This window comes from Primulina tabacum, chromosome 7 (genome assembly GCF_025594145.1).
Source record: "Primulina tabacum isolate GXHZ01 chromosome 7, ASM2559414v2, whole genome shotgun sequence".
Taxonomy (NCBI): domain Eukaryota; kingdom Viridiplantae; phylum Streptophyta; class Magnoliopsida; order Lamiales; family Gesneriaceae; genus Primulina; species Primulina tabacum.
In genome coordinates, this window is record NC_134556.1 from 33337362 (window position 1) to 33398309 (window position 60948).

The 60948-nt window shown below is 35.4% G+C and overlaps 5 protein-coding genes across 13 annotated transcripts; 4 read left to right on the forward strand and 1 right to left on the reverse strand.

Annotated features, from left to right (window-relative positions):
- The first annotated feature begins 5508 nt into the window (after positions 1 to 5508).
- On the forward strand, positions 5509 to 11863 carry LOC142551335 (aldehyde dehydrogenase 22A1). Of its 2 annotated transcripts, XM_075660517.1 has the most exons (15): positions 5509 to 5822; positions 6225 to 6268; positions 6725 to 6817; positions 6999 to 7126; positions 7613 to 7735; positions 8346 to 8499; positions 9080 to 9183; positions 9258 to 9336; positions 9464 to 9559; positions 9671 to 9808; positions 10537 to 10752; positions 10828 to 11019; positions 11132 to 11275; positions 11524 to 11714; positions 11818 to 11863. In XM_075660517.1, exons 1-14 carry the CDS (start codon positions 5711 to 5713, stop codon positions 11671 to 11673), a joined length of 1773 nt encoding a protein of 590 aa, XP_075516632.1. In that variant the 5' UTR covers positions 5509 to 5710; the 3' UTR covers positions 11674 to 11714; positions 11818 to 11863. The 2 variants fall into 2 exon arrangements, with proteins under 2 accessions (XP_075516632.1, XP_075516631.1); XM_075660516.1 differs by having other exon boundaries at positions 11524 to 11863.
- Positions 11864 to 32965: 21102 nt separating this feature from the next.
- LOC142551336 (ATP-citrate synthase beta chain protein 2-like) lies at positions 32966 to 39049 on the forward strand. 3 transcript variants are annotated; one of them, XM_075660521.1, is made up of 17 exons: positions 32966 to 33222; positions 34331 to 34449; positions 34568 to 34670; positions 35438 to 35503; positions 35588 to 35711; positions 35825 to 35959; positions 36117 to 36177; positions 36270 to 36346; positions 36547 to 36702; positions 36803 to 36931; positions 37015 to 37147; positions 37234 to 37361; positions 37483 to 37588; positions 37705 to 37781; positions 37861 to 37931; positions 38300 to 38584; positions 38698 to 39049. In XM_075660521.1, exons 2-17 carry the CDS (start codon positions 34350 to 34352, stop codon positions 38771 to 38773), a joined length of 1827 nt encoding a protein of 608 aa, XP_075516636.1. In that variant the 5' UTR covers positions 32966 to 33222; positions 34331 to 34349; the 3' UTR covers positions 38774 to 39049. The 3 variants fall into 3 exon arrangements, with proteins under 3 accessions (XP_075516636.1, XP_075516635.1, XP_075516634.1); XM_075660520.1 differs by having other exon boundaries at positions 32966 to 33218; XM_075660519.1 differs by having other exon boundaries at positions 32967 to 33159.
- A 1315-nt stretch (positions 39050 to 40364) lies between these two features.
- On the forward strand, positions 40365 to 45129 carry LOC142551337 (phytochrome B-like). Of its 6 annotated transcripts, XR_012821563.1 has the most exons (5): positions 40365 to 42739; positions 42878 to 43685; positions 43976 to 44269; positions 44475 to 44576; positions 44706 to 44792. XR_012821563.1 is itself a non-coding variant. In XM_075660522.1 (4 exons), exons 1-4 carry the CDS (start codon positions 40657 to 40659, stop codon positions 44923 to 44925), a joined length of 3405 nt encoding a protein of 1134 aa, XP_075516637.1. In that variant the 5' UTR covers positions 40368 to 40656; the 3' UTR covers positions 44926 to 45129. The 6 variants fall into 6 exon arrangements, 5 of the variants coding, with proteins under 5 accessions (XP_075516639.1, XP_075516641.1, XP_075516638.1 ...); XM_075660522.1 differs by lacking the exon at positions 44475 to 44576 and having other exon boundaries at positions 40368 to 42739; positions 44706 to 45129; XM_075660524.1 differs by lacking the exons at positions 44475 to 44576; positions 44706 to 44792 and having other exon boundaries at positions 43946 to 44100.
- A 2433-nt stretch (positions 45130 to 47562) lies between these two features.
- LOC142550882 (peroxidase 29-like) lies at positions 47563 to 51388 on the forward strand. Its single transcript, XM_075659925.1, is given in 4 exon segments — positions 47563 to 47851; positions 49407 to 49758; positions 50690 to 50841; positions 50843 to 51388. Coding segments are annotated over 4 exon segments (975 nt in total). The 5' UTR covers positions 47563 to 47632; the 3' UTR covers positions 51095 to 51388.
- A 964-nt stretch (positions 51389 to 52352) lies between these two features.
- On the reverse strand, positions 52353 to 56179 carry LOC142550697 (secreted RxLR effector protein 161-like). The gene is made up of 2 exons (XM_075659775.1): positions 55681 to 56179; positions 52353 to 52612 (listed from the first exon to the last, which is right to left on the reverse strand). Exons 1-2 carry the CDS (start codon positions 56177 to 56179, stop codon positions 52353 to 52355), a joined length of 759 nt encoding a protein of 252 aa, XP_075515890.1.
- Positions 56180 to 60948: the final 4769 nt, after the last annotated feature.

The window sequence follows — 60948 nt, forward strand, 5'->3', positions numbered from 1 at the left end:
GCTGAGGAGATATATTTCTGATCCAAGTCACATTCTGGAAGCTGGACCACTTCTGGTTGAGAACAATCTAAATGAAGAGCTGAAGTATGAAGAAATTCCGATTCGAATTGTGGATTTCAAAGACCAAGTACTGAGGCGACGAACTATTCCATATGTCAAAGTACAATGGTCCAACCACACCGGAAGAGAAGCTACTTGGGAGTTGGAAGAAAAGATGCGAGCACAATACCCTTATCTCTTTGAAGATCATGTATAGCCAAGTTTCGAGGACGAAACTTCTCATAAAGAGGGAGGGATGTGAGACCCTGGAATTCCAGCAGTAGCAGCTAGCAGATTTCAGTAGAAGCTATCAATTTCAGCAGCAACTCATATTTCAGAAGATGGTATTTTTCAGCAGACAAAATCCACAGACAAAATCCAGCAGCAGAAGAGTTCAGTAGCGAGATTCCAGCAGATAGCTACTGGTTCTGCTCAGGACTGGTAACTGAAGCATTTAACATGAAATAAAGGCTGTTGATGGCATATTATGGTCATTAATTGGAAGGCTAACAGTCAGATTTTTGGCCTATAAATAGCATCCTCAATCCCTGAAATTGATGTTACCAAAACCTTGAATTATCACTTGAAATTAGAGCTAAGAGAGTGCATATTTCGAAGCTGTAAAATCCAGTAGCGAGGCAATCAGATTCCAAAAGACTGCAACCGAAATCCTTCAAGCAAAATATTGTAAGTGGGCTTATGTGTAAATATCTTGAAATCAGTTTGATAATTCTGTTTTAAATCATAGTTTCTGTATGTTTAATTTCTGATATATGATTTTGAAGCACTGAAACTCCCTAGTGAACTAATGGTAGGAATATATATTCTGAACATTTCTGAATTCTGATTCTGATTCTGGCCTCACCCCTTAGAGGAGAGAACATATAGGGGACTGATATCAGTTTAGCCATGAAATTCACTAACGTGCTCAGTGCTTACTAATTTTGATTTCTGTTCTGAATTCTGTGATTTATGAATTCTGATTTATGTTCTGAAAATAAGAGTTTTCTGCATATTACTGTTTTACTGTCCTGTTGAAAATGATTTCGAAAATTGAGAGTTATTCCCGCCCCTGCTTACTGAGTGACAATCATATCACTTACTCACCAAATCCATCTCAGATAAGAACGAGGAAGAAAAATTAGAGGAAGAAGATCAGATCCATTTTTGGGGCTGGTGAAGAAGATTATTGTTCTCAGTTTATTTTTATGTTAATTCCGTTGTATCTGTTAAGACACTGTTATGTCTGGTTTTACATTTCCGCTGTAAAACGTCAGTATTCGAGTTGTAACAGACAATTAGTTTATTTCGTATTATGAATAAAAGACTGGTTTCTGAATTCTGTACTCTGAGGCTGGTTGTTTTCGAATGCAAATTTGAGAGCAACGCCGGTGTCAACCAACCCCCGTCCTGGGGCGTGACAATACAGCAGTCCAGGATTTCTTGTAACAAATCATGGTGAAATTAAAATAAACAAACCCAAATTAGTTATTAATTATCAAGCAATTAATAAGATTCTGGAGTTTGATGGGTACTTCATACCTAGTAGAGAATATCTAATTAGTTGCATACGCAATGCAAAGATATTCTCTAAATTCGATTGTAAGTCTGAGTTTTATCAGATTCGGATGCAGGAAGAAAGCAAGAAATTCACAGCTTTCTCCATACCACAATGACACTATATTTGGGACGTATTACCAATGGGATTGGCTAATTCACCCCATATATTTCAAAGAAAAATGGATAATCTATTTAAAAATTATTTTAAGTTTATGTTTGTCTATATTGACGATGTGTTAATTGCATCTAAAAATATGGATGAACATATTAAACATTTAGAGATTTTCTATGATATTTGCAAAAAAGAAGGACTGATTTTATCAGAAAAAAAAGCAGTCATTGTCACAAGAAAGACTGAATTTCTCGGAATAGAAATCGATGAGTCAGGAATAATTTTGCAGGATCATAAAGTAGAGAAAGTGCAAAATTTCCCAAATGAGTTAAAAGAAAAGAAACAACTTCAAAGTTTTCTAGGAGTTGTTAATTTTGCTCGGATTTTTATTAAAAACCTAACAAAACATAGGAAAGTGTTCAGTCCATTATTGAAAAAAGACGCAAAACACACACATGGACTTAGTCAACTAAAGGAGATTTGTAAAAATCTTCCGAAAATGGCTATTCCTCAGGATGAAGATGATCTAATATTATATACAGATGCTAGTGATCATTGGTGGGTGACAGTTTATTCAAACTCACACCAGAAGGAGAACAATCATGCAGATATTGCAGTGGACTTTTCTCGGATGCAGAAGACATAAGATGAAATATCAACGAGAAATAATCTATGCAGTAAAAGGGCTTTGAAAAATGGCTATTATTTTACTTATAAAGAAATTTACTTTAAAAGTTGATAATACACATGTGAAAGCTTTATTAAGGAATAGAGTAGAATCTAAACATGAGAAGACAAGATTATTAAGATGGCAAACTCTATGTCAAAATTATAATTTTGATATTGTGATTATAAAATCTAATGAGAATATTCTTGCAGATTTTTTAACAAGAGATGGACAACGATGATATCGATGCCATCATGAAAATGCAGAGGCATTTGAGGGTTCACCTTGAAATACTTCAAACCGAGTTCAACAAGCTGGCCTTAAACGCGTAAGTTGCGGGAAGGCTACAACAACCCGATAAGAGAGTTGTCTCTGATCGAATTACATGATGTTTACAGGCTTATACTCAGTTATTGTCTGTAATACAAAGGCCCATCCTCCAAGGCATTGAAAAGCCACTGGTTTACCAAATTGAGAGTTTTCGAGTACATGACTCTATACCTAGAGCAGAGGATTCAAATACCCCTAGCACAAGTGTTAAGACGGGATCATGTCCAGATGAGTCGGCTGAAACAAAAATTGAGACTCCAGATCCTTATCTCGAGTCCTCAAGTCAACCCTTCACCTTGGGGATTGAAGAGGAAAAGATCAACCTTAGACCGAATACTGACAAAGGTAAATCTAAGATTGATACTAATGAAGCTACAATTTCTCCATTACAGGTGTACCAACAAAATTGGGAGAAATTGAAAACAAGCGTATGCATTAACCCAGCTACTGTTAGGGTTGATGTTGCAGGAAAATATCCTAGGGTATGGATGAAACCAAATTTATATCCAAAGGAGGTCAAAGCTTGGTATGAATTCGGGGCTCTTGCCTCAGTTTATACTACATCACCAAGCTTTCCAGAAATTTCAGGTCTATCAAAATGGATCCAGGAAGCTGTTCATGAAACTTGGGCAAATAACGATTATTTGTCCAGAGGAGATATTCTGGAGCTATACTTTTTCAGCACATGATCAGAACTAGCAGGAAAAGGTTATCACAAAGCCTTTCATTTTATCAAGTTAAGGAGACCATATATAAATGTTCAGAAATTTATCAAGGACCCTTCGTCAGAAGAAACACCCTTGTTGCTTCAATTACTGAAGACGATATTTCTACCAGAAGAGCATGTGGTTTATGGGTATGTCTAACTGAGATTGACAAAGTCAAGTTTCCGTTTAAGTTTTATCATAATTCGGTAAACGGATCATTTTTGTTAAATATTATGACAGGAAAAACAACAAGTTTTGCAGAAGATCTATTCGAAAAGAAAAAAATCTTCTATAGAATAGTAAGCTGTCGGGGAGTAAAGAATCTCGTCGGAATTCTACAATATGACTTATGTGGAAAGATGGTTAGAACAGATCTGCCCAGAGTGCCCGAATCAAAAAGAGCCAGAATTTGGCAAGGGCTTCAGACCTCGGTCAGACAGAAAGCATCTTGCAGAAACAGGACCAAGTGGTGAAGGACCACAACCATGTTTTCCTCGGGGACATCAAAAGTTTAAGATTCCTCGACAAAAATAAGTGGATATGTGAACCTAATCACTTTTCCTTGGGGATAAATAAAGTTAAAGATTCCCGACAAAAGATAGTTGGCATGTGACTCACCCACTAGATGAACATTAAAACTGGGACTCAAATTTACTTATAAATAACATACAAATAAGAACCAGTAAAACACACTAGTCGGAACCCAAAGAAAAATGTATTTCAATTATCTTAGGGTTGCAAGAAGAAACATTAAGGCAACAAGAAGAGAGCTGAAAAATTTCAAAGATTTCCACAAAAGACTGAAGGAATTAGGAAATGAAATATCAGCTGATATAATACAAACGCATATCTACTAGATATGCCAGAAGATAAAATCACAAGAAAGAGCCATTTGTAGATTAATGATCTAGAAAAAAGAAAATCAAGAAAAGTGGAGGGACCATTCAACCACTCAACCAGATAGTGTCAACCACAGCTGTAAGGCATAAAATTATAACAAGAGTTTGAAGTCCGAAATACAAATCCGTTAGCGACTTCTATAAATAAGCAGGCAGAAGGAAGATGAAGGCATCACTCAACCTCTTCGTTTTTCTTCAAAATATTTGTAATATTTTCTTTCAAGTTTATGTATGCTGTAAGTTCAGCTACTATTAGTAGCTAAACAAGTTTCTCCTCATCTACAGGAGATTACTATGTAATAATAATTTGTTATGTTTGAATAAAAGAACCAAGGATTTTGCCCTTCTCATGTATTATTTTAAAATTGAGCTTTTTACCCTACACCCTGAGGTAGGAAACGAAACAGGGTTGTGCTAAGTGCTGCTGAAAGAATTTAAGTCAGAAACCATCGGTTGCGATTGTGTGGTTGGACTGTGAGGAGCAGTCTGTAAAATTCGGTAGATATAACCCGGCGGCATTCTGGTCGAAAAGGTAAACTATTCAATTGATTATACGGAAGCATGATGGACCTTTTATATATAAAAAAAATTGATCATTTGAGCATGGTATATAGGCCGGAAACCTTGCGTAGCCGTATGTCTTGAGGCTATATGCATTTAAGAACATGCTCGATAGATATACCAATGCCATGTACCAAAATCAATGAATTAAGGATGATTTTGAAAATTTTAGGAAAATGGGGAGTTTAAACAAAGAAATAAAAGGATGAAGAGTGATTAGAAAGTTGAGAATGAGAAAAGAGAATGGTTGCAAATTTGCCCATAATTAATTCAACAAACCAAAATGAGGGAAATAAGGAAATAGTAATAATAATTTGGTAGCATGCAACCCGATGACGTTTTAGGTGCACGTTACGTGGCACGTTATCCTATGCTGTTTCTCTTCCCAAAGTTGAGGATTCTCTCCCGTGAATTTGAGGATTAACGAGATCCTACTTATGTGGGCACTACCCTCACTTCATTTCAACGGATAAGATCTTATCACACATATCATTTAAAAAAAGTGAGTCATATGCATATATATATATATATATATATATATACATGGACAAATCTATCCCATCGTGAGAATAATGTCCACGGATGAAATAAACTAAATTTGAGTCAGGCGGTGGGATTTAAAGATTCACGGAGGAATAACTACACACGATCAATATTTGTCTCTTTCGGTTTTCAAAATTCCTACACACAAACACGCGCTGGCAGTTAACGCCAAGTACTGAGCCAGCAGCTGAGCATCGGTTCCCCTTTCGCTGCTGAAATGCGAGGAAAAATTGTTATCTTATTGTATTAGGGTTTAATTCTGAAGATTCAGTACCTGAATCGATTGGAAACGATGGCATTTTGGTTGCCGATTTTTGTTTTTGCAGCAGCATATGCGATCTGCAAGCTTCTTCTCATGCTCATTCCCTCCAATGTGCCTTCCATCGATGTCGACGCCTCCGATGGTTAGTCTGTCTCCCGAGCTACAGATTCGTGTGTTTCTGTTCCTTTAATGTTTGAATCTTTTCGGTGTAAGTTTATCCTTGTGTGCGCGTCTCTCGGTAATACTTGTTTGTTTTCAGTGTTTTCGATGTTTTCTTCTTTTTTGTTCGAATGTTGGAGAGTGTAAGAGTGTGCGTTTGTGTATATGCCTAGGAACCAAAAATGCACAGACGTAGATTCATAAATGAATTTGGGCTGATTTTCGTTCCAGTTTTGTTTTAGTAAGCGAGGGTGGCGTCTGTAGATTGCGAATGTTAATTGTATGTAGCTATTACTTTGAATCGTTGCACTGAAGATTTTGTCCTGATGCCACAGATATGGAGTTTGCTTTCTTTCGAATTATGACTTTTTTTGTGTGATGGCAGTGTTGGACGATGGAAATCAGACAAAGGAAAATAGCTTCATCTATGTAAGTTTTTTATTCTATCTTATTTTTTTCTTAAAAAAAGAAAATGAAAAACAAATCTCATGTTAAGTGATTAAGTTTGGACTAGTTATCTTACACAAATTCAAAGCTCTCCCAATTGTGTGGGCACCCGTAACTGATTGAATCTTTTGGATATGGAAGCCGAAACTATTCAAGAATTGCACAAATACCTGTGAAGGTTCAGAATTTCTATTGGAGATTACTTATTACCATAAATTATTTAAACATTTACAATCTCATAACATGAAATCAACATCAACGCGGAATGATTTCCGACTCGATTGTGCAGTTCGAAAATTTTGCGTGTGCCTGTACTAGAATGCTTTACTGTTTATTGGAGCTCATGCAGTGCTTATGTATTTGAGTACTTTGTTGGTGATATGACGGTGATCATTAAAATATCTGGTTTCTTGTGTCACAATTTGGAACTTGATGCAGATACCTTCGAGAAGACAAACAGATAAAGTCCAATGCTATGAACCTGCAACAATGAAGTACCTAGGCTTCTTCCCTGCATTGAAGCCTGACGAGGTTAGATTTGTTGTCTCTAGTAGATCGTGTAAATTGGATACATTCCAGACACCTTCTATACGTATCCTGTTCGTTCCTACTAAAATACTGAATTGATATTTGGGACGTCAAAAGAGTCTTATTTTTTCAATTCTCAACAGCCAATTTTGACTGAAACTGATTGCTGAAGTATAATGCTTAGGTTAAGGAGCGTGTTGCACAGGCAAGGAATGCTCAAAAGATATGGGCAAAGAGTAGCTTCAAGCAAAGACGCCAATTTCTAAGGATACTTCTGAAATATATCATTGAGCACCAAGCGGTTATATGCGAGTAAGTTCTCCATACTTTAGGCATGCATTTATCAGTCTTGCACGTTATAAAGAAAATTCAATTGGAAGTTACAATTAGCATGAACATACCGAAATGAGAAATGAAAGGTATTGTGAGAAGTCAGATAACTTCCTAATCTAGGCATCTTTTTTCAAGCCTAATTTAGGCATCTTTTGGCTTAGCCGAAAATGGTAAATTAATGGATAACTATTTCCTTAAAAAAACTGTGCTCACGTGGTTTCATTCGAGTAGAACATGTTGCCTGTGCTGATTCCCAGTTATAATTTTGTATCTCAGTATCAGGAGAACCGAGAACCTTTGGATAGCTCTCATTTTTCAGTCACTTTTTTTGACTGCTTCTCTTTTCACCTCTTTTCTAATGCAAGTAACAAATTTTATTAGTTTATACCATAACTATCATTCCTATTTGTATTAATATAATGCATTAGTTTAGCATAATGCTTATTTACTTGCGAATTCTGTTAGAGTTTCTTCACGTGATACTGGCAAGACCATGGTAGATGCTTCTTTGGGAGAAATTATGACAACATGTGAGAAGATCACTTGGCTTCTTTCAGAAGGTGAAAAATGGCTAAAGACCGAACACAGGTACTTCTTCCATATGTTTGTGGCTTTCCATTGATCTGAATTTGTTGTTTATTTAAAACATAAGTATTTGATCTTTATTGTAGGTATTTTGGTGCCATATGGCACTAGGTTGCTTAGAGTGCTCAGCTGGAACTTCACGTTCTGCATTGCTTGACATTTATTGAAGCACGATTATTTTCATTAATTTTGTACATGATTACATATTTTGAGTCCAGGTTTCAAACTGGAGTCTGAAATTTAGATGCTCTACGGTTCCACTCATCTTAATTTTCACTAAAATGGAACTAGAATTATCACAATCTTTTTTTGGGATGTCGTTGGAGCTGCACAATTATACTCTCGGACCACCCGCATCTTATGAATAAGTGGAACATTGAAAATGAAAAATAAATGTTGGTGGACCGAGAGTATAATTGTGCAGCTTCAACCACATCCCAGAAAAAGAATTAGTGAAAAAATAGTTTCATTTTCTAAGTTCCACTTATTCATTAGATGCAGCAATCTTTATTAACTGATTAATATTTTTTATTATACTTGAGATTGTCTGGTTTGCAAGTTCCTTAAGTGCTTGTCTAGTTGGCCACTGAAATTGATAGTACCTCCTGTGTAGGTCATGTGGAAGATCAATGCTTCATAAAACAGCTAAAGTGGAGTTTCATCCCCTCGGAGTTATTGGAGCTATTGTTTCATGGAACTATCCATTTCACAACATTTTTAATCCCATGTTGGCAGCAGTCTTCTCAGGGAACAGCATTGTTATTAAGGTGCTCTATCTTGTCAAAGTAAACAATCTCAACAGGATATAGTATCAAGTACATCAGTGTGCAATTCTGCTTTCAGAATATATACATGTGATGCATAGCTCAGATACTTTTCTGGAATCTGCTACCACAGTTACTTCAGGTTTTTTGATGATATATTATAGAAAAAAATGTTCATTAAAATGTGGCAAAAACCAGATGATTATGTTTTTATAACAATCCGGGTTCCAAACCTCAGAGTTAAGGCTAAATCCCATGTTAGAATTCTTGAATTTTATGTTTTTATTTTTAATTTTTTGATTTTCGTGTGAACTGATCTACATTTTGACTGATTTACGTGAAATTATTTACAACTGAAAAAGTTAGAATCACGGATTCATAATCCTCGGATTCTAACTTTTTTTATTTTTCGAAATCATGACCGGTTGGTCCGACTGGGCCTACGCCCTACTGCAGCCGTGGAATGAATTATATGTATGCGGAAATCAGACTAATTGCAAGAAGAGACATGAATATTTAGAAGTATGCATATAAATATCATCATCTATGCCTGTTAAAAGGATCAGGATGACTGCTTCTGCAGGTTTCAGAGCATGCAAGTTGGTCAGGGTGTTTCTATTTACGGATAATCCAAGCCGCTCTTGCTGCCATTGGAGCTCCAGAAAATCTAGTTGAAGTTATAACTGGGTATGCTTTTATGCTTTATATTTCTATAATAGGATAACATGATTATTTTCACATGAATTTTAAGTTCCTTACAGTTTTGCAGAGACAGGAGAAGCCCTAGTGACTTCAGTGGACAAAATTATCTTTGTTGGATCACCGAATGTGGGTAAAATGGTCAGATTCTATCCTGAGCTTAGAGATTGTCGTGTAAATACTTAGATAAGTTACTTCAATTCATTTAGCTTTAATGCCTTGCATAAAACTACTATTTTTAAATTTTTTGGCTCCTCTATTAATGCAGATTATGAGGAATGCTGCAGACACGTTGATACCAGTTACCCTTGAGCTTGGTGGGAAGGATGCCTTCATTGTCTGTGAAGATGTTGATGTGCCACATGTATGGCATATTGTTCTCACAGGCTTGTATTGGATTAATGTCTACAATTGTCTGGAATGTCTCAAATTATACATCTCATTCACAAATGTCTAATTAATTATTAAACTACAGGTTGCTCAAATTGCTGCGAGAGGAGCTCTGCAATCAAGTGGGCAGAATTGTGCTGGAGCTGAGAGGTTTTATGTTCACAAAGACATTTATTCGTCATTTGTTGCTGAGGTTGTAAAAATTGTGAAGTCTGTTACTGCTGTAAGTACTCTGAGTTTACTCTCTGTGATTTGATCTTTAATAAATTGGTGGATTTCCTTAGCTCTGGGCTAGCTAGCAATACAGAGTTGCCCAAGAGTCGACATTGAGTGCTTTATGCATCTACCTGCCTTTATTCATGATACTATGATTAATTTTAGAATCAGCGTAGTCCACAAACATCAAACGTCATGCTTTAATTTTTGTGGAACCAAAATGCTACCACAGAAGGGTCAGATAATTACTGAGTGGGGAAAGCAGAGTGCTGTTTCTGGATGTTGTATATATCTTTTCTGGCAACCGTAGTTGTAAAATTACTAAGCAGAATTGTCGAGGAAGAGTCTGAATTATTAAGTAGTCCATTTTCATAACTTCATATTAGTGCAGACAATCTGAAAGTTGTTGATTGCTGTGGTCAACCTAGTTCAGTATGGGTAAATAATTTTTGGGTTTGAGTAAGCGAGTGGAAAAAATTAACAAAAGAAATTGTTGAGGGCCACTCTAAGAATATTGATATTCGAAGCATGTGGCCCAACATTCATCATTTATGATGTGTCTCTCGGTTCAGATTGGAATTTGATGTGGCATCTGTGCTGTGTAATCTTAGCTATGATATTCATATTTTTAGGATTGAAGGTATACTAATGCACATATGTGGCTTTATATGCTATTATCTTTTGGTCATTACCTTAGTCAATCAAATTTATCTTCCTAGTGGATTTATTGTACAGGGTCCGCCACTTCTTGGAAAATATGACATGGGAGCGATATGCATGCAAGAGCATTCTGAAAAGCTCCAGAGTCTGGTAAATGATGCCCTCGACAAAGGAGCGGAAATTGTTGGTAGAGGAAGTGTTGGACATATTGGTGAAGGTGCTGTGGACCAATATTTCCCTCCTACTGTAATTGTTAATGTCAACCACACGATGAAATTGATGCAAGAGGAGGTAATTCATATAATTTGTTCACTGTGATAAAGTTGAAGCCTGTATTAATTTGTTCTTGTTTATTTATTCAAACAGGCTTTTGGACCAATATTGCCAATAATGAAATTTAGCTCTGATGAAGAGGCTGTGAAGCTTGCAAATGATTCAAAGTACGGGCTTGGATGTGCCGTGTTTTCTGGCAGTCAACGCCGTGCGAAAGCGATAGCTTCCCAGTTACATTGTGGTATGGCTGCAATTAATGATTTTGCATCAAACTACATGTGTCAGGTAAGCATAGTAGTTTTAAATTATCATTTTCTTTCCAGATTTACAATTTTTTAGAATTTCTTTTATAACTATTTTTATCAGTTTCACATAGTTATCTTTCAATTTCTTCCAGTCCCTTCCATTTGGTGGTGTAAAAGACAGTGGATTTGGGAGATTTGCTGGTGTTGAAGGTTTGAGAGCTTGTTGTCTTGTTAAATCCGTAGTCGAGGACAGATGGTGGCCGTTTATTAAAACAAAGATTCCTAAGCCGATCCAGGTTGCTTTCAAAACCTTATTCTCTAGACATTGAATGCTGGACATTAAGAAGTTCAACAATTAACTGATAATAAAATTCTTTAAAAAGTCGCGATGATTTTTCCAGCCTATTTTAAAGATATGAATATCAGAATATGCAAGATCATGAATAGGAGACAGGGTGTCTTTATTGTGATTAAAAATGTGGTATTCTTATTTACGGTTTACGAGTTTTTCCCATCTGCATTAATTCATCTCTCCAATATGCAGTATCCCATTTCGGAGAATGCCTTCGGATTTCAGGAATCACTTGTAGAGGGTTTGTATGGCTTAAACATATGGGATCGTGCACGAGCATTGGTGGATGTTCTGAAGATTATTTCGGAGAGCACTCCTAAGAAGGACAAAAAACGGCACTAGTGTGCCGATGGACATAACTGAAAATTTCTCAAGGTCTTCCTGTGAGTCTCTTTTTTTATTTTTTTTTTTAATGGAAAATGCCTGCTGGGTTTTTTTTGGGTTTTTGGATACTTTCTGATGTAGAATTGGTTTAAAATGTAACAGCTGGAGTGAGATCGCAGACTTGTAATGTTTGATCATTGAAAGATTTTATTTTTCCTTTTTTACAAAAATTGTATTTACTCGATCTCAGTGACTCGAACTTGATCATGAGTTTTGGAAAACATCGATGCAAATTGGTTAACCACTATGTAGGGAACCTGTCTTTCTCATTTAAGTTTATAACAAGAATCCTCTACATTTCACAGCACGTGAAGTCCACTTGATTCAACAGTATCCGAAATCGAAACTTTAAGTTAAATTGTTGGATTTGAGTCATTTGACAGCCATTATTACTTATTACTTCGCATTTTCTTTGTCGATCGATCGATGTTATTTGCAATTTAGCTTTTCTCCATGACAGTAAATCTTATTTTCAAATTTTTACAAGCTAGTTTTTACAAATCTTACCAACTTGTAAAAATTCAATAAACTAACCTTTTTGTATTGGAAAAATATAAAAAAAAAATTCTCAAGTTGCGTTCAAATGAATTTTAGGTCAATCGATTTGTTGCGTCTGGAATTTCATGATAAAAAGGCTGAAAACATTTTACACCTAGTTAAAATGATTCAAATAAGAAAATCCATAGACTTAAATCAAACTTCTACGGAAATAATACAAGCCTCGGATGCTCAAATTTTCAGAAATAACATCTGAGATTTTCGAAAAACATAACAATCAAATAATCAACTTTTTTCCTCAAATCTTCATCAACTAAAATCCTCGAAATTATTTTATGAAATATGGTTCAGAAATTTCCTCCGGTCATTGTCATTTGATCAAGAATACAAGGATTCGGGTTTGGCAGGACATTCGACCGAAAACTGACATCCACAACCCGTAATCAACCAAGTTGGTAGAGGCACCCGACCCAAAAACCGACATTCAAAACAAACACTCATGTTGGCAGAAACACTCCAACCTGAAGACCTGAAGACCGACATTCAAAGCTAGTAACTCATGTTATAACTTTGTCATAAATCTATATATATACCCATAAAAGTGTTGATAAAGGGATTGTTTTTCAATTGTGCAATGACAAAAATTAATCTTCTATACACACTTCAAGAATAGAATGTAACTCCTATATTAATTTTATCAAAATAACTCATCTTTATACTACATTTAAATTTTTTATCCTTTTAATTTTCTCTCTAAATTTTTTTCAAATTATTTTATTGTAATTTTGTAATTATATTTTTATTGCAATTTCTAATTAAGTAATAAATTATCGTATCGCAAAAAGATATATGAAAAATTTATAACTATATGTGCAATAGTAGAATAACTAATATATTTTATGGGTTTTTAAACAAAAAATTGAAAGTAAAGAGTTTAATTTTGATTTCAAAAGATTGTACGATTTCAAAAAATATGAAAAAAATCATCTATAATGAATATATATGTTATAGACATAATTATTTTATTAAATTGTATAACTAAAAAATTACATGTATTGCTTGTAAAATCAATCATCACTCAAAACTTTGAATATGTAATTCATGAAAATAGATTTAATGAGCAATAAAAAAACTCTAAGTTATTTTATACTGTAAAAACAATATATGATATAATTCTTATAATAAATATAATTATAATTATCATTGATTAGCATTTGTCAAATTATCAGAATTTTTACATACAATATTTAATATATTTATTTAATTATTTTGAAATCAAACTAATTAATTCAATAGATACAAAAAGAAAATTTTTTTTATTAAAGTTTATTTCTTTTATTATATTTCAAATGTTAATGGTGAAAATCATACTAATAGTTTAAAATCTATATTTAATTATTATTATATGAGTTTATTTGATATTTACCATATAATATTATTTGAATGTGCATTTCTTTACATATGTTGATTTATTTATTATTTTAAAACTTATTTAACAATAAATAAATAGTCATCAATGTTAGTTTATGAAAGATCGATATATGAATTTATTATCCATGATATAGAATTGTAAAAAATAAAAAGTAAAAAAATTCTTTAGGAGGTTAAATTAAATATTATGAATTATATTTTATTATCAATAGTACTATTTCATTTGTTTTAATATTGTTTTTATGAGTTAGTCACGGTGATTTTAAATTGATAATTAGTCTTTAGTATGCTTCGTTTTTGTAGATTATGATTTATACATTGATAAAATCCATAATTTGGTTGATTTTTAGGTTATTATACTTTATACATGATGTTTGAATATATAATTTTTTTAAAAAAATTGTTTCAATTCATTTTGTTCTATATATTATGTTCATTACAATTTATTATATAACATAAAATCAACTGCTTTAGTTTTAATTTGGGAAACAATTTTGAAAGTAAGTTATACAATTTCTTATAAATCGTCTAATATGATAAGAAATTAAGCTCAAATAAATAACAAAATGATTCAAATTGTTTTTTAAAAAAATCAATTTTTTTAATTTTTATAATATAATTGATATTACGTGCAACGCACGTGCATCATGCTAGTCATTATAAATATCTTTAAAATTTTCATTAAAATCTCAAATATTTTTCTCAAAAAAATAAAGCTGATTAGCGCCCATTGGGGAAGAGAGTCATGACTCGACAGGACGGCGGTTTAGGGATCTTGGGCGAATCACTGCCGTGAAAGTTGCGCACAAGTCGTGAGCATGACTCGAGCCCATAACCTCCCTACCTGATAGATCCCGCTGAGCCATGTGATCGCCTCCCCTCCCTTTTGAGCATGCTTCCCCTTTTTGCGATCTTCAGCATTCACGCACTCACACCCGCAGCAACCATCACACTCCTACACACACGGATTGCTTCCAGAAACAAATCTCACTCACACATATACGTATAAACACCACCCATGCATATTACACATATATACAAGCCACTCAGACATATTATTTATATATATTTTGTTGGTCCCACGTGCGGAATTTGAGATAATAAAACCCGAAAATAAAGAATAAACTGGACACCGAGATTTACGTGGAAAACCCCGAAAAATTATTAGGGTAAAAACCACGGGCAAGATGAAAAGAATTCCACTATAATATTTTGTGGTGTACAACTCACTCACTGTGTTTCCAAAGAGAACACACACTCTCTTAATATAGGAGAACAAAACACCTCACAAATATTATAGAACTAAGCACTCAAATGCTTATAAGATGAGAAAAAACTCGAAGAAGGGATAATTTCAGAATGAAGGGGGAGCTCTATTTATAGAGCCCCTTGTCCGTGTGAAGACACATTTTATACACGTCTTTCGTCTTCTGAATTATTCAAACATAACCCACGTTTTTTTTGGTCACCAATATTATTAAATAGCCTGCCACCTTTGGCCCCATCTATTGCCGACATTTTTCCCACTTGGAGATTTGATTGAGAATCAATCACATCTCCACACATCATTTCAATCTTGTAATTCCATGCTGCTTACGTTTCTGCTAGACCACTTGAGGATCTACACCACTCAAATTTATCAGTGTTCACTGGCTTGGTCAGAAAATCAGCTATGTTATCTTTTGTATGGATCTTTTGCATATCCACACTTCTTTCTTCTACTATTTCCCGTACAAAGTGAAATTGGACTCCAATGTGTTTCGTCCTGCAATGAAAGGCTGGATTCCTTTCGATGTGCAAGGCACTCTGAGTGTCACAAAACAAAGAAACTATTCTCTTGTTTGTGCCCGATCTCCTCCAATAACCTTTTAATATAATTGCCTCCTTGCAAGGTTGAGTAGCTGCCATGTATTCTGCCTCCGTCGTAGATAACGTCACAACTGTTTGCAGTTTTGAAACCCAGCTTACTGCTCCTCCTGCAAGTGTAAACACATAACCAGTAGTAGATTTCCTCTTATCAGGATCACCTGCATAATCTGAATCGACATAGCCCCTGAGTGTAAAATCTGATCCTCCATATCATAATGCACCATTTGAGGTACCATTAATGTATCTAAGGATCCTCTTAACAGTGCTCCAATGCTCTCGTCCAGGATTTCCCATATATCGACTAACTACTCCCACTGCTTGAGCAATGTCCGCTATTGTACATATCATGGCGAACATCAAACTTCCCATTGCTGATGCATATGATACTCGAGACATCTCCATCCTCTCTGCTTCACTGCTAGGACACATCTCGGAGGATAACTTGAAGTTAACAGGAAGAAAGGTCGATATTGGCTTATTATCTTGTATGTTGAAGCGTTGAAAGACTTTCTTCAAATAATTTTTCTGCGAAAGCCAAATCTTTCTGTTATTTCTGTCTCGGTGAACTTGCATCCCTAGAATTTTGTTTGCTGGTCCCAAGTCCTTTATATCAAATTCCCTAGCCAACTGTGCCTTCAATCCTTGGACCTGATATTTGTTGGGGCCTTCTACCAACATGTCGTCCACATACAACAACAAAATGATATAATCATCACCAGACCTTTTGAAATACGTACAAGGGTCTGCACTCAGTCTGTTGTATCCAAGGCTCATGATATAGGAATCAAATCTCTTGTACCAACAACTCGGCGCTTGTTTGAGGCCGTACAGAGATTTCTTCAACCTGCAAACCAAGTTATCTTTGCCTATTTCCGCAAAACCTTCTGGCTGGAGCATATGGATTTCTTCTTCAAGATCTCCATGAATAAACGTCGTTTTCACATCTAGTTGTTCTAGATGTAGGTCAACCACCTTACACAATGCCAGCACCACTCTGACTGTTGTAAGCCGAACCACAGGAAAAAATATCACATTGAAGTCAATGCCTTCTTTCTGAGCATACCCTTTTACCACCAAACTAGCACGATAATGCTCCACTTGGTTATTGTCATCACGTTTGATCTTATAGACCCATCTGTTTCCAATGGCTTTCCTCCCTCGTGGTAGTGTAACAAGATCCCAAGTTTTATTCTTGTCTAATGCCTCCAACTCTTCTTGCATTACTATCATCCACAAGGATACATCTGAGCTTTGAGTAGCCTCGTGGAAACTCGATGACTCACCATCCTCTGATAATAGACAATATGCAATGTTGCTTTCAGTGACATAATCTGAAAGCCAACCTGGTGGTCTTTTGTCTCGAGTTGACTGCCTCACATTGGAAACTTTAGACTCAACATGTTCTTGTTCTTCGTGCTCTGGTACTGCTTCACAAGAAACTTGACCTCCGTCCGTCTTATTTTCCACCTGAAATATAGTAGTTTCTGAATTCAATGTGCCTTTGTCTCCCTTTACTTTATCTTCCTCGAAGATAACATCCATGCTGATGACAAGCTTGTGAACAGTAGGATCCCACAATCGAAACCCCTTTACTCCATCAGCATAACCCAAGAAGATACATTTTCTGGATTTCGAATACAACTTCGATCTTTCTTGCTCATTGTACAGAACGTACACAGGACTTCCAAATGTATGCAAATGAGAATAATATGTCGGTTTCCCAGTCCACATCACCATCGGATTCTTCAGATCAATCGCCACTGAAGGAGAACGATTGATAATATAACAAGCGATTTTGACTACTTCTGCCACATATGACTTTTCTAGACCTGCATTCCTGAACATAGCCCTTGTTATGTCCAACAAGGTTCTGTTCATCCGCTCCGCCACTCCATTCTGTTGTGGTGTGTAAGCTGCCGTAAACTGTCTTTTGATGCCCTCATGTTGACAATATGCATCAAATTCGTTATTGGTATATTCTCCTCCATTGTCAGTTCTCAAACACTTGATTTTATTTTCTGAATCAAATTCAACCCGCGCTTTGAAATCTTTGAAAACTTGGAAAACATCTGATTTCTTCTTGATTGGATACACCCAACATCTCCTAAAGAAATCATCAATGAACGAGACAAATTATATCGCTCCTCCTAGGGATACAACTGGTGCTTGCCAAACATCCGAATGAATCAGCTCCAATATGCTTTTGCTTCTGGCAGTAGAAGTGTCAAACCTTAATCTGTGTTGTTTACTGGTAACATAATGCTCACAAAAGGGTAGTGACACTTTTGTAAGTCCCGGCAGCAGCTTCTGTTCTGAAAGAATTTTCAACCCTTGTTCTGACATATGCCCGAGCTTTCTATGCCATAACACTGTTAATTCTTCTTCTGAACCAATTGACGCAACATCTAGCTCTGCCTCTTTGTGTGTTTCTCCCAAAAGTACGTATAGATTTGCAGCAACTTTTTCCGCCTTCATAACCACAAGCGCACCATTCACAATTTTCATGATCCCTTTCTCGATACGTGTTTTGCACCCGATGTCATCCAATTGCCCCAAGGACAAAAGATTTTTCGTCAGTGGAAAGAAACTCTTTAAAGGCACAAACTCCACTTTCCTGGCGTGGAGAAGTCCGATGAGTAAGTGCAAGCTGGTCTGAGTCCAGGAACTGTAATTGCAGGGTCTGAGGACAGGGCCAGGGCCTTACAACTCCAGCCCCTGGCCCGACCCCTACCATCACCCTAGGACCCTAATGGACCACTAGCCCAGCCCCAAACTGAGCCACAGCCCCTGGAACTCTCGGCCAACCCCTTGGACCTACGCGAAGACTCCCCTCACGCTAGGACTCCTCCAACCCACCTAGCGTGAGCCCTAGCCCTCCTAGGACTCTACCTAGGACCTAACCATGACCCCTAGGACCCAACCTCTAGACCTGGTCGAGCCCTCTTGCCCCATGCATAGGAACCGAACCCTTTGAATTTGCACGCACAACCCATAACTCACGGTTCTTCTATGATAGATTCCTATGTTTGTACCAGCTTGTTCTTCCTGTAAATTTATCATGTTTCAACCAATTTTCATTCATATAACATCCTAATTTGGCAGCATACTCGTCGGATTCAAAACGTTTTCAAAACAAGCGCGAAATCGTTAAAACTTTGAAAATACGTAACGTACCGTAAAATAATCGAACCCGTGTATTTTTCATGCATAATGAAATAAAACACACATGTTATGATTTGTATGATGTTTGAAATGGTTTAGAAAACCTGTCTTTGCGTTTATAACGCTCGATTATTCGATCTTCGGCGAGGGTGCGATGTTGGACGACCGGACGACGAAGAACACAAGCTTTTCTTCTCGAAAAATATTATTGAAATTGATGTAGGTGTGTGCTTGGTGAATTCGGCTGATTGAAGGGTAAATTATGGTGTTATGAAAGCCTAGGATACTTATTTATAATTAATTAACAAGTTAATGTGCTTTGGTTTTGGGACTTGCAAGCTTAAGGGTGATTGGACCTACTTAAATTAATTAAATTAGGCCCAATAACACTTAATTAATTAAATAATAAAAATTTATAAAATTATTTTCTATAAAATACTATTTTTGATCCTTTAAAACTCATTGTTTGCCTAAAACCGGCTTCCTGGGAAAAATCGAGCTCGACTCGTAAAATAATTCGAACTCCAATATTTTTAGGAAAATTAAATCATTTTTAATTATATTAGTAAGCCTTGTCATTATTTAAATAAAAATACATATTTTTGTCTTGGTCGTCCCCGGTCTCCTTCCCCTGCCTATTATCGAATATTCGGGTAAAATCCTTAATTTCATGAAATCATATCATATTATTATTTAATCATGCAATCATATCATATAATCATATAATAAATATCATGCTAGCATTAAAATCAATAAAATAAAACAATTAAGCAATTAAAACAATTTTGCATGCATGTGGTTTAAGTGAACTGATTTTTCGGACGTTACAAAAATTGTTAATACTTTAAATGTGGTGGTAAAGTACACTTAAAGAAAGTCCATGCAGTGGTGAAATATTATTCAGCAAAGCAGCAACAGTTGTAAAAGACAGACACAAATTTTGTGACACATGGATTATGGATTCAGAAGCGACGTAGCACATGACTCCTCAGAAAAAACGTTTCAATCAGTATGAACCAGTTCCGGGAGGATCTGTATTCATAGGAACTTATCATGCCTTGGAAATCGCTAGAGTCGGTACCATAGAAACAAAAATGTTTGATGACATCATTCGCACCATACATAAGATAAGGTACGACATATGAAGGGGCTTATGAAGAATATTTTGTCCTTGTGAAAATTGGATGATATTGGGTGCAAAAGACGTATCGAGAACGAGATCATGAAAATTGTGAAGAACTGCGCTTGTGGATATGAAGACAAAAAACGTTGCTACATTTTTGTATGTAGTCTTGGAAGAAACACCCAAAGAGTCATAACTTGTGGTTGCACCAATTGGTTCATGAGAAGATTTAACAATGTTATAGCATAGAAATTTCGGACATATGTCAGAAAGATGATTGAAAATTATCTCAGAAGGAGGCTACTGTCAGAGTTTACAAAAGTGTCTATACTTTTTTTTAGCATTGTGTTACTATTAAAAAACATATATTAAAATTTTGCATTTCCAATACCAAAACCAAATGCATATTGCAGCTGATTCATTCTGACATTTGGCAAGCATCGGTTGTATGTCTAGGAGGAACGTGATACTTTGAATCGTTCATTGATGTTGGGTGTATCTAATCAATAAGAAATCAGACGTTTTTCCAATTTTCAAAGTGTGGGTTGACTTGATTGTGAAAAGAAAATCAAGTGTTTGAGGACCGACAATGGATGAGAATATACTAATGATGAATTTGATGCATTTTGTCAACATGAGGGCATCAAAAGATAGTTCATGACGACTTAAACACCTCAACAAAATGGAGTGATAGAGTGGATGAATGGAACCTTATTGGACATAACAATAGCCATGTTGAGGATTGTGGGTCTACCTAAGTCATTTTGGGCGAAAGCATTCAAAATCTCTTGTTATACCTTCAATCGTTCTCCTTCGTACGACGATTGATTTGAAGACTCCGATGGAGATGTATACTGAGAAGCCGATTGATTATTCTAATTTACATATATTTGGAAGTCTCGTGTATGTTATGTAAAATGATTAAAAAAAATTCGAAGCTGGATTCAAAATCCAGAAAGTATATTTTTTTGGATTATGCAGATGGAGTAAAAAGATTGTGGGATCTTACTGTCCATAAACTTGTCATCAGCATAGAGGTTATATTCAAGGAAGATAAATTAAAGAGAAACAAAGACATACTGAATTCAAAAGCCATTGTAATTCAGGTGGAAAATAAGACAAAACAAATATCAAAATATCAAAAAAAATTTAAAGCAGTGTCAGAGCATAAGGAACAAGAACATGTTGAGTATGAGGTTTTCAAAATGAAGTAGTCAACTCGAGAGAGAAAACCACCAGGTTGACTTTTAGATTACGTCACTGAAAGTAATATGAGGATGGTGAGCCATCGAGTTTCCATGAGGCTACTCAAAGCTCGAATGTATCCCTATGGATGACAAAAATGAAAGAAGAATTGGATGCATTAGACATTAATAAAACTTGAGATCTATTTACACTATCACGAGGGAGGAAAGTCATTGGTAAAAAATGGAATCCATAAGATCAAGTGTGATAGCAATAACCAAGTGGAGCGGTCTCGTGCTAGATCGGTGTTAAAATAGTATGCTCAGAAAGAAAGCATTGACTTTAATGAGATATTTTTTCTCGTGGTTCGGATTAAAACAGTCAGAGTAATGTTGACATTGTGTGTATTGTTTGACCTACAAAAAACTAGTTATGCAAATGGCATTTTTCATAGAAATAACGAAGAAGAAATCTGTATGCCCCAGCCAGAAGGTTTTGAGAAAAATGCAAAGAGAACTTGGTTTGCAGTTTGAAAAAATCTATGAACGATCTCAAAAAGACGCCGAGGTTTTGGTACAAGATATTTGATTCCTATATCGTGAGTGAAGGATCGTTTGCAGAGCACCTTGTGGTCCTTCAAACAAAATATTATCCAAGAGCTGCAATAGCACGTGTTCTAAGAAAATATACACCGATGAATTAGATCGAGTTTGGTATTAAACCAAGCGGAAAATACTTGGAATAATCATTCTTTAAGAAACACTGATATATTTTAAATCTTTTAATCTCGTGTAACTAATTAACTGATTATAAGGGGGATCAGTTCTCGCATGTATCAGTTCAGTTATGGTGAGAACTGAACTGATAGATACTCGAACTGATCAAATCAGTTTTAAAGCACATGGTTAACAGTTAAAGTACACCAGATATGTTTATGAATGTTCGGAGACTTCAACTGCTCCTACGTCACCCATTCTACCACTTCGGGTAGGATTCACTAGAAGATTTTGATCTATACAACACTTTGTACAAACCCACCAAGCTAGGACTTACACACTGCCTAAACTGAACTCTTAGACTAAACTGAAGGCATCACCTTCTAGTCAACACTTCTTTAATGTCTATGTGAGAAAAACTATATACACAAGTTTAACGTCTTTGTGCAAGACTGTATTTGAGTGGTGGTGTGTGTATGTGTGAGAACTGATATCTGAAAACTATCCGAAAGTGTTCTCACACACTGAGAGAAATATGATTTTAATCTAAAGCTGATAACACGTTTAAGTGCTCCCTCGACTGGGCTGAATGCTTCTCTCTTAAGCTGATATGACTTTGAAGCTTGCCCTTTTCTTTTCTCTCTTGTGTTGTGTATTCTTGTCTATCTTCATTGATCTTCACTCTCTATTTATAGGCGCGAAGTATGATCGTACAGTGAGACACAATTATTGTATCTGTTGCATTTTGAATTTGTTCCTCGAAATTTGTCTTGTTCTTTCTGGAACACTTTTGTCTTTAAGCTCTGATGTAACGACCATTATTGTCCTTTGACTGGACAAAAGTTATTGTACCTTTGCGTACAGCTGTATTCCACTTAGTTCAGCTTGTCTTGATCTGCAACTAATTGCTCCTAACTGATGTTCTGAACTGGTCTTCAGTTGGGCTGGTGAAATCAGCTGACTCGTCAGTTGAACTGATTTCACTCTTGTTCAGTTGAACTGATCTCATTTGGGCTCTTCATCAGTTGAACACTCCTTCGGCTGGCAGAGTTTCTGAGGTTCTCCTACTGAACCACCTATCAACGGAACAATCAGTTGAACTCATTCACGACACATCAGTTGAACTGGTCTAGTTTGGTTGATCAGTTGATGCTTTCAGTTGGCATATTCAACAGCTTCAGTTTTGGCTCGTAACTGATTATTTCAGTTTCAGCTATATGCGCACTAAGGTAGATTATTAAAAACAAACAAACAAGTTTTGTTAACATCAAAATTAAGATTGCGAACATGAAATGTTCCAACAGTGAGTTTTTTATACAGCGGACTTAATGCGTACCCTTGTATATATTTCAAGAGGTCTGATGTTGATTATATAATTTTGTTGTTGAATGTGGATGATATACTAGTAGCAAACCCCAACAAAGATCAGGTCCAAGAATTGAAGGCATAGTTGACTAGGGAATTTGATATGAAAAACTTGAGACCAACAAACAAGATTCTAGGGATGCGAGTTCATCGAGACATAAGTAACTGAACTATTTGGCTTTCTCAGAAAAATTATATGAAGAAATTCTTACAACGCTTCAACATGCAAGATAGTAAGACAATTTTGGCATATCATCATGTTAACTTCAAATTATCCTCTGAGATGTGTCCTAACAGTGAAGAAGAGAGAATGAAGATGTTTCTAATACCATATGCATTAGTAGTGGAAAGTTTGATGTTCGCTATGATTTATATAAGACCAGACATTGCACAAGCAATGAGAGTAGTTTGTTGGTATATTGTGAAGTCTAGACTAGAGAATTGGAATATGGTTAAATAGATCCTTAGATACATTAAGAGTACATCAAATATTGCATTATGTTTGAAAGATCGAATTTTTGCACTCAGTGGTTGTGTCGATTAAGATCACACAAGTGATCCTGATAAGAGGAAATCGACTACCATTTATGTGTTTATATTTGCACGAGGAACAGTAAGCTGAGTTTCAAAACTGCAAACAGTTGTAGCGTTATCTAAAATGGAAGCTGAATATATGGCTTGTAATATGGTTGAGAGGACCCTTGGATACATTAATGGTATCTCAGATGTTGCATTATGTTTTGAAGGATCAAATTTTACACTCAGGGGCTTTGTCGACTCAGATTACGTAGGTGATCACGATAAAAGAAAATCTATTACTGATTATGTGTTTACATTTGCAGGGGAGCAGTAAGATGAGTTTCAAAAGTGCAAACAATTGTAACGTTATATACAACGGAAGCAGAATATATGTCAGCTAGTCAAGCTTTCAAGGAGACAACCATTATTTTGAACTTTTAGTTAAAAAATATCTTATTTCATTCTATTATTTTTATTTATTTCGATATCAATAATTGGAATGAAATAAAACTCTTATTTCATTCTTATTCCTAGCATAAACAAATGGATTAAATTTGGCTCACAAATGTATTTATTGAGCAGTCTTACGTAATTATTGAATTAAAAAATACCATATAGTTAAAAGTAACATGTCACGACATAGCTCACTAGTGATATTGTTTGTTTTACTCACGTGTCTCACACTATAAAACACGTTATTATAAATTTATCAAATGCTCACTTAAATACCTAGCATATCTCCTATATTTTGTCAATGTGGAATTGTGCCTAAGAGTTCTCCATGACGCGTTTTAACATCTCTCCTATGTTTTTTAGATCTCAAACCGTGTCTAAGAGTTTTCAGTGATGCGTTTTAAAGTAATGAGATACATGGACCAAATTAGAAAATATCACTAGTAGCGAGTAATGAGTTGAGTCCTCACAGAAGGTCTCAACAAATTCCCTTGACTCAACAATCCACTGTAACTTGGTAATTTCTTATTCAGAGTACTGACATTTTGGCTTTACTCTAGACATCAACGTTGGAAAATCCTCAAGTCTCGTCCCAAGTCCCATGCACAAGGCATTGCCAATTCACAAATTTTGTATTATTATATATTAACGACAACGATAAATTAGTCCTATTTTTCTCAAATAACTCTTATATATAAAGTCATTTTTAAAATTTATTTATCATTACAAGTATTTGAAAATCTTCAGTTTACTAAAATTCATAACTCAACCAATTCTTTGAAAATAAAAATATATTATAGGAAGCAACATAACATATATATTCATGGCAAAAACTTGTGTGAGAAGGTCTCACGGGTCGTATTTTGTGAGACGGGTCTCTTATTTGAGCCATCCATGAAAAAATATTACTTTTTATGCTAAGAGTATTACTTTTTATTGTGAATATCGGTAGGGTTGACCCGTCTCGCAGATAAAGATTTGTGAGACCGTCTCACAAGAGATCTATTCTATATTCATATATTATACCAGACACACACGACACTTCCATGACGTATACATAATAGCACGATAGCCTACCTTTTACTTTTGGGTTTTAGTTGAATACCAAAAAATTTATTCCACACTTTGAATCTCACGTATAAAATCGTTACAAAAGCACGTCGTTGCAAAAGTAAACAAGTTGACCTGAAATTTAAGCTTGCACATCAGGGAAATTGGTTTTGTCACAAAATCAACAATTTCACTTCGTCAAACAAGGCATTCATGAAATTACCTATTACTTAAACCAACACAGTGTCAATAAAAATATTGGTCCCAAATTATCAAAGTGGGCTATCTATGTTATATTCTTTAATGCATATATATACATACATATATATAAATATATATATCACAAAACTCATGTGATACAGTCTCACAGATCAATTTTGTGAGACATATATTCTATTTGAGTCAACCATTAAAAAATATTATTTATTATACCAAAAATAGTATTTTTTATTGTAAATATGGTTAAGGTTGACTCATCTCATGAATAAAGACCGTGATACTGTCCCGCAAACGAACTACTCAACTTATATTTGTTAAATCCTATTATTGCTAAAAATCTCCGTGGAAAAAATGATTTATTAATTTTCTGCATTTCCAAATCTTGAGCTTAAACATGGTAGTATATATGATATAATTAACTCTATATTTTTAACACACTTGTAAATACCATATAACACATCCTTTTTTTAAAAAAATTATTAAAAGTTCCGTATTAATAATAAAATTAGGATATATATTTTTTTTCTTTTAATCATGATTGATAACTAAAAAATATCTAAAACTATTTAATTCAGTTTCTGCATATGGAAAACGTTATTTTTAAAATTTAATTTTCAAAAAGATAATTCGATTAAAAAAATTATTATTCACGTGCATGAATAACTAATGCAAAAATCAAAAAATAAAAAAAGACAATATAAAGGCTTAATTTGTTAAATTCATTTCCAAAATATAATATAATTACAATACCAACTCATTTTTACGCATATGATATTTTATAAATTTTCATTACCATCAGAATGAGTCATATTTATTGTGTGACTTATTAATTTCCAATAAAGAATTAATTTTAAAAATCAATCCATTTAATCAAAACAATTGCAAGATAAACAAATTAATGAAGCAAAATTTGACAGAAATTACAATCACCACATAAATTTTGAATAGTTATATTATATTTAATGTACAACAATTCTAAAAGAAATAAGAAGTAACTATTGGAAAATAATATTTAAAATGTGTGTATTGAATATTTGAATGTTGAATATTTGAATGTTGAAAATAAGAGTTGTAAATATTGAAAATTAGTGTGTGATGATGTAGGTAATGATGTATTTTATTTTTGGATTATTTGTAAAGATTTCCTATAAATAGATCTCTCATTTGTGAAGAAAATCACAATTGAGTAGAGAGAAAAATATTATAAAGTGTGTAGTTTGGTAAATTTTGAGAGTTTGAGATTTTTACTTTTTACCATAAATTTTTACTTTTTCACAACACGTTATCAGCACGAAGCTCTAAAAGTCCTACATACTTTTCCAAGCTCCAAACAGAAGAAAAAGATAACAAAAATAATTATATTTATTTTACTGTTATTTATTTATTGTGTATTTATTTAATATACAATATAATGTTATTATTAGAAATAATAAAAATAAATTTTTCATAAACTTGTTATAAATCCTGGGTGGATGTTAAGACGACATCCCACACTCCCGGTAAGGGATACGACAAGTATAAAAGCCTATAAGGTTTTTAAACAAAATAAATTATGACACTCATTATAATATTATGATATGATATACATAATTATTTAAACATGTCTAATATTATATATATCATATTATTACCATAAAATTATACAGATACATACCTTTATTTTTTTTGTACCCCAACGGTCATAAATGGTAAAAAACGGCTAGTTTTTGCCCTATAAATATGATCTCACAAACACATTCCATCACTCCAACTTTCTCTTCTTCTCTAAAAATTATTCATCATCAAATTTTTCGAAGAAAAAAGAAGATGGCTTTCTCAAGGATATTTTTAATTATTTTGGTCGTCATACTCACGAGTCTTGTATTTATCGGAGAATATCCTCCTCGTGCGTTTTCTTTATTTTTACAAATACTTGTACTTGTTGTTTATCCGTTACTTTGTATTGCAATAATTATTAACTAATAAAATGCATCGTAATTTTTTTTAGTACCACCATGTCAAATTTAACAAAGCTCGAATTTGTTGCGCTCGACATCACGGGAAAGAATTATATGCCATGGACTCTAGATGTAGAAATGCATCTTGAGTCATTGGGTCTAAGCGAGACCATTAAAGAAAATGGCATATGCACGTCACAAGAAAAGGCAAGAGCCATGATATTTTTGCGTCGACATCTCAACGATGGATTGAAATGTGAATATCTGACTGAAAAAAATCACATGGCTTTGTGGAAGGGATTAAAAGAAAGATTCGAACATATAAGAGAAGTTATACTTCCGACCGCCCGGGATGAATGGAATACATTGAGATTCCAAGACTTTAAAAAAGTCAGTGATTATAATTCGGCGATGTATAGAATAATCTTGCAATTAAAATTTTGTGGACATGAGGTCACAGAATCTGAGATGCTTGAAAAAACATTTTCCACGTTTCATGCATCAAATATTACTCTACAGCAACAATATAGAGTACGTGGATTCGCGAGATATTCTGAACTCATCGCCTGTCTTCTTGTGGCGGAAAAAAACAACGAGCTATTAATGAGAAATCATCAGTCCCGACCCACTGGATCAACAGCATTTCCAGAAGTAAATGCTGTAAGTAAAAATGAATTTAAACCTGGAAACCAAAATCAAATTCAAAGACAAGGTTTTGGTCGAGGTCGAGGTCGTGGACGTGGACGTGGACGTGGAATTGGCCGTGGTCGTGGTCAAGGCCGTGGTTTTGAAAATAATCGAGATAGTTATTTTTATAACTCATCTCAAAAGAACGTCCCAAACCATCCACAGAAAAGGCATCATGAGAATACAAGTGTTAATGAGAAGCACTCAAAAAGATATGAAAGTTCTTGTTACAGATGTGGTACTCCAGGACATTGGTCCAAAGTTTGTCGAGCCCCTGAGCACCTTTGTAAACTTTATAAAGAATCATTAAAGGGGAAAGAAAAGGAGACCAACTTCACTGAACGCAGTGACCGTTTGAGTGATTCAACTCATTTTGATGCTGGTGATTTTATGAATGATTTCTCTGGAAATGATCAATATGTTGGTGGGATAGAAATGAACAATATTGATGCTGCAGATTTTCTCAACGATTTCTCTGAAAATGAACAATATAATGGTAGGATATAAATGTACAATAATCTATTTTTCATGTATTCATAGAATAATTTTTTATTGTATAATTATGATTTGTGTTATATTTAAATATATATTGCAAGTAATTTATTTCATTGCATATTTTTTTGAAGTTCAAATATGGAAAATGCTATGAGCAAAGCTGAAGTTTGCATACCCGATAGTGGTACAACGCACACTATCCTCCAAGATAAAAGATATTTCTTGGAACTAAAACCAACAAAAACAACGGTGAATACAATATCAGGTCCTGTAGACTTGATTAAAGGATGTGGTAAAGCACAATTTTTGTTACCTAATGGTACAAAATTTTTGATCAATGATGCTTTGTATTCACCACAATCGAAAAGAAATTTGTTGAGTTTTAATGATATATATTCCCATGGGTATGATACTCAAACAATGAATGAAGGGAATGAGAAATATATGTGTCTTATCACATATAAATCAGGAAAGAAATATGTGATTGAAAAACTACCAATGCTCCCTACTAGATTGCATTATACACATATAAGTCTCATTGAATCAAACATGGTAGTTGATAATTCTTCGATATTAACCAATTGGCATGATCGATTGGGACATCCTGGTTCAACAATGATGCGAAGAATTATAGAAAATACACATGGTCATCCACTGAAAGACCAGAAGATCTTTCAGAATAATAGGTTTCAATGTAAAGCATGTTCTCTTGGAAAACTTATTATAAGACCATCACCAGTCAAAATCCAAACTGAATCACCAATGTTTCTTGAACGTATTCAGGGTGATATTTGTGGACCAATCCATCCACCATGTGGACCATTCAGATACTTTATGGTATTGATTGATGCCTCCAGCAGATGGTCACATGTATGTTTATTATCAACTCGAAATGTTGCATTTGCAAGATTACTTGCTCAAATAATAAAATTGAGGAATCAATTTCCCGATTATACAATCAAGAAAATTAGACTTGATAATGCTGGTGAATTTACTTCCCAAACTTTCAATGATTATTGTATGTCTATGGGAATCATTGTTGAGCATCCTGTTGCTCATGTACATACACAGAATGGATTGGCTGAATCATTGATTAAACGTCTGCAAATGATTGCTAGACCAATGATTATGAAAACAAAGCTCCCTATTTCTATATGGGGACATGCAATTTTACACGCTGCTTCATTAATTCGCATCAGACCAAATGCATATCATAAATACTCCTCATTGCAGCTTGCATTTGGCAAAGAACCAGACATTTCTCATCTGAGAATTTTTGGATGTATGGTGTATGTGCCTATTGCACCACCGCAACGAAAGAAAATGGGACCTCAAAGAAAGGTTGGAATTTATATCGGTTATGATAGTCCATCAATCATTCGATATCTTGAACCTCAGACAGGCGACGTGTTCACAGCACGTTTTGCTGATTGTCATTTTAATGAGGAAATCTTCCCAATGTTAGGGGGAGAACAGAAACATACCGAAAAGGAAATTACATGGTATGTATCATCATTGTTACATCTGGATCCAAGAACAAAACAATGTGAAAAAGATGTACAACAAATTGTACACTTGCAAAGAATAGCAAATCAAATACCAGATGCATTTGCAGACACAAAAGGGGTAACTAAATCATATATACATGCTGCAAATGCCCATGCTCGAATTGAAATTCCAAAGAAACAAATGGAAGATACTCATGATGTCATTAAACGCCTGAAGCGTGGAAGACCAGTCGGTTCCAAGGATAAAAATCCTCGAAAAAGAAAATTCATAGAGAAACACGATGATCACAAAATAAAGAATGACGTTTCTGAAGAAACACATGATGATCACAAAATAGAGAATGGTGTTCCTGAAGAAACACATGATGATGAAAATGTTCTGTCAGAACCACAAACTGACGAGAATCATGAAATATCTATCAATTATATTAATACTGGAAAAATATGGAATCGAAAAGATATAGATGAAATTGATGATATATTTTCTTATAATGTGGCAATCGACATCATAAATGATAACGAAGATCATGAACCAAAATCTTTTGGTGAATGTAAAAATCGGCAGGATTGGATAAAATGGAAAGATGTCATCCAGGTTGAATTAAATTCGCTAAATAAACGTAATGTTTTTGGACCTATAGTCCTTACACCTGAAGGTGTAAAACCTGTTGGATACAAATGGGTTTTTATTCGAAAGCGAAATGAGAAAAATGAAATAGTAAGATATAAAGCTCGACTTGTTGCACAAGGTTTTTCTCAAAGGCCTGGAATTGATTATGAAGAAACGTATTCTCCTGTGATGGATGCAATTACGTTTCGGTATTTGATTAGCTTGGCGGTATCTGAAAATTTAGAAATGCGTCTTATGGATGTTGTTACAGCTTACTTATATGGATCACTTGATAGTAATATATATATGAAAATCCCTGAAGGATTTAAGATGCCTGAAGCACAAAGTTCAAAACCCAGGGAATGTTATTCTGTGAAATTACAAAGATCATTATATGGGTTAAAGCAATCAGGTCGAATGTGGTATAATCGACTAAGTGATCACTTGATGAAAAAGGGATATGTAAATAATTCAATATGCCCTTGTGTTTTCATTAAGAAAACAACATCCGGATGTGTAATTATTGCTGTATATGTTGATGATTTAAACATCATTGGAACGAATAAAGAAATTCAAGAAGTTGTGTCATACTTGAAGGAAGAATTTGAAATGAAGGATCTTGGAAAAACCAAGTATTGTCTGGGTTTACAAATTGAACAAAAAGAATGTGGAATGTTTGTTCACCAGACAAATTATACAGAAAAGATCCTTAAACGTTTTAATATGGATAAAGCAAATCCTTTAAGTACTCCAATGGTTGTTAGATCATTAAACATAGAAAATGATCCATTCCGTCCATGTGAAGATGATGAAGATATTCTTGGTCCAGAAGTACCATATCTAAGTGTCATCGGTGCCCTTATGTACCTTACAAATTGTACAAGGCCTGATATATCTTTTGCCGTGAATCTGTTGGCAAGATTTAGCACATATCCAACAAAGAGACACTGGAACGGAATTAAACATATATTCCGTTATCTACGAGGAACGACAGACTTGGGACTTTTGTATTCAAAAGATGCTAATCCAAGTATAATTGGTTATGCTGATGCTGGATACTTATCTGATCCACACAAGGCACGTTCCCAAACTGGATATGTATTTACTCGTGGAGGCACTGCAATATCTTGGCGTTCTCAGAAACAAACGCTCGTAACAACTTCATCAAATCATGCCGAGATTATTGCACTACATGAAGCAAGTCGTGAATGTGTGTGGTTAAAATCAATGACCCAACATATCCAAATTTCATGCGGATTATCATCTGATGAGAAGCCTATGATACTATATGAAGATAATGCTGCATGTGTTGCTCAAATGAAAGAAGGATACATAAAAAGCGACAGAACTAAACATATTCCTCCTAAGTTCTTCGCATTCACCAAGGAGCTTGAGAAGAATAGATGTATTGATGTTCGTCACATTCAATCAAGTGAAAACTCATCAGATCTCTTCACAAAGGCACTTCCTACGTCAATATTCAGAAAGCACATATATAATATTGGGATGCGCAATCTACGAAATTTGTGAAGAATTGTTCATGTCAACATCAGGGAGAGTTTACGTGACTGCACTCTTTTTCCCTTACTATGGTTTTTATCCCAATGAGTTTTTCCAAGTAAGGTTTTTAACGAGGCAGTACAAAAACACGTAATGAAGACATCATCGTATCATGATCATCATCACAAGGGGGAGTATTGGAAAATAATATTTAAAATGTGTGTATTGAATATTTGAATGTTGAATATTTGAATGTTGAAAATAAGAGTTGTAAATATTGAAAATTAGTGTGTGATGATGTATTTTATTTTTGGATTATTTGTAAAGATTTCCTATAAATAGATCTCTCATTTGTGAAGAAAATCACAATTGAGTAGAGAGAAAAATATTATAAAGTGTGTAGTTTGGTAAATTTTGAGAGTTTGAGATTTTTACTTTTTACCATAAATTTTTACTTTTTCACAACAGTAACATATCATTTTTAATAATTAGTTTCATTGTTACACAATTTTTAAATTTTAAATCTTAAAAAATAATTTTAGTTCAAATCGATCCAAACCGTGTTCAAGTTATTTGATTTCAGTTTCGCCTTTCATTGTAACCGTAACCATACTTGGAAACCGCCGTGAAGCCTCTGTATAGTAGTAACTACATTGATATTATCATCGTCCTAATCTAAAAATAGAATAAAAAATTATAGAGCACCATAACTCTTAAAAATAATAATGATAAAAAATTATTCTATTTAAATTACAAATTTTTTTTATTATAAAAACCAACTTTAAAGTATTTTAAAATTTTTATATAAAAAAATTAGGTAAAGGTTTTAAAAATGGACCTTTATTTTATTGAGTGTGAATAAATGGACCAACCCCATCAGCTCAGCTGTGTTCAGCTGTGTGAGCTACCAGTAAGTTTGCCACCAGAGTTCCAATCTCATCAACAGCTGACTGTGGAAAAATGAAAAAAAATTGGATCTTTGCCCAATTGGGCATGCCCCACCTTCTCTTAACTACAATGCAACAGCTAATTCTCTATATAAATTCACTCCTTCCTCCACTAATATTGTGTGCTACAAAAAACATTCATATTCCTCTTACTGTCTCCTTCCTCAAAAGTAGGTGCATTTCCTTGACTGTTTCACATTTTTCAACCCTACCCTTGTTTCAGAATCAGGTGGGTTTTTGATATTTGATGATTTGATCCGGTTTCTTCAGTCAATTTTTTTTTTTTTTTTTACCGTGATTCCCATGTGGGTATGTTGTGAAGATATGGTTCTGAGTCATTGTGATCCAGTTTTCTTGTTTTTCCTTTCGATTTGTACGAGGAATTGTATATTGATCTGTTGTTTATGATTCGTGGGTTTTGAAATTCGGTTACTTACTTACTGGTAGATCTATTGGCTTAACGGTTACTCAAATTGACGAGGAAAAAAAAGAAAAAAGGCGAGCTTTTGAATTTTAGTGCGTGCATTGTTCTCACTTCTGGGATATTACGGAAATATCTTATGTGTCATGCAACATTGTGATTAGTTTGGAATTTGGTTTGGATTTTGATTTAACCTCTCCTATTGCATTTCAGTTGGTCTTGTGAATTTTGTTTTTTTTATTTCGATTACGATTCTGTTTGGGATGAATATCTGTTTAAGTTGCTTGTGTTAAGTTAAATCCCATAGCCTAGAATATTTCTTAACACCACAGTGTGGCATTAGAGCTTTTTGGTGTCACTCCTGAGGTGAGAATTATGTGAGTTAGGTGATGATTTTCTTGAAAATTGTCAAATTCATGGAAGTGATAAATGCAGAAAAAAGGTTTGCCGATCTTGGAAAATTTGTTACGGATCTATTCCTTCCACATTTTTCTCAAGTATAGTATCTTATGCTGATGATTAGTATATGGTTTTAGCCGCCAGCATCTCTAGAAATATTGATGTGGCTTTAGCTTCTAATTTTGACTGTATCTTTAGTAATTTATTGGGATCCACACAAGGAAAAGAATCATTTGCAATTTAGGAATACTAGGATGGTTGTTCAAAACAAACGATAGTCTAGCCTGATCATATGATTCTCCGAAGCTCCAAAACATGAACATAATTATTATTGGATCAACCATGAGTGGAAAAGATCAACAAATCGGGCTATGACGTGCGTCATGTTCCATGAGCATCGATGATTTTCTTGAGCAGTGATATGTCAATGGCGATGAATCTTTTGCTTGTAATCTTGGTTACATTGTATAGTGTTATTTTTATTCACATATGAGTTTATTTACTGATACTGTTGCATTCAGGAGTGTTACGGGTTACAAAATGGCAACCGGGCAACTTTTCTCCAAATCAACTCAAGCACTATTTTACAATTACAAGCAACTCCCCATACAGCGGATGCTTGATTTTGACTTCCTTTGTGGTAATATGAGCATGATATATGTGCTCATGCAACTTTTAATGAGAAATTGTCTGTACATCGGATGATTGATTCCGGATTCTTGCATTAATTTTTTCTATGCTCTGTTTGCTGAATGTAGGGAGAGAAACACCTTCTGTTGCCGGAATCATAAATCCTGGTTCTGAGGGATTTCAGAAGCTATTTTTCGGTCAGGAGGAAATTGCAATTCCAGTTCATTCGACGTACGTTTTTACTTTCTCATGCTTTTCGTTTATTTATTGTCATTATGATTTAGTGCTATGGAGTAACTTTTCTGCTGATGTCGTAATAGGTAGTCGGTGTTGCTGACATCAATTCCTTCTCTTTCTTTCTTTTTTTCATTTTCCTTTTGTTTGGATAATCCATTGTGTTGATGGAATATTAAGGGAGACCACTTAAAAAAAAGTTGCACCTTTAATAGAAATGGTTACATTTCCTCCGTATTTTTCCTCAAATGTCAAGTGCTGACAAATAAGGGTTCAATCGAGTGAAGCCAAGTTGCTTGACTTGAAAAAATTAGTATACTTGAACTCAAGCTCGACTCAATCGAGTATTAATTTTCAAGTTCGAGCTCAAACATATCGTGTTACTCTAGCTCGAAAAGCTCAATTTAGGCTCTATTTTAATTCTAAATAATATATATATATATATAAGTAAATAAATATATATAGTTAAATATATGTATGTGTGTGTGTGTGTAATTGAGTAGCTTGCGAGTTACTTGAATAGACACGTGTAAAACTCGAGCTCGACTCTATTAAAGATTCGATACTCACGAGTAGTTTGACTTGCACCCCTGGGTAATACATCATCTTTTACCTTGCAAGAGAACCTTTAACACTGTTAAAAAAGTAGAAACAGAAAAAATCACCATTTTTATAATTAGTATCTTCATGATGTCTAAACATCTGGAGTCTTTTCCGGCATTAATATTCGTTGAAGAGAGTTCCAAATTTATTCTTCCTTGCAGTATTGAAGCTGCAAGTGCTGCACATCCCACAGCTGATGTTTTTATTAACTTCGCATCATTTAGAAGGTTGGTCTTCTACATTTTTTAATATTCCACATGGAGATTTCATGCTGCTCATTAAGTTTAATAAATCTGATATCATCATTGAAGTGCTGCTGCTTCATCCATGTCTGCTCTCACGCAGCCAACAATCAAAGTTGTGGCCATTATAGCTGAAGGTGTCCCCGAATCAGACACTAAGCAATTAATTGCTTATGCAAAGGCAAACAATAAGGTAACTTGCTTCTCAATTATTTTTACTTGGTCAAATTACAGTCTCATACATGGAACTTGACTTCATATGATATTATATTGCTTCTACTTTCTTACATGCTAAACAAATCTCAGGTCGTCATTGGCCCCGCTACTGTTGGAGGTATTCAAGCTGGAGCCTTTAAGATTGGTGATACTGCTGGAACAATTGATAATATCATTCACTGCAAGTTGTACAGGCCTGGATCTGTTGGATTTGTCTCCAAATCTGTACGTATAGAATTCTTATTTTCACATTTTCAATATTATACCATGTACATTCTTTTGTTATGGTGACTCATTCTGTTTCACTGATCTAACTTTGTAACAGGTGTTAACTTATTTATTTCGGGTTTAACTTGGAATAGTCTTTCTGTTTGGATTACAGGGTGGTATGTCTAACGAGTTATACAACACAATTGCTCGTGTAACGAATGGAATTTACGAAGGTAGGAATGTGAAATCTTGCAACTTTGTGTACTTTTGTTAAAATGGCCTTTTCCAAAATCTCGAGTGAAGAAACGTGACACAAATTGTGTAGGTATCGCGATCGGAGGTGATGTGTTCCCTGGTTCCACACTTTCTGATCATGTGCTTCGATTTAACAATATACCTCAGGTAAAAAAGGAAAAAAAAATCTGATTTTGTTCTTGTTTTCCTACAAGGAATCATGGTCACTGAATTGCATATGGTTAAGAAGTTTCTCCTTATTGTTGCATTACACCACCATGGGATATATCAAATTTATGCTAAAGATTTCTTGGAGTTGCGAGAGATTATGAAACTTTGTATCTTGTTTTTTTGGGGATTAAATTCAGGTTAAAATGATTGTTGTTCTTGGAGAACTTGGTGGGCGTGATGAATATTCCTTAGTTGAGGCCCTCAAACAGGGGAAAATCAACAAGCCTGTAGTTGCCTGGGTCAGTGGAACTTGTGCTCGCCTCTTCAAATCGGAAGTGCAGTTTGGTCATGCTGTAAGCTAATATTACCTATTGTTCACTTTCCAACCTGATTCAAAACGATCGATTACATAGGCAGCGGTTCAAATTTTGTTTGCTTATTTATTAACATCAGGGGGCCAAGAGTGGTGGTGAGATGGAGTCTGCTCAGGCCAAGAATCAAGCACTCAAAGAGGCGGGAGCTGTTGTTCCCACTTCATATGAGGCATTCGAAGGTTCAATCAGAGAAACATTCGAGAAATTGGTTAGCATTTTGGATTTTCAAGAACTGTTGTGTATGATTCTTAAGGTAGTCTTTTGTTTAAGTTCTGGGATGCTTTCTATTAGGTCGAGGGGGGGCAGGTTATGGCTGTGAAGGAGGTTACACCTCCTCCAATACCGGAGGATCTTAATACAGCAATTAAGAGTGGAAAAGTTCGGGCTCCAACACATATTATTTCCACTATTTCAGATGATAGGGGTATGATCATTTTCCATTAATGGCAAGCTTTAGAATAAATCAAAATACATACGAATGCTTGGAATTTGCCTGTTATAATTTTGCAGGGGAAGAACCAACATATGCTGGCGTCCCCATGTCCTCCATTGTTGAACAGGGTTTAGGTGTCGGTGATGTTATTTCTTTATTGTGGTTCAAAAGAAGCCTTCCCCGTTATTGCTCACGTTTTATTGAAGTGAGTTCCACGTAATTTTGATACGACTTTACATTTTTACTTTTTGTTATCATTCAATTTTCCTTGTTCAAATCTAGTGTTTGGACTTGCACAATCTCTCAAAATGCTGTTGACTTGCTAGATTTGCATCATGTTATGTGCTGACCATGGTCCATGTGTATCTGGTGCTCACAACACCATTGTGACGGCTAGAGCAGGAAAAGACCTGGTATCAAGTCTTGTTTCTGGTGCGTTACGGATTCTTCAAGTGTCATATTTGTGTAAAATGTATGAGCAATAACAATGGATTCTTTGAGGCTCCATTTCTTGATTATGCAGTTTGTTGACTTCACCTTTAAAACAGGTTTATTGACAATTGGTCCTCGTTTTGGTGGGGCTATTGATGATGCTGCTCGATACTTTAAGGATGCTTATGACAGGGTGAGTTTGGTTTGTGTTTCTGTGTGAGAAATTCCAATGTTCTTTAATATTTTCTTCCCCATCATGGTGTGTATTTCAGGGTCTTACACCTTACGAATTTGTGGAAAGCATGAAAAAGAAGGGCATTCGTGTACCTGGTATTGGTCACAGGTAATAAAATACTCGACTTACACACTCTTTCTTTTCTTTATTTGGGGTGTGTGTTGTGTATTATGGTGGACAAAAAGAATGTGTATTCAAAATTATTTAACTTTTTTGTTACTTAAGTTTCTTTGATACTCCAATGATAATTCTTAAAATACTTGATGTAATGTAGAACTTGGACCCTTGGAATTTCCTGCGTTTGATCATTCTCATTTTTGTCAATTCAAGCCAGAATCCTGGTACACTGTAGGCCAAAACCTCAAAAGACTAATCTTTTACATAAGAAAACCTCGCAAAACTCATCAACCATTCGATGTTTTTCACTTAAAAGATGTGGAATGCCTGACAAATGCTTCATCTGTCTTTGGTAATAGAGTCAAGAGGGGCGATAACAGAGACAAGAGGGTAGAGTTGCTGCAAGAATTTGCACGGTCGAATTTCCCATCTGTAAAGTACATGGAATACGCAGTTGAAGTCGAGACTTACACCCTTTCAAAAGCAAACAACCTAGTTCTCAACGTTGATGGTGCCATTGGTTCCCTATTCTTGGATCTTCTTGCAGGCAGCGGAATGTTCACAAAGCAAGAAATTGATGAGATTGTTGGGATTGGTTACCTTAATGGACTCTTTGTTCTTGCACGTTCCATTGGTCTAATAGGGTAAGTTAAACATCAAATGCTCTTCCCTTTTATTAATCTGTTACCTGTCAAAAATTTCAGTCTTAAATCACTCGATATGTATTTAACACTGTATGAAACTTTTTGAAACTTAGGCATACATTTGATCAGAAGAGACTGAAGCAGCCACTTTATCGTCACCCATGGGAAGACGTTCTCTACACAAAGTAATGGTTTTGAGTACCGAAATGGCTCGATAATGGTTCACTGCCTAGCGTCTGATGCTCGCTATTAATCAAAGTCACATTGTCATGTGATGATTTTTCAGTTGTTAATTTAGCTTTAGTATTGGTAGAGAGCAGATAGAGTACTTTTCTCAGTTTTAACAATACCTGCAAGTGCCATTTATGAAGAGATGTTGTGTCTGTCTGTTCAGGAACAAATAAACCATGGACTGTTGTTTAGTGAATAAAAGAATGTGATTTTATCATATTTTCTTCTCTCTTTAATCTCTTTAATTTAATTAATAATTAATTTAATTCACCAGCTCTGGCTGTACTTTTGTGCTTCTGGTTATATCGTTGGCGCTATTAATGGTTTCTTTATATTTTTTGAGTTGAGATATGTGTTTGTTATAGAGATGGAATTCCAAAACACCCATCAACTATAACCCCAAAAGAACTAGATTCCGTAAACAACATAGAGGAAGAATGAAGGGAATGGCTTATCGAGGTAATCGTATTTGTTTCGGTAAATTTGCTCTTCAGGCACTTGAACCTGCTTGGATCACATCTAGACAAATCGAAGCCGGTCGACGAGCAATGACACAAAATGCACGCCGTGGGGGGAAATATGGCACATATTTCCAGACAAGCCAATTACCATAAGACATGCTGAAACACAATGTCTTATGTAACTATCTTTTATTTGTGAAATGATCGGTATAACCTTTGTTTAAAAAAATAACTAATGTAATTAATAAATAATATATGATGTTTTTGTGTAAAAATGGTCTTTGTATCGATGATAGAAACATGCATCGATATCGCAAATATAAATTAGGACTCATGTTTTTAAATAAAATTTCAGAGATCTATAAATTGAGAAGTTGAAATTGGGCAAATACTTGAATTTTAGCTTTTAATTATTCTTTATTCGATTATTTATATATAAAAAATTGGAAAAATTGAGACCCCCCTAGTTGATAATATCCATATATTTATTTGAACATATATGATAATAGATTATATGAGCTGGAAACAATGAAGTTTTTGAGTTATTTTATAAAAAAAATCGACGTAAAGATAAGAAGAATGGGGTGAGTCAATTGTGGTACCAAATTCACGGGGAACAATGCGATACGGGAGGGCATATATGTGGTCACCTTTTGTCCCACACGGCTACTCTGAATTGTAACAAGCGATTCAATATATTTTTAGATCAGTTTAGGATATGGATTCAAACACGACAATTGTCTTACATATTAAAAATGAAAGATTTAAAATTGATTTATAATAGGTTTACAATGGAGTTATATAGAAACTTGTGTTAATCATTTTCGTAAAGCGATTGTACGATGAGAAGTCACAAATCGGATTGATTTTTGATACGATTCAACTAATAAAAAAATATCATTTTTATGTCAGAAGTAATAATTTTCACGATAATTATGGATCGAGTCACAAAATATCTACTTTTGATGATTGTATTATCACTGTGTATAGGTTTGATTTCATAGATATCTACTGTGAATGTAATATTACGTGAGCGATGCCATACAGTGGTCATATTGCATGACCATGAAATATAAATTAATTGAAGTAATTTTATCAAATGTCAGTCCAATCAATACTGGATAAATAACCAAATTCTGAGAGATCAAAATCCAAGGCAACACTTGGCTCTCTGTCTCATTCAATTCCCCAAATGCAAGTTTAAGATAACGAGGACGAATGATTCCAAGAATTCAGCACACATTTCAAAATTGTGACAGATATCCAGTCTTTTGTAAGCAACCCAACAATGGATAATAGAGAACCCACCCGGATATATTTCCAGGGATTCTCATCTCAAGCTTTCTTGAAACTTGGACTTGATTCTGCTGTGTTGAAGAAATGATTTCCAGAAGCAGCCGGGCATCTCATGCTGAAGCTCTATCTTCCGGTTCAGCCCCGCGTCATCACAATCAACAGAGTGCCACCTTAAACAGGGCGGCGGATTCGATGAGCAAAGCTGTAGCGCAGTACACTGTTGACGCCAGGCTTCATGAGGTTTTCGAGCAATCGGGTGTGTGCGGGAAATCCTTCGATTATTCGGAGAGTGTAAGGGCTGGTGCAGAGTCTGTTCCTGAGCAGCAAATTGCGGCTTACTTATTGAAAATACAGCGTGGCAGCCATATTCAACCGTTTGGTTGTATGATAGCGTTGGATGAATCGAATTTTCGCGTCATAGCTTACTCGGAGAATGCCCGTGAAATGCTTGGCTTGGCGCTTCAGTCAGTCCCATGCATGGAAAGGGACGAAACTTTGACGGTTGGGACTGATGTAAGAACTCTGTTCTCCTCCTCGAGCTGTGTCTTGCTCGAGAGGGCGTTTGCGGCTCGTGAAATAACACTGTTGAATCCGATTTGGGTGCATTCGAAGAATTCGGGGAAGCCCTTTTATGCGATTCTGCATAGAATAGATGTGGGGACTGTGATTGATTTAGAGCCTGTTAGGAGCGAGGATCCGGCCCTTTCTATCGCTGGTGCTGTCCAGTCGCAGAAGCTTGCTGTGAGGGCTATTTCCCAGTTGCAATCACTTCCTGGAGGGGACATCAAACTTTTGTGTGATACAGTAGTCGAAAGCGTGAGAGAGTTAACTGGGTATGATCGTGTGATGGTCTATAAGTTTCATGAGGATGAACATGGTGAGGTGGTGGCGGAGAGTCGGAGGTCCGATTTAGATCCGTATATTGGTTTACATTATCCTGCCACAGATATCCCCCAGGCTTCTAGATTTTTGTTCAAGCAGAATCGGATTAGGATGATTGTAGATTGTGAAGCCACTCCGGTTAAAGTTATCCAGGATGAATCATTAATTCAACCCTTGTGTTTGGTTGGGTCGACGCTCAGGGCACCACATGGTTGCCACGCCCTGTACATGGCAAGTATGGGTTCTACTGCCTCGTTGACGTTGGCCGTTGTTGTTAATGGAAATGAAGAAGACTTCTGTGAAGGACGGAATTTGATGAGGCTATGGGGCTTGGTTGTTGGTCATCACACTTCTGCTCGGTGCATATCTTTCCCCCTGCGGTATGCTTGTGAATTCTTGATGCAGGCATTTGGGCTTCAACTGAACATGGAACTACAGTTGGCGTCACAGTTGGCGGAAAAACATGTTTTGAGGACACAGACGCTGTTATGTGACATGCTGCTTCGAGATTCGCCTACTGGGATCGTTACCCAGAGACCTAGTATCATCGACCTTGTGAAGTGCGACGGGGCTGCGCTGTATTACAAAGAGAAGTATTATCCCCTTGGTGTGACACCTACAGAAGCACAGATAAAGGACATAGTGAAATGGTTGTTGGCATTCCATGGGAACTTGACAGGTTTGAGCACAGACAGTCTTGCGGATGCCGGGTACCCAGGAGCAGCCTCTCTAGGGGATGGTGTTTGTGGAATGACTGTTGCATTCATCACTTCGAGAGATTATTTATTCTGGTTTCGTTCCCATACCGCGAAGGCTATCAAGTGGGGCGGTGCAAAGCATCATCCACAAGAAAAAGATGATGGTCTTAGGTTGAATCCCCGTTCTTCATTCAAGGCGTTTCTAGAAGTGGTCAAGGGCCGAAGTTTAGCTTGGGAGAATGCTGAAATGGATGCAATTCATTCTTTGCGTCTTATTTTACGAGAGTCATTTCAAAATGCTGGTGGAAGTAGTTCCAAGGCAGTTGTACCTGCCCAGGCTGGGGAGGAGTTACAAGGAGTGGATGAATTAAGTTCTGTTGCCAGAGAAATGGTTAGATTGATCGAGACTGCAACTGCACCTATATTTGCTGTAGATGTTGAGGGTCGCATAAACGGGTGGAATGCAAAAGTTGCAGAGCTGACTGACTTATCTGTTGAAGAAGCATTAGGAAAGTCGTTGATTCATGACATCGTTCACAAAGAATCAGTTGAGATTGCTAACAAGCTTCTTTTTCATGCTTTGCAAGGTAGTCCTTTTCTACCAACATCATGCATTCTCTTTTATCATGTTAAAATTGATTTTATTTTAATTTTTTTTAAGTAATGGCACCCATACCGAAGTGTTTTCTTTGTTAAGATGCATTCAGAAGTTAAAATCAATGCAGGCGAGGAACACAAGAATGTTGAATTAAGGTTGAGGACATTCAACACTGAACAACTTAGTAAGACGGTGTTTGTGGTGGTGAATGCTTGCTCCAGCAAGGACTGTGTGAACAACATGGTTGGTGTTTGCTTTGTTGGTCAGGATGTTACAGGCCAAAAGGCAGTAATGGACAAGTTCATACAAATTCAAGGTGATTATAAGGCAATTATGCACAGTCCCAACCCTCTGATTCCTCCAATATTTGCTTCTGATGAGAACACATGTTGCTCTGAATGGAACACCGCTATGGAAAAGCTCACTGGCTGGAGTATGGGGGATGTTATCGGGAAGATGATAGTTGGGGAGATATTCGGAAATTGCTGTCGGCTCAAGGGTCTAGATGCTATGACAAAATTCATGATCGTCTTGCACAATGCGCTTGGAGGCCAGGAAACGGACATGTTTCCGTTCTGTTTTTTTGACCGCGATGGGAAGTATGTGCAGGCACTCTTGACTGCAAACAAGAGGGTAAATATGAATGGTCAGGTTATAGGAGTCTTCTGCTTTTTGCAGATTGCAAGTCGTGAGTTGCAACAAACTTTGAAAATTCAGAGGCAACAAGAAAAGGCATGTGCATCAAAGATAAAAGATCTGACTTACATTTGTCAAGAAATAAAGAATCCATTATGTGGCATACAGTTCACTAACTCACTTTTGGAAGCAACAAATTTGACAGAAAACCAAACACAGCTTCTTGAGATGAGTGCTGCTTGTGAGAAGCAGATCTTAAAGATTATGAAGGATGTTGATATGGAAAATATTGAGGTTGGGTATGTTTTGTTTGAAAATAGTCAGACTTTTTCATTCATGATTAACAGTCTGTAGATGTGTCTTTATAATATCAGGTAAAATCGACTTCAATTCTCGTTGAGATAGATAAGTCGTCAACGAAGGAACTTATAATCTAATGGTAGTTAGAAAAAAACAGATTGCTATATTTTCCTTGTTACTGATTAATGTGCTGATATTAGGACTATTTCATACTATTATCTTCTTTACATTTTCTCACTGAAATCTGCTTTGTGGTCAGACGAACTAACTAAAGCTCGTATAATGGTAGATCAATGGTGATTGAAAAGACAAAATTTGTGCTGGAGAGTGTGATAAATGCAGTTGTTAGCCAGGCAATGTTATTGATGAGAGAAAGAGGTCTGCAGTTGATCCGTGATATACCAGAGGAAGTCAAGACACTGGAACTCTATGGCGACCAAATCCGACTTCAACAGGTCTTAGCTGATTTTTTGATGAACATGGCGCTTTATGCACCATCTCCGGAAGGTTGGATAGAAATTCAAGTTAGACCAAGTTCGAAGCGAATTTCTGAAGGAACTGCCATGGCACACATTGAGTTTAGGTAAACTAAAGATTAATTGCCACCATAAAGTTTCATGATACTACGCATCCAGCATTCTACTTTTCATTGCGAAGTTCATCACAATACCTACGGTGCTCTATTATCACACTGACTTTGATGATGATGATAGGGGTGCAATTATCTTTCTTCTAATGTTTTCCATTATGTTTGACGAAATTTTAGATAGAAAAGATTTTGATTATAGGAATTTAGCAATTGTCATTTGAAACAAAATACATGGAACAAGAAGACTGAGCTTTTTGTAGAAGCTATGTTGTCACAAGAAAGTTTGTACATTCTCAAAAAGGTGACCAGAGTGTTCATGTGCCAACCTAAAGCACATATCTACACTTCTTGAGTTGTTTTATTATGTCCTTGTCTCGTTCTTACTTCTTATGCTTGACTTTGATATACTCGTTTCTTTCTTCCCGTGAAGGATTACGTGCCTGGGGGATGGTCTTCCTCCCGAAATAGTCCAAGACATGTTCCAAAGCAAGAGATGGGCAACTCAAGAAGGTCTAGGTCTAAGCATATGCAGAAAAATTTTGAAGCTTATGAATGGAGAAGTTCAATATGTCAGGGAGTCAGAAAGATGTCATTTCCTTATCGTTCTTGATATGCCGGTTCCACAGAGAGGCTTGAAGGGTGCCAAATGAGTTGCACTCGTCGTCGATCCAAAACAACTGCAGATGAGTATCTATCTATCAAGCCAGCTGTAAAGAGTTTCAAGTGTGAATATTTATCTTTTTCTTGCTTTTCTGATGCCGATTTACCTGTCATCGTTTGCCTACATCACTTGAACTTTTTTTTCACTGTAATGTAATATATTTTGAGATATCAGAATAAGTAGTTAAGTGCAACAGAGTATATCCTATTTGCGGAGTTGTGATCAAATGTCTTTTTAGCTTCAAACTGGAATCAATTGTTACACAAACAATTTCATCTCAGTTGAAGAATAGGCTATTGAAAAGTATAAAACACAAAATTAAAGAGGGGTGTGAATATAAATCACACCTTTTTTATTAAAAAAATCCCAAAAATGCATGATTTAGATTCGAAACTCAAGGTGTCTTATAAATTTTTAGAAAATCGGGAAAAAAAATGGGAAATTACAATTAGATCCATTTAAAAATTATTTTTTTTTTTTGAGAAATTGTATTATATATTTTTTTTATAAATGTGATTGTTTTACCCACGTATATTTATCTGTGAACCAATGCATTGCATTACATAAAAAAATTATATGACTCACGGATAAATTCTTATGGTAATATCTCACTCGTAAGATCGAATCAACCGATATCTGTATGTGTCTACGAGACAAGAACTTGTATATTATATAGTACAATGATCCTACTCGATAGTTGAACCATTTTTATTTTTATTTTTTTGCTTCCAAAAAATCAACTGGAAAATATAGCATTTTTGATTGCTCTTTACAAGAAAATAAAATTTTAAATAGGAAAATTTGCAATTATTTTATATGTTGTTTATTTATAAATTTATATATTTATATGTCAAATTTCGATTTTAATATGTCATTTTTGTTTTGTCTTTATATATATATGGTTTTAATATTTTTTTTGACATGATGGTCGGTTGATACTTTACGTAATGATCAGAGAGAACTATTTAATTGTGGTTGGTTCAGAGCCTTGGGACAAGTCAATCTATGTTTAATGAAAAGGAGCAAATAAGGAAATATTTCGAGCCCATCTATGATCTACCTGTCAGAATCTTGCCTTGATTTGGATTATTAAATAGTTTTTTTTTTTTTTTTTGTTATGCACTTCCACATATTTAAATTTCCATTAATTGGATGATTTTTTTGATACTTAGATTTAGAAAATTTTGTATATATAATTTTGATGATTTTTTTTAATTAAGATTACTCAAATTGATGTGATCCCAATCCAACTACACTTGCTTTGCAACGTAATTTGATGCTAATTAACCTAAACTTAGCCTCTCAAGAACCATTACATTATATTATATTATATTATATTATATTATATGCTTGCACAGTTCTTTATTTTTTAAAAAAATATATTTTAATCAAAATTTATTTAATCAGTTTGATTTATATTATAAAATAGAAGTAGAGAAATTTTATTTTGGCGACGAATATAATAATAATATGGTGCAATTTTGACATGCCAATTTTAGGGGTTCTGACTATATAGTATAGATAAATTATAGTTGAATTTGGAAATTGCTCAAATTATAAATTTGTTTTTTTTTAAAAAAAAATGACATACTAATTTCAACTTTTTGACTTGTATTAGAAGTGGAGATCTCATGACGAAAAGATCCCATAAAATTGTGATGATTTAGTAATTAATGTTTTAGTAGACTTTTTAGGTAGCTGCATATGATTCACGCACATTCAATGCCCAACATGGCACTACTAGCTATTTAATTATTTGAAAAGGAAAAATTATGTATTTTTAGTCAAGAAGTTATAAATAATATCTATTCTATTTTATTAAGATTGAGCACATGATAGTAACTACCTAGAAGTACACCAACTTTTTCTTCTAATTTTACCCTTATATGATACTAATATTCCACTTTTGTTTTTTGTTATTTTGTTTTTTTTAAATTTCAACAGGACAATTTTATTTTTTATTTTTGTTATTTCAACAATTCAAATATCAATTTATTAACTCTATAAATTGTCAAATTACACTTTAGTTCATCGATAATGATAAAAAAATTTGTACACACACGCATCGCGTGTGCTTAGTAACTAGTATAAATAAAAGAGTAGATCTCTTGTGAGACGGTCTCACGAATCTTTGTACGTGAGATTGGTCAACCCTACTGATATTCACAATAAAAAGTAATAATCTTAGCATAAAAACTAATATTTTTTTTATGGATGACCCAAATAAGATATCCATCTCACCAAATACGACCCGTGAAACCGTCTCACACAAGTTTTTGTCTTAGTAAAATTATCCACTCGTTTCTTAGTAGGAGAAATTAAGACCATAATCGTTTATATATCCAAAATAATCGATTTTATTTATGCATATTTTTTAGATATATATATATATATATATATATATACACACAAAATAAATAGAAATGTATTTTAGAATAAATATTGAAAATGAGATGATGATATTTGTTTTGTTTTGTTTTGTTTTTTTGTATTTCTATTTTAATGTTATTGTTTTTTGAGTTGGAACTGGGGAGGGTTTGTTACGATCGGATGATCCCAAACTCAAGATCTCGTTTTATCTTTATTATTACAAAGCAACTTTCGCGTCCTTGGAAATTATAAAAGTCACGGAGATGCAATAATTTGATGCACAAGAAAAACCTAAAAAAACTGACTTTAAAGTCCCTCTTTCCAATATGGTGGAAAATATGAACAAAAGAATTCTTGCACTGATAATTCTCTTGCAAATTCTGAGATTTCATGCGGAAGGAGGCGGGCTCTTCTACAATTTCTACGATCGATCTTGCCCACAGGCGGAGAACATTGTCCGAGCCGGGCTCGAATCTGCCTCGCTCACTGATCCTACCACCCCTTCAGCTATTCTAAGGCTCATGTTTCATGACTGCCAAGTTCAGGTCTCTCTACTAATAAAATCATTGTTTTTAGAAATTGTATTATATTATTATTAAAGGTAAGAGATACTAACTTAGCACAAAGTTTAACGTTGTGTCGTGTTTTTAGCTGGATTTTGATTTTATACCATGTTTCATGGCAACATACGTACGTTGATATTGACTAAATACAGCATGAACAAATCTCTTTCCAGACCTAATATATGGTGTAGAACTTTGTATAGTTTGTTTCATGCATTACGATGAAATTTTTTGTTAGCATAGAATGGAGTTAATATAGTCTCCGATGCTGGGACGGAGCTGCCCTAAAGGCTAGGATAGGCTCCGGTCTAGGGTCGATTTTTCCGAAGACATAGTATATTTAGTATATTTGATTTAATTTTTTATATGTCTAATAAAAATATTTAACCTAGCTCATGCTAAAAAAAATAATAGTAAGTATAGGTTTTTGGTTTTTTGAGTGTAGTCCACTAATAAAATTAATAGACTAAATTTAACTTGATTTGAATTAACAAATCAATGTATAGATAAACTTGCTCAAAAACAAAAAAAACAGAGTTTTTGCCAAAAATAAATTGTCTAACAAATGAGTAAATATGATATGAAAATTAGTAAAAATAGTACAAATGAGATTTTTTTTTTTTTTTTTGAGTTTTTCCACAAAAAAATTATCAAAGTGGGTTATTAGGTTTGAAAGACATTGTTGGGTGAGTTTTTTTCCGATTTCCTGACAGATATAATATTAAATATTTATAAAATATCGATATTCAACTTGTAATGTAGATTTTGTTAAATTAGTTTCTTAAATTTGTTCACCCAAACCACTTTCCGAACAATAAAATTATTACAAGATCGTGTTATAATAATTTTTGGTGTTTTAGTGAAAGAATAAAACTAATAATTTTTCTTATAAAAAAAACAAAACGTATTGTGTCATACTGCAGGTAGCCCAGGGTCTAATTTTTTACTGGCTACGTCCCTGTGACTGGATGAGTCTATGCTACCCATGGAAATTTACTATTTATTATCTCGAAATCATTGGATAATGTAGGACTAAAAAAAACTAGTCGGATAGTGTGAGTCTCATATATTTCACGAAGGGTCCACACTCGTTAAAAGGGTGATAGAAAAAGTCACCACGTCCAAATAAATACGAAAGAAATACATCTTTGGCAAAAACTTGTATAAAACGGTCTTACGGATCGTAAGTATTACTTTTTATGCTAAGAGTATTACTTTTTATTGTGAATATCGGTAGAGTTGACCCGTCTCACATATAAAGTTCGTGAGACCGTCTCACAAGAGACCTACTCTACATCTTTTACTGAATCTCTTCAAAACTATATTTGTGACCCTTTTAATCGTTTATATTTACCGTTTGATTTGGTTGTTTTTTTAAACCTAACAATAAGAGAGTGATTCTATTTTCCTAACCATAGAATTTGATTTTTAGTTAACTTCGAATACGTGAATCTCGTGAATATTATACTATATATTATCCTTACAAAGATTGATTGATTTTGATTAATTATTTGTATAAAATACCTTAAAATTACAGGGTTGTGATGCATCGATTCTCCTGGATGCAAACCAACACTCCGAACTGCGTTCATCAAAGAATTATGGGATTCGAAAGACGGAGTTGATAAGTCTAATAAAAAGAGCTCTAGAGGCAGTGTGCCCCTTGCAGGTTTCATGTGCAGACATCATAGTATTAGCTGCTCGGGAAGCCGTTGCCATGTCTGGAGGGCCAAGAATCGATGTCCCGTTGGGGCGTAAAGACTCTTCTATCCCCTCGAGTTCGGCGTTGGCGGACTCTTCGCTCCCTCCACCAGATGTTGGGGTTGATGGCATGCTCCGAATTTTTGCAAAAAAGGGCTTGACGGTTGAAGAATCCGTTGCCATTTTGGGTAAATATAGAAATAAAAAAAATTTGAGCTTTGGTTGAAATTAAAATCCTACGTCCTAAAGAACTTTTTTAAAATAAAAAGTTTTTTTGTTAAAAATATATTATTTGGTATCAAAAGTTGTTTTTAAAAAAACAATTTAAAAAGTATTGTTATAGAAGTTAGAATTCTCGGTGTTAAGGTTTTTATTTCTAACTTCTATTTATATTTAAAAATAATAAAAAAAATCAACATTTATTTTATTATTATTATTAAAAACACTTTAAAAGGATAGACTCATTTAAAAAAAAATTTAACTGCAGCTTCTGTATTCAGACTTGCAACTCTCACAAAATTCAATTTCAAAATATAAATTCTTTAATTTTATGTTTTGTGTTATTTGTTTATATTATCTACTTACTTTTAACCATTATCTAAGTTTTAAACATGGAAGAAAAATAAAGTTAAACAAAATGTTAAATATTATAATAAATTCTTGATTTGGTTGGGATAAGGATTTTCGGTGCGTGTGATCCCAACAAAAAAAAAAAAAAACACCACCACACACATGCAATTTATGTCCATGGATAAAACATTACTTACTATATTTTTTAAAACAATTAAAAACTTGTGTGAGACGGTCTCACGGGTCGTATTTTGTGAGACAGATCTCTTATTTGGGTCATTCATGAAAAATTATTACTTTTTATGCTAAGAGTATTACTTTTTATTGTGAATATCGGTAGAATCGAGTGACTCGTCTTACAGATAAAGATTCGTGACTGTAAGACCGTCTCACAAGAGACCTACTCGATTGAAAGACGAATTCTGTTTTATTCCTTACAAAAAAATCTATTTAAAAATCTTGAAAATTCTCAGTATAAATCTTGATTTTCTTATTTGCGCTTTATGAACCTGAAAATCAAAATTTTATTTCGGTCTTCTACTTTTGTAGGGGGACATACTCTAGGGATCACACATTGTTCGAATATCCATGCTCGACTATACAATTCCCAGGGAGGTATAAAGGATGCAATCGAGCCCAAATTCAAGAATATTTTGAAAATTATCTGTCCTCCTATGTCATGGGCGTCGAACATAAGTTTCAGTGCCAAACGACCTTACACCATTGGCATTCGACAATCAGTACTTTGCTAGTGCAATTCATGGTCGCGGGTTGCTTAGAGTTGATGCTGAAATGCCTCTACATTCACGAACTGGACCGTTCGTGACTAAGTTTGCTAACGATCGAGGGGCGTTTTTTCGAGCTTTTTCTTCTGCTTTTGTGAAGCTAGGGTCTTCGAATGTTCTTACAGGGACTCGAGGCGTGATCAGGAGAAGCTGTAATGCACTTCATTGAAAGATAAGATATTACTCACTAGGCATATATATATTTCATGAAATATGAGCAGCAAATTTATTTTGATATGAAAAACAAATTCACATTCATTAGGTCTGCAAGAAAAACTCAAGTAGGCCAGGTTCGAAAACTTTGAAACCCTATTTGGATAGGGGTGAACAAGTTCGACTTGATTAACATGAAAACAAACGATGTTCGATACAGTTTCGGTTTTCTTTGTTTCGAAACATTTGATGTTGGGCTATTTTTCAAAATTCTTTTACCTGCTGCGCTGCTCAAGGCCGATCATAGGTTGTTTGCTTGTAAGAAGGAGATAATGAATATACTATTGATTGGCCATTTCCTGATTTGTTGTGTCCAAAGATAATTAACCCCCGTTAAAGCCTTTATGTTAAAATTATTTCTCTAGATTTTCTGTGCTTCAAAAATCCCAAATGAAACTACACCAGAGAATTACAATCATGTTCTTAATTAAATATAAAATAACGAATACGGAAGCGTACCTGAATCTTTAGCCATGGTTTATAGCGGTTTGATCTTCCAAAATGTAGAATTTCCTTATGGTTCCTAATTCTCTCTCTCTTGATGGGGATACGAAGGGATACATTGTTCTCTACATTTGGGCCCATAACCTAACTGCCTTTTTAAGAAGTTATAAAACTTTTGCCTATTTCTCCTTTGGCCCCTTCATCAAATTAGAAATTCCGCATATGGTATCCACAATAAATATTCATGATATTTATGCCCTAAGTCAAGTTCATTATTTCAAAATAGACCACATAATGTTTGACTTATTATAATTGATGACCATATAAATTCATTTAATTATATAAGTGTCCCAAAAATTCTAACAATCTCCCACTGGACACATATACAATATAATGAATGTGATATCTTTATTGTGCACATGTCGTGTCATCAAATCTGAGGACACTCCAAACAATCTCGTCCATTAATCATATTGACATAGGATCAAAGCGGTCTTCGTTGTATCAATCACAACTAAACCCATCAATGGTCACGTGCATCAACATCACTAAATGACATAGATCAAACATGAATTAGTGGCATAAAATTACATGCAAGGTGATCTGTTCATGTCAATTTTCAACTGGTCCTACTTAACTTTAGTGAGATCAAACTTTTATACATAATTGTACAAAGTGTAATGAACTGAATAATACTTCATTTATGATCAGAATAAAAAATACATAAATAATTGTCTATAAAACAACCAAACTACAAATTCCCACTCAAACTAGAGATCATCCATCTCTACGACACCCATACGAGCAGTATGCTCATGAAAGACATTAGACGGCAAACCCTTTGTCAGGGGGTCCGCTACCATGGAGTTTGTACCTAAGTTTTCTATAGAAATCTGTCCACTTTGTGCCCTTTCTTTCACAACAAGGAACTTGATGTCAATATGCTTCGACTTTGTCGAGCTCCTATTGTTGTTGGAATATAACACAGCTGATCTATTGTCACAAAATAATCCAAGGGGTCTTTCAATCCCTTCCAGAATACGCAGCCCAGTGACAAAGTTCTTCAGCCATATCTGTAGAACCCGTAAATCAGTCTACGTATAAGCCATGCATAATTCTAAATTTTTAAATTTAATTGACTTCATTGCATGATTATTTTAAATGCATTTTTTTGAAGTTAATTATTTTATTATTTCAGTTCAGTAGTTTGATTTTTAGCATTTCAGTTATTTCAGTGAGGCCGGACTGGAGTTGGAGTTTTGAGATAGAATTTAAGATTCGAGAAATATTTCCAGAAGTTAATTTAGCTAGCAAGTAAGTTCATTTAAGTTAAAAAGGAGGTTTGAGGAATTATATTAAGTTGTTTGAGGTGATTAAGAAATAAGCTCATTTAAGTTGCATAATTAATGGTTTTATTCACTAAATTATTTAAGGGATTAGTGAGGCTTTTAAGAGTTATTAATTTAGTAAATAAACAATATTTCTCCTTTATTTTATTATGCATTTTCGGCCACCCTTAGTTGCTAGAAGATTCATTTGCCAACTCATCACCTTTGACCCCTTCTTGGTATTTAATTAGGAAGATAATTCTTTGATCTTTCTAGCACCATTTAATGATCTAATTAGCATTATCCTATCCTAGTCTAGCATGTAAAAATCGACCATCACCATTCTAGAAACACCCAACATAGACTTGATATCAAACAACCATTCAAAATTCAAAAAAAAGAGGGAGACTTGGTCATACATTGAACCCCTTTATTATTGGATCTCCCCCTCGCTCTCCTAACCATCATTCCCCCTCCCTCATTCACGAAATTCAGAGAATTTTTCTGTAGAAAAACCATGGGAATTCAGTAGGAAGCAAGGGAGGAAAATCGAGAGTAAAGAAAACAAGAGAAGCGCTCCACCTCCTCCGTGCCGCGTCGTCGTCGTTTCGTTCGTTTTCTTTCGAAACGAAACCAGGCATGTCTAGATTTCTTTCAAACCTCAATCAAGTCATATTATCAATTATTTTTCAGTATATGATCATGTTTTATCAAGAAAAAACCGAGATACATGTCAAAACATTTTGAAACAACACATGCAGAATTTTCGATTTTTCCTTGGCAAGCTTCACGTTTTTCTTGGTTTGTGAGTTTCAGGTGATTGGTTCGACTCCAGGCTCCCAAGGCGACTTATATACATGTAATAGGATGCATTAGGACCACATTTGTCCATCGGTTTCAGCCCATGCTCGCTGGAAAGCAAGAAATGACAGCAACACCATTTGTGTCCCTTTTTGAGTTCGAAAATTCAGTTTGGTTGTCAAGGAGGAAGGATCTGATCTTGGCTGCCCCAAAGGCCTATAGCCATGGTTGGATCACTTCCCTAGCATGTCTAAGACGTGACTAAGTTGCCCTTTTGGTGGCTTGGTCCATGGTGCATCGGTTTTAATCAAATCAACAAGAACAGCCCCTTTCCCCATTCGGCTTCTTCATTGGTTCAGCATATGGTTTCTGTTTTTGGTTGCTTGGTATGGATCTTGGTTGGCCTATGGCCCATAGCCACGGTTCATACCATGCTCCTAGATGTCTAGATCGTGCCATGGTCAATCAAATGGCCACTGGAATGACGCAAGACATTGATCTAAGCAAAACACTACACACGCATGCACGTTGGTTCTCGGTTGGAGTTTCGGTTGAGTTTTGGTGTGACGCGGATTGTGGCTGGCCTAGGGCCCTTAGCTATGGTTCAAATCACTCCTTGGGATGTTGGTAAGAGTCTCTGGTCGGTGGTTCATGCCCCAATGGCCGGTAGTCTCGAAAACAACACAAGTTACACGATTGTACAGTTGCTGGAAAATTACAGCAAGTTGTTGTGTCGGTTTGGTGGCTCGTTCGAGTTCTTGGTTGGCTTTTAGCCCATGGCCTTGGACTGGACAGTGCCTCATTGAGTTAGGAAGGTCATGTTTTTGACCGTTCGTCATTCGGTTCATTTTTGAGGTCGTACGAGAATTTACGGTGCGATGTGCCAAATTGACTCTCGAAAGAGCATTTCGTGTTTTGGCCTCCATTCCACCTAGATTTCGACCCTATCATTTTAGGAGCATTATTTTATGATTTTTCAGCGTATTTTAATCATGACTATACGTCGGTTCGGTGTCGGTTCAGGTTGGCTCGGAGTCATGATTAAATGCGAAGTCATTAGGCGTCATAGTCGCATCTTTTGAACGTAAATTGCGTAGTTGGTCAAGTTTAAGCTATTGCATATTTTTCATAGCCCAGTTAGGTTGCAGCGAGCCTGGGGACGATCCAATCCAATCCAGTTGGTAAAATTACAGGATTTTTCATTACGTCAGTTAATTATATTACGTGCATGAAAACAGAAAATGATTATTTTTGAGATTTATGTGATATGGCTTGTGGTTCATTCACTATGTGGGAGTGTTATTTTATACGGTCGCCAGTGACCGATCAGTTCAGTATGGTACCACCCGGTCTCCAGTGACCGGCCAGCTCAGTTCAGTTTCAGCCTCCCCGGTAGCCAGTTACCGATCAGTTCAGCTTAGTGCAGTGGCCACAGGCGTAAAACATAATCTCAACAGAAAATTTTATCAGTTATTTCAGTACAGGCTCCAAGGAGCAAACATCTTTTTTACTGTGATTATCAGTTCAGTTATGCACGTATTATAATTGCTCAGTACAGATTATTTTCAGCATGCCTCAGGACAGGATATGTTAACTCATGCATATTTTAATTCAGATTTTTTTTACTCGTTACCTGCGATATATGCATGCTGAGTCTTTAGGCTCACTAGACTTGATTGTTGTAGGTACTGATGAGGCCAGGGCTGAGGGCGGGGACCAGTGAGCCAGCTTGGGTCGGCAGTAGTGGCACCTGAGGACCTCAGAGCAGCAGTTGTTATTTTATTCCGCAAACATTTTATCAGTCGTTGGATATTTTTAAATTGTGATTTTTGGCAAACTTTATTTTCTTCCGCTGCAATATTTTGAAATATTGAACTTGTTTCACCAGTGATTTTATGAATGAGGCCATTTAAGTCCTTTTAAAAAGAAAATTTTTAATTTTTCCGTAAATTTTCAAGCAAGAAGTTACAGGGCTTCTGCAATATCGCATGATTTGATGCTTCGTAACAAGCAACAAATTCTGAAGCCATAGTGGAGGAAGCTGTAAGTGCCTGTTTGGCACTTCTCCAAGAAATGGCTCCACCAGCTAACATAAAAATGTAACCTGAAGTGGATCTCATACTGTCTTGGTATCCCGCAAAATCGGAGCCAGAATACCCAATGATCTCAAGATGATCTGACCTCCTATATGTGAGCATGTAATTCCTAGTTGTTTTCAGGTATCTCATAACCCTTTTGGCTGCTTTCCAGTTATCCATTCCTCGGTTGCTTAGATATCTGCCCAACACACCTACGATGTACGCAATATCCGGACGCATACAAACTTGAGCATACATAAGACTTCCTACTGCCAAAGCATAGGGAATCTTTTGCATTTCTTGAATTTCAAGACTTCCCTTAGGGCATTGTTTGAGATTAAACTTATCTCCCTTAGCGACCGGGGTGTTTCCTGGTTTACAATCTTGCATGCCAAATTTTTTAGTACTTTATCGATATAGCTCATTTGTGACAATCCAAGAACACCTCGAGAACGATCTCGATGTATCTGAATTCCTAATACAAATGAGGCCTCATCAAGATCTTTAATCTCGAAATTTCTTGACAAAAAACTCTTGGTTTGGTGCAATAAGCCAGCCTATATCGTTTGTGGCAAGCAAAATATCGTCCACATATAGAATCAAAAATATGTGCTTAGTCCCACTGAACTTATGATATACACAATCATCGATTAAATTCCCTTCAAAACCAAATGAGAGAACTATTTCGTGAAACTTATGGTACCACTGACGAGACGCTTGTTTAAGCCTATAGATGGATTTCTTTAATTTGCAAACCATATTCTTTGGGTCTCCCGACACAAAGTGTTCTGGCTGTACCATATAAATCGTTTCATCAATGTCGTCATTGAGAAACTGCCGTCTTTACATCCATCTGATGTAGCTCCATATCGAAATGTGAAACAAGTGCCATCATTGTCCTAAAAGAGTCCTTAGTTGAAAACGAAGAAAAAGTCTCTTTATAGTCAACCCCGTATTTTTAGTAAAGCTTTTTGCCACAAGACGAGCTTTATACTTCTCCACATTATCGTTTGAATCCCTTTTGGTCTTAAAAATCCATTTAGGTTTTGTACCTTCCGGTAGTGGGACAAGTTTCCAAACTTTATTGTCTTGCATTGACTTATACTCCTCATTCATTGCTTCGACCCAATTTACCGAATTGGAACTTTCTATGGCATGACGAAAGTTGATAGGATCATCTTCCATCATGCCAACATTATTCTCATGTTCATGAAGAAATACTACAGTAGTCATCTAAAATAGCATTTCTCCTTTCTCTCATGGACCGCCGCAATGGCACTTGGACCTCAATCACTTCTTCAAGAGGTTGTTGAGAGTTTGTACCTCTGGGAGATCAACGATGTCTTGATTTTCTGGAATTCCGATATTTTTAATGACCAGAGTGGAATCCTGATCATTGTCTAAAGCAATCGGAAGTTGATTCTTCCTCAAAGACAAAGTCCTTTATTTTATTCTTCTCCCCAAACTCAATATCCTCGAAGAATATAGCTGTACCCGTCTCAAAAATTGACCTTGATTTGGGATCATAAAACTTATAGCCCCTTGATCGCTGAGAATAGCCAATAAATTAGCTGCTCACAGTCTTGGGATTCAACTTATTCTCATGTGGCCTGTAAGGCCTCGCCTCAGTTGGACATCCCCAAACGTGAAAATGCTTCAGACTGGGCTTTCGCCCCAACCAAAGCTCAAAAGGTGTTTTAGCAGCTGCTTTTGTCGGCACTCTATTCAGAATGTATGATGTCGTCTTTAGTGCCTCACCCCAGAGTGATTCCGGCAAGGATGGATGGCTAACCATACTCCTTACCATGTCTTGTAGAGTACGATTTCGTCTTTCTGCTACATCATTCATGCTTGGAGAGCCCGGCATGGTGTATTGTGGGACGATACCACACTCCTCTAGGTATTTGGCAAAAGGCCCTGGACATTGCTCACCCGAACCATCGTACCAACCATAGTATTCACCACCAAGATCGGAGTTTATTTTCTTTATCCTTTTGTCGAGTTGGTTTTCAACTTTAACCTTGAATGACTTGAACACGTCCAATGTTTGAGCCTTTTCAAGAATAATAAATATGTATGCATATCTCGAAAAATCGTCTATGAATGATACAAAGTAGAGTTTAACATTCCAAGAAGGTGTTGGAAATGGTCCACAAACATCCGTATGTATCAATTCTAAGACTTCTGTAGCCCGATATGCACCTAATTTCTTGCCTTTGATTTGTTTTCATTTAATGCATTCAATACAGACACTAAAGTCCGTAAAATCAATGGAATTTAAAATTCCATCCGACACAAGTTGTTCAACTCTATTTCTAGATATGTGACCTAAGCGATTGTGCGATAATGCACCTGAATTATCATTATTTAGCTTTCGTTTTGTACCTTTCGATTCAACATTTAGGGTTTCATGATATGAAGCATTTGTATCAAGCAAATAGAGATTGTCATATTGCATAAATGAACCAGTTCCAACAACATTAGAATAAATAGATAACATAAACTGATTGTTTCCAAAGGAACAATTGTAACCAGATTTGTCCAAATAACAAACAGAAACCAAATTTCGTCTAAACGACGGTACAACAAAAGTATCCATTAAATCAAAATAGAAACCAGTACAAAGAAACAATCTAAAATGACCAATTTCTTCCACTTCTACCGACTTTCCATCGCCCACATAGATACTTCTTTCAGCATCACTTGGCTTTCGGTAGCTCAGGCAACCCTGCATTGAAATATTGATGTTAGTAGTAGCACCGGAATCTAACCACCAAGTATTTCTAGGTACTGAAGCTAAGTTAACTTCAGAACAAACCAAATTAAGAAATGTATGGCACACTCCTTCTTCATGTGTCCGGGCTTATTGCAGAAGAAACAAAGGTCACCACCTTTATGTTGTTTCTTCTCACTCGGACCCGCAGCATTTACATTCTTTCTTTTCTTGCCCTTGTCCTTAGAGGTGCTTGCCAAATGAGTACTTTCTATCTTCTCTTGATTCAATCTCTCTTCTTCTTGGACACAGTGAGAAATCAGTTCATTCAAACTCCACGTTTCCTTCTGACAGTTAAAACTGACCGACCTTAAAGTGGTTGAATTGAACTGGAAGAGAAATCAAGATGAGATGCACAAGTAAATCCTTGTGCAAATCAAACTTTAGTGCCTTCAATTTCGAAGCAAGATTAGACATCTCAATGATGTACTCCCTTATGTTTCCCTTGCCCTTATACTTCATTGAAATCAAGCTCTTTAGAATAGTGCTTGTTTCAGCCTTATCGCTTTTGGCAAAGCGCTTCTTGATTTCTGCAAGGTACTCCTTGGCATTGGTGATGCCCTCAAACACTGCACCCCTAAACACCTCCGGAATGGCACGCTTGATGATCATCAGACTCATGCGGTTGGAGTGATCCCACTTCTCAAATCTAACTCCCTCTTCAGAGGAGCTAATTGCCGTATGAGTAGTGGGTTTCTCCGTCCGAATCGCAAGGTCCATGTCCATGCACCCGAGAGCTATCTGAATGTTCTCCTTCCAGTCCTTAAAGTTAGTACCATTAAGGACCGGTACTAAACTTAAGTTGGAAGAAATATTAGCAATATTCACTGAAAGAGAACATTAAAAATAAATAAATAACATGCTCACAACCATAATTATCAATAAAATTCAAAATTAATTGGCAAATCTCATCTCAAGATACCTAGCGCACCATTAATTTCAAGTCTTTGGATAGTAAAATTAACTGCAAGTGATACTCTTGTTGTAATAATCAAACACTTAAAAGGTGCGCTTCGTAAGCACGGACGCTGGTCCACGTAATCGACGGTATATTTTAGTTAAAAAAACTGTCGCGCATTTTAGCAACGGTTTAAAAATCGTCGCTATATTTGAATCAGCGACGGTTAGAAATTGTCGCTAATTTTAGCGACGGTTAAAAAACCGTCGCTAAATGCCAAAATACTGTTTCCCCCTAATAATCTTGAACTTTCAACGGCCTGCAACTTTGTAGCGTGCAATGTACGCTGCGAAAAGAGAATTTGCACGCTACGAAAAGTCATTTTTGTTGTAGTGAAGATAGAGGAAAAAAATTTGCTTAATGTTGGTCTGCAGCATCTTGTACATGACATTCGACCACAGAATGATGTTAAGGAAAATGAACAACATTCAATTGAGATCGAATAATTCTTACGATCTCTCCACAGTCCCAGGAAGCACCAATTTTGGTTCTATGATCATTTCAAGATTGGCATCATCACATGCGCAGCCTCTTTTGCTCGATAAGCCATGAAAAACTTATTTTTTGATGAACTTATTGTCTGTTTTTTTCTCTAACTTCACTACAACAAAAATGACTTTTCACAGCGCGCAAATTCTCTTTCCACAACGTACATTGCACGCTCCAAAGTTGCAAGCTAGCGGATTAAATATTAGCTACGGTTTCAAAAACAGTCGCTAAGTTAATTTTAGCGACGGTTTGGGTATATATTCTGTCGCTAAAATATACCGGCTATTACATGGACCAGCATCCGTGCTTACGAAGCGCGGACGCTGCTCCACGTGAGCAGCGTCCGCGCTCCGTAAGCGCAGATTGCCGTAGTTTTGAAAAAGGTTTTTTTTTTACATTATTTTTGAATTTTTTTTAAATTACATTATTTTTTAAAAAAACCACTAAAATCGAAAAATTATTTAATTAGCGGGCCCAACGGGTCCAGTTTGGATTGGACATGTCAGGTTTCAGAGCGAGTATCGAGTTTGGCCAAACCCGCCCCGTTTCCATTCTTAATCAAATGGGTCTTCTTTATATATATAAGTAGAGTTGCCTGGTAAATTTAATAAAATCTCACCGAGACGATTTTGGTTGGGAATTCTAATAAATGCAGTAGATTATGATATAGTTGGAAGGAGTCAAGGTCATTCTCACAAAATAATTATCTAATTACTAACATTTAATTTAATTTAATTTAATTTAGGCTAAATCAAAGAAGAGATGATTATATATAAATAAAACAACTAAAGTGAACTAAATTATTCTAAGATAAGTAATTCAATTAAATTAATAGATGACAAGATCGAGCTTAAGGAAAATTTAAATTTCAAGAAAACGACTGAAAACACAACAGTACCAAACTATCAATTATTGTCACGTATTATATTTAATCAAATA

What these genes read in the sequence shown, in the direction of transcription:
- LOC142551336 (XM_075660521.1), top strand. Translation starts at nt 34,350, where the DNA reads ATGGCAACCGGGCAACTTTTCTCCAAATCAACTCAAGCACTATTTTAC. An exon ending in TTGGATTTGTCTCCAAATCT is followed by an intron (nt 35,960 to 36,116) that starts GTACGTATAGAA and finishes TTTGGATTACAG; the next exon opens with GGTGGTATGTCTAACGAGTT. An exon ending in GAGAAACATTCGAGAAATTG is followed by an intron (nt 36,932 to 37,014) that starts GTTAGCATTTTG and finishes GCTTTCTATTAG; the next exon opens with GTCGAGGGGGGGCAGGTTAT.
- LOC142551335 (XM_075660516.1), top strand. Translation starts at nt 5,711, where the DNA reads ATGGCATTTTGGTTGCCGATTTTTGTTTTTGCAGCAGCATATGCGATC. An exon ending in GGAACAGCATTGTTATTAAG is followed by an intron (nt 8,500 to 9,079) that starts GTGCTCTATCTT and finishes CTGCTTCTGCAG; the next exon opens with GTTTCAGAGCATGCAAGTTG. An exon ending in AAGATGTTGATGTGCCACAT is followed by an intron (nt 9,560 to 9,670) that starts GTATGGCATATT and finishes ATTAAACTACAG; the next exon opens with GTTGCTCAAATTGCTGCGAG.
- LOC142550697 (XM_075659775.1), bottom strand. Translation starts at nt 56,179, where the DNA reads ATGCAAGATTGTAAACCAGGAAACACCCCGGTCGCTAAGGGAGATAAG. An exon ending in TGCGATATTGCAGAAGCCCT is followed by an intron (nt 52,613 to 55,680) that starts GTAACTTCTTGC and finishes GTATTCTGGAAG; the next exon opens with GGATTGAAAGACCCCTTGGA.
- LOC142551337 (XM_075660522.1), top strand. Translation starts at nt 40,657, where the DNA reads ATGATTTCCAGAAGCAGCCGGGCATCTCATGCTGAAGCTCTATCTTCC. An exon ending in ATGGAAAATATTGAGGTTGG is followed by an intron (nt 43,686 to 43,975) that starts GTATGTTTTGTT and finishes GTATAATGGTAG; the next exon opens with ATCAATGGTGATTGAAAAGA. An exon ending in ATGGCACACATTGAGTTTAG is followed by an intron (nt 44,270 to 44,705) that starts GTAAACTAAAGA and finishes CTTCCCGTGAAG; the next exon opens with GATTACGTGCCTGGGGGATG.